We start from the raw sequence: 72,089 nt of genomic DNA, 5'->3' as shown, positions 1-72,089 counted from the left end.
GCAGGCAAGGGACGCAGTGTTTGAGGCAGAATTTGATGGCAGGTCTGTCTGAACGAGGCTGCCCGGTATCTTCCCTTCTGTTTGCACTGCCTTTCCATTTCTCAAGTTTATTCAAGAGCTGGCCTTCAGAGTAGAGTTCTCTGATAGCCATTCTTGAACTAACGAAGACTGGACGGAACGAGGCTTTTAGTCAGTTACGAGGAGTTTGGTTGTATTCTCTCCTTTCCAGCGGTGACTAAAAAGCCATAGCCACTCGGTCACAGAGGCTACTCGGTCGGCCCCCTTGAAATGCTCCAGGTAGATTAATTTTTGACAGATGATTCACCTTCCCTTTCCTGTTTTGATGGAACACGGAGACGGAACCGTTCCCGTCAATAAAAGGCTCGAGTTTCCACCTCGCAAATTCGCGCTGTGCTGACAGTCTAATTGGCTGACGCGCAGGTGGGATTTCCTGTCGCCATTTTAAGGAAACACACTCCCCGGCAAGGAAGTGCCCAGTCAGTTCAAGGGGGCTGTGCCTGGAACAAAGAGTGAGCAAAAGAAAGGGAAATGGGCCCAGCTGTCCCAGGCCCCTCCATCCTGCGCCCTCGCTCCCCGCTGGCCCCCGACTTGGAGCGCCGGGCTCCCTGAACCCCGACGCGCCGAGCCCGGAGCGGAATCACGTGGGGTCTCCCCGCCGGGCCAGAGTGCACCCGCAGTTCAGCAAAACCACCCAATCCCCAAACAGAGCCCCCCAGAACAGATCTCGGGGAGGGCTGGCGAGGTCTGCGGGTGTTGGATCCGGAAGACAGGAGGTGCCTCCCACTGCGGGTTGCGGACAAAGGGTTTCCAGAGGTGCAGCGTTCCCCGCTGCCCCAGCCGCTTCGGCTCCCTCCCTGCCGACCCCGGCCATTTCGGCGCCTTCCCGGGGGAGCCGACAAGCCGCTCCCTCTATACCCGCGGCTCCTGCGCCGCTAGCGGCTCGCGGGGCTGCGCGCCGACCAGCCACTCCCACGGCCAACCTCACGCGGCGCCCTTCCCACAATGCAGCTCCCCTCGCTCCCGCGACCCGGCCCGGCCTTGGCGCTGACCCCAAAAGCGCCCCCCCAGTCCCGCAGGGCGCAGCCTTCCTCTCCTCCTTCCGCGCCCCCCAAGCCGCCCCCACCTCCTCCATCCCCGAGGGCTCTCCAGCCGCCGCCGCAGCTGGGCTCTGGGCTCGCTGCCAGGCCCCAGGGGGGCGTGGGGCAGGTGTCCAGGCTGCGCGCAGCCTCTGCTCCCGGTGCCACTGCCGGCGCGCCCCGCACACGCACGACCCGCAACCCCTCCCTCACTCCTCCCTTCTTCCCGAATGCTCAGTCTCCGCCGGCCGCGGTCGCTGCATCCTCGGCGGGCGGTGACAAGGAGGTAGCAAGGGGCGGCCGCCGGCAGAGGCACCATGTGACGGGCACCGCTGAGTGACACGCAGCTTCGGTTAAAGAGCGGGCGTGCAGGAGGGGAGGCGACGGCACGCTGGACGCGGAGGAATAGCCTGACTTTCCCAGCTAAACCGTCACGAGCCATGGATGCACAGGGGCGACGCGCCCCCCAATAGGAGAATGACTGCGATTCGAGACCCTCGGCGGCCGAGCATGTGGATGTAAGTGCGAGGCTGGCGAGCACCGTGTGGGTGGGGGTTGGTGGTGGGGGGAGATTCTGATGCAATCGGCTCCGAAAGGAGGAGAGACAGGAGAGCGCGGGCTGGGGCAGCCACGCCGCTCCGCCTGAAGGTCGCCGCCCTTCACCTTCCTCGGAAATCCGCCACGCCACGCTGAGCCTCCCTGCCCAGACCTCACTGACGGAGGCCACCTTTCCTCCGCTGAGGCAGCCAGACCTTGACACAAAGGACGTCGCACGGCCGGGGGAAAATCCCGGAAGGGCGGATACCTTGACGTCTCCTTTTGCCACTTTTCCTTTATTGCCCGAGGTAAGGTGATTTCGCGTTCCCGGGGAGAGCTGAGGGAGCGGCGGCGGGGAGGAAAGGGATGTTTTAGATGTGAGAGGAGGCGGTAATGCAGAAGTCATCCATGCGGCGAGAAAGGAAGGAGTGCGCGGCTGTGCCGGATGCGTTCGGATTTTGCTTTTAGGAAAAGTCCAGATCCCCGGTTCTCCTGACCGCCCACGACAGTGTAAGGAGGTGCCAGGGCCCCTTATTTCACCTTTGCATGGGCTCTGGCTTACTTTTGGAGTCTGTTTTCTTAGGGACAGATTGTGGCACCAGATCTGGTTCAGTCACACGGGGGTTAGGGACCACGAGGGTCTGGAGAGCCCGGCCGAGGTGAGGGCGCGACTGCATACCCGACGAGTGTTTGAATGCCGGGCAGTTGCGGGGAATTTCCTGTGTCCGCAGGGCCCCGAGGAGGGCATGTGATGTCCTCGGGACTGTGTGTGCGGCCGTCTGGGTCTCGGGGACTGGCCGCGGGTCGGGGAGCGGAGGCGCGGAGCCCGAGTAAACGGGAGCACGCTTGCCGGCCCTTCTCGAGCTCTGCCCCGCTCTCAGTATGAATAGGAGTGGGAGGATGCGGGTCGTGGGGTGGAGGTGAGGGGGTGATTGCTAAAGGATGCTGGCAGTGACTCACTGCCCTTTCCCGCCCCAAAGAAGTTCTTTCCCAAATGAAGAAGGAGAGAAAGAGAGAAGTGCCACTCTGAGAGCTGGGATCCGCTTCAGCTGGCGAACAAAAGGCCACCGCTTGCGCGGGGCGCGGGCGCGGACAGTCCTCGCCTGCACTCCCACCTCCTCCCTCCACCCCCGCATCTCGCTCGCTTCCCTAAACGTTGCCACAAAAGGCCTTTAACCTCGCCGCGGCCGTGCCCGGAGGAAGGTGTTCCTTCGCCCTGGTGCGCGTCCCCGCCCCGCACCGTAATCCGCCTTCCGGAGCATCGGGCTCCTCAGCGCCCACTGGGACCTCCAGGTTACAGGGCGGCCTGGGCGCCGCTTCCCTGCGGAATCGCCCGGCCCTGGGTTTGGGCTGAACTGTAGTCAGAGATGGTACAAGTGCATATGGCGGCAAAAGGAATTTCGCGGTAAGCGCGTCACGGAGTTTCGGGTGCCTTTCACAGGCTGTCTTCGGCTTAGGAAGGTGGTGCTACAATTTTGAGAGTCCTTTGTGTCTCACGCTGCGGCGCGGACCCGGTTTTTATTGCACTGGTTCTACGGTGAAAACCTAACTGGCACCAGGATCACATACTTCCGCATACGAATTCCTGGTGATGTATTTCATGAGTGAAAAAAGACCCGAGAGCTAGGAAACAGGATTTATTTGCATTTGGAAAGGAATCTGACATCTCTGCCGTGGGTTTAAAAATTTTTAATATAAGGGGGAGGAGAGAATAAATCTATGGTTTGCAAACTGCTGGGCCCAACAAGGCTGTAATTTGTCACCTTGATAGAAGAAACTGTGCAGCAACTCGTGCTTCTTCTGACGTCAGAAGGACAACTGAAATAAAACCTGAGCCAGGCGGCTGGCTGGCCTCATTGTTAAATATCTCTCGCTGGGTGGGTATTCCTGAAATCTATGCGAAACAGCCGAGTCAGGGCTCAGATCCATGGTGGGCTCCCTGGATTTCGGTTTGGACCCCAATCTCAAAATGGCTTTACCCTTCAGAGTTAATTCAGTGTTCAGTATGTCGCCGTAGGCATCGAGAAACTCACCTAGTTTGGCTCGAGGTCTTAACCTTGACGTTTATTCACTTTTTTTTTTCCCCTCCAACATATTCAATGAGTTTTTCCTACTGAGGGTTTATGTGGCAGTTAGCAGCTAGCAAGATAAAGTTCCTGCTTCTGTGAGACTTCCATTCTCCTGGGGGAAACAGACAATAAATGTACCTATAAATGAATTTTGGAGATTTGTTCCAGCAATGAAGAAATAAAACAGGATCATGTGATGGGGGAGGGTGCTTGAAACAGATGACCCTCTAGGAGGGCCTGTGTGAGAGGGGACATTTGTCCTGAGACTAAGAGTCCAGGAACCTGGTTATTGCTAGGCCGTCTTTTCCTCCCTCTGGGTGATACTTGAGGGCAAAGACCAGTCTAATTCATTACTGTTCCCCTAATGCCCAGCACAGAGTAGCTGCTTAATAAATGCCTGTTGCATTGAGACCTTGGCCAAAACATCTTGTTCAGCACTTTGTGCTACTGTTGACCATCTCTTTCTTTCTGTATCTCATTATTTGTTCCCCTGTTAAGTTGAAACATCAGAGTCTTTTTCTACTCTGCTTCTTCTTCTCTCTTACCTTCTCTCCGCTTCTGAGCAGTTACCAGGTGCTGCAAATGCTCCAGAAATCTGTTTTTTCATCTCCATTCCCACTGCCCGGGTTCAGGTCTCTGTTATCTGCCCTAGACAGGGCAATTGCAGCGGTCGCTTGGGATACAAGAACGGTGAAACGGACATTGAGGTGCCCCGAAGAAACCAGCGCTCAGGGGAGCAGATGCAAGCACAGCGCGTGGTAAAGAGTGAAGTAGCCAGCAAAGGAGGTGTGATGGGCTTCTAGCTGATCTCTGTACCAAGCTCTGCTCCCCTAATTCAATCTCGACACTTCCATGTGATCTATGTTTTCAAAACTCATTTCTAAAACTCATCTTGCTTCTGAAAACCTTCAGTGGGTTCTAGTTGCCTACAGTTAACGTCTAAATTCCTTAGCTGGGCGCTCGGGACCCTCCACAATCCTCGCCTCTTTCTCCCAGTTCACCCTATACCCTTCCTTTCACTTTTCTGCCTCAATATTGATGTTGATTCCAAACTGGAATGCCTACTGAAATGCTATATATTTGTGAAGGCTTAGCCTAAATGCCACTTTTCTACCTCATCAAATGTGTCCACTGATCCCCTCACCTTTAAATAAAGATTTATCTTTCACTTCTTGCACCATCATCAGTCCAGGTGATGGAAGGTGGAGGATAAGGACATACACTTTGAATCAGTCCCAGGTCTCCAGCCTGGGGACCTTGAGCAAGTTTTGTGTTTTTTTTAGCATTGCTGAGCCTCATTTCCCACCCCACCCCCCATTTGTTAAATGTGGTGGTAGTGGTATGATGAGTTATTCAGAAGGTTTAATGAGGATAATGGTTGTGCAGTGCTTGGCACAATGTTAGCGGTCCATATATATTGAATTAAAAGGGACTTCAGGTTTCTCATCTATCAGAAGAGATGGGGGAAGCTGATCAGGAAAGTTCCCCTTACCTCTAATATTCAATGAATATTTAATCATTTGAAAATACTCTGAAAATAATACCTTAATGGAAACTACCTGAATGTTCTCAGTCCCTGGGAGAATGTGCATCTATGAAAGGTGGTGGAAGGAAGCACATTCCAAAAAGCATCATAGATTTCACAGAAGGACAACTTAGAACACTTACCCTAAATTGAGTCTTTTAAAAACAGTGAGGCGGATGGACCTAGAGTCTGTCATACAGAGTGAAGTAAGTCAGAAAGAGAGAAACAAATACCGTATGCTAACACATATATATGGAATCTAAAAAAAAAAAAAGGTTCTGATGAACCTAGGGACAGGACAGGAATAAAGACACAGACATAGAGAGTGGACTTGAGGACACGGGGAGGCGGAAGGGTAAGCTGGGACGCAGTGAGAGAGTGGCATGGACATATGTACACTACCAAATGTAAAATAGGTAGCTAGTGGGAAGTAGCTGCATAGCACAGGGAGATCAGCTCGGTGCTTTGTGGGGTGGGATAGGGAGGGTGGGAGGGAGACACAAGAGGGAGGGGATATGGGGATATATGTATGTATAGCTGGAAAAACTAACACAACACTGTAAAACAATTATACTCCAATAAAGATGTTAAAAATAAATAATAAAAAATAAATAAAATAAGGGAAGGGTTAAGTATGATAAGAAAAAAAACATTGTTACACTTATTTCTGGAAGTTGATCACATTTTATTCATCGGTTTTTCTACTCACCTCCTGTGTGTTAAGGTTACTACTAAGCATAAAGGAATTCAGTGATAGGGAAGCACCATGGTTTGGGGAAACTTTGCAGGCAGCCATGTTGCGATCAAGGAACTCTGCCTCAGGTGAAGCTACAGTGTGTCTTTGCCAATAACTAGCTGGGTCCACTGGGGCAACTCAGTTAACATTTTTTTTTTTTTTTTTTTTGCGGTACGCGGGCCTCTCTCACTGTTGTGGCCTCTCCCGTTCCGGACGCGCAGGCTCAGCGGCCATGGCTCACGGGCCCAGCCGCTCCGCGGCATGTGGGATCTTCCCGGACCGGGGCACGAACCCGCATCCCCTGCATCGGCAGGCGGACTCTCAACCCCTGCGCCACGAGGGAAGCCCCAGTTAACATTTTTAATGCCTCGTTTTCTCATCTGTCCAATGCCGATGATAGTGTCCAAGCGGCCAAACTCACAGAGTTGTGAAGGTAGAATGAGAACAGAGGTGAGAACATCCTTGAACAAGTTAAAAGAACTCAAGATGATAGTCGTCTGGAGTTAAACACACTGCTAATCGGCAGTTTTAGGAGACGGGTAGAGATGAACGATTCTCAACGTGAGCGTCACATTAGGCTCACCTCGAGTCTTTTAAAAGCTACCAGTGCCCAGACTCCATTTCCAGAGATTCAGATTTAGTCATCCTGGGGCAGAGTCCAGACATAGGAACTTAAAAAACAAAAAACAAAACAAAAAAATAACAACACCAGGGATAATTCTCATACGCAGTGGTTTAGATTTAAAAGCAAGCCAAACAAAAGCAGACGTTAAATGAAGACTTCCATATATTGTTTGATAAAGTCTTGGTAATGTGAAATTATGAGCCTGACCGGCTTTTCCCCTGACTTGGCAAAGCTCACCAGTTGTTGACATCTTGGAGTCACAACCTCAGGTTACAGTTTATAACCTGAATTTTCCCGGGCGTAGAAGCCCATCCAGTGATGCAGCCAGGGCCAAATAAAGATTTAATGTGTGGGTCTCAGTTTCCATGTCTTAGGAATGATGAAGATGATTGGAAAAGAGACAACGGAAAGGAAAAGGAAAGGGAGAGGTTATGGCCCAAGGTCTGGGAGGGGGAGGCTCTGAGTTGGGAGAGCAGCAGGACAGAGCACAGAGGAAAAGCTGGGCGTGGGTTATTGAACTGGTTTTGTTTATGTTGCAAACTGGTGGCTGCAGAAGCAAATGAAACCTGTGGGTAGATTTTGTGGGACCTCCATGTTCTCTTAAAATTGTTTGGAATTAGTTGTCAGCATTTAAGTACAGTATCAGAATTTCACTTAAAGCCTGGGGGTTTCTGGCATTTCTTGAAAAGAAACCAAAAGATCTGTCTTACTTTTACTGAAATAGATGAGACACATGTTCTCCAGTTTCTTGTGCCCAATCTGCTTTGCTCATTCAGCTTACCAACTTGGGCTCCTGCTGCATTTGTTTTTAAACCCTTAGTATTGGATCGGCCAAAAAGTTCGTTCGGGTTTTTCCATACCATCTCACGGAAAAACCTGAATGAACTTTTTGGCCAACCCAATGTAATCTGTAGCTCTTAATGTTGGCAGCACATTAGAACCCCCTACAGAGCATTTAAAATATCCATGCTTAGATTCCATCCTAGACCAAGTGAATCAGAAACTGGTGTGCGTCAGGGGGGCAGGTTATCACTGTTATTTTTCTAAAACTCCCAAGGTGATTTCTATGTGTAGTCAGAACTGAGTACTCCTAGTCTAAGTCACCTATTCAAAAGACTTGTCCACAAGCCCATCTTCTTATCTCTGAAATGAAAGTGATTCATTAAGAAACAGTCTACAGAATCATAAATTCAGAGGATTTTAGAAGTGGGAGAGATCTTTGAGAGTGCATCAGTTAATCTGAACTTCAGATTCTGTCTAAGACAAAGGTCCAAAGAGAAGAAAAAACTTGTTCAAGGACTATAACATCATTTGGTATTTAGTTATAGTGTGTTTTATTATATTTTCTCTTTTCAAATAATGGCACATTTTTTAATGTTTATATTTATAAATGAACCTCCTTACATGCAGTTTGAAAGCACTTTGTGGTGCTTTCAAATTGTCATTATTTCTGTTTTTCCTGGAGTATTTTGTTGGGAGTTAGCTGTCATAACAGCTAGGACTTAAAAAAAATAAACTCCTGTTTATTGTTTTTAGTTCAATAGTAATCCTTGATCACAGATATTACTATAGCAAAAACATACATGTGCAAAGAAAAAGAATTTCTCAAAGGCTGTAATATGCCAAGCTGTTTTTAAACTCTGTATGTGATTATTTAAATCCATGAATTTTCAGTTGATGAGAAAGATTTTTACTTGTGTGGTATTCACACTGCTCAAAGACACTCACTGTTTTAATTAAATCAAACTTTAGTTTTTGTAATGTAATATACAGTCCGTCCTCCTATATCCAGAGTTACAGATTAACTTCATTAACTTCTAGAGTTTATTAATATTTTCTGACTTTGAGAAATCAGAATAGTTTCAAAACATCTGAATATGGGTAGGTTAACTCCCCAACATCATAGGCTGGGCATGTTGATAACAGACATTTAAAAGATCATCTAGGTGAGTCAAAGATTTTAATGTAAAAAATAAAACTGTAAAAGTTATAGAAGAAAACATGGGAGGGAACTTCTTGGGGGATAAGGAGTGAAGGAGGCTTTTTTCCCTGTAGACTCTTTTGTACTTTATGAATGTTGTACTATGTACATGTATTACCTAGTCAAATATTTTCCAACAAAATGAAATAGTTAAATAAAAAAAAATAAAAATTAAGAAAATAAAAGATCATCTGGGAACCTGAACAGCCTTGTGGAGTGGTAGGAGCAGGTGCTGGGATACTGTGAATAAGACAGGACGCAGGGGGCAGTCTTTCCAGGGAAGTGAGCAGCTCGTCTCTGCCCCGTGCCGAAATGGTCAGTCTTGATCCTCTGGTGAGCTTCGTTTAACATGGGGCTTCTCACCCTCGGCACTCTTGGCATCTGGGGCCAGATGAGGCTTTGTTGTGGGCAGCCACCCTGTGCATTGTATGGTGTTTAGCAGCATCTCTCTCCACTAGAAGCCTGCGACACCCTCTCACTTGTGACAACAAAAAATGTCTCCAGGCATGGTCAAATGGGCGCCAAAATGGTCCCCAGTTGAGAACCACTCCTTTAATACAACCCTTTCTCTGAACTTGTAGAAATCATGCCAAGAGTTCTCAAACATTCCAGGCATAGAGGCCGGGATGTTCATGATAAATACCTTCCATTCATATAGTACTTTACAGTTTTAAATGCACTTTCACGTAATTCTCACATGCCCGGATCAAATGTAAAAGAAATTAAGTGGCAGACTTAATGAAAACTGTGCTGTGGGGCTGTATGTGTTGCTTCCTTTAACTTCCCATTTTTGTTATGTTTTCCTGTGAAATTGTGTTTGTGAGGATTGCTGCTGTATTGTCTATAGACAGATTATCATAGCTTGCTTTTTCAATTTAGTCATCACCATTATTGTTAACATATTTACTATCACCGTGTGCTGGAGAGCTAAGAGGGCTGTGGTCCCTGTCCTCGAGAAGTTGAAAATGTATAATAATTAGGGAACTGGATAACTCCATAAGGAGATCATGAAAAGATATAAGAACTCTTGCTATAAGCCAGTGAGTAATCTATACAAAAGTGCTGTAAGAATTCATCACAAGTAAATAATCAGTCATGAGCTGGTCATTGGAGGAAGACCTCACAGAGAAGGTTGGCTTGAAATTAAAAAAAAAAAAAAAAGCATGCAAGCCAGCAAGATGGGCTTTGAAAGAAATGTTGTACTTAAATGAGCATGAGCTTGATGGGGAAGGGGTTTGCGGGAAGTATGTTAGGACCAAGATGGTGGAAGCAAAGCAGAAAACTGCTTATAAGTAGGTCCGTCACAGGAATGGAAGGTTCAGAAGGAACATCGTGGGAGAGAAATTTAAAGAGAGAGGTAAGAGCAATCTGGGCCTTGAATTTGAGGTTCCAGGGATTCAGCTATTAGGAACAGTTATGATTGGCAAGGGGAGGGTGAAGAGGAATGTGCAAGACATGAATTTTCAGGAAGAACCTGCATCTTCCTGAAGTGGGTAGGGCTCAGTAGGCAGCATGGGGGGAAGCGACTGGCCAGGCTAGGACTGGGGAGCTGGAAGGAACGAGAGGAAGGAAAGGACGGTATGAAAGAATGTTGATAGGACCTGGGGACTGATTAGATATCCGGGTTCCATGTCTGAGTGAGGAGGGGAACGAACATTATCGTGAACAGAAATAGAAAAGCTGATGTGTGAGGTCGGGTGATGTGTTCAGTGAGGCACGTGGAGTTGGAGGTCATGGCAAACATCCACGTGGGGAGGGCCGGCGGGCAGCTGGGGTCTGAAAACAATTTGTGGAAATTTTTCTGAGCAGGAGGGAACCTGAGAGATTGCCCCTCCCCTGCAGCCTTCTCAGTTTACAGATGAAGAAACACATGCCATGTTAAGTGACGTGATCATTAGCAAGTAGTATTTATGAGGAAGATCCTATTTCAAAACGCAGAGGATTTCTAGTTTTGTAAAATGAAAAGGCCTGGGGGGAAAAAGATATGAAAGATGCCCTTGCGGGGTGAAGCCTGACACTTCAGCCTTGAAACTTACAAAGGAAAGAGTTTGGAGTGTGCGGAGGACGAATGGAGGGAGAAGGGCTGCCCACACTGAGGCTGGGAGGAGGACAGGAGCTGGCAAAGGAGGCAGGAAGCAGCGTGTAGGAGGATGCGGCGAGGGGCAAGGTGGTGGAGGTCCGGAAACAGTGACCCTCCTGTGCAGGGAAGTGAAGGGATGAGGACCGACAAAAGGCCACTTGCCTTGATTAGGAAGAGGTAGCAATAGTAGCAGTGACAGTCACCCTCGCTTACCAGAATCAGGCCGAGCATGGACCCAGTTATGGAGACTTTATAAGGACTCTGTAAGGTGGGTACTGCTTTATCTCCATTTTACAGATGAGGACACTGTGGTAAAGAGAAGTTAACCTACTTGCCCAGGGTCAGCACAGCTCCTGAAGGGTGAAGCCCGGATTTGCCAGTGGATCCTGGGTTCAGGGGAATGATGAGGTCGGGGGCAAGTTGTTCAGACTGTTTGCAGTAAAGACAGGAGGGAGGGGTGACAGTTCAAGGTTACTTTCCAGATATGAGGCTGAGCGTGACTGACAGAAGTCGGGGAAGCCAGTAGAGAGAAAGTGGGAGGCCAAGGCCTAGCAGAGCTGAGACATAAACACTGGATAAGTCATGAGTTGTTTTTTTTTTTTTTACATCTTTATTGGAGTATAATTGCTTTACAATGTTGCTTTAGTTTCTGCTGCATAACAAAGTGAATCAGCTATATGTATACATATATCCCCATATCCCTTCCCACTTGAGCCTCCCTTCCCTCCCTATCCCACCCCTCTAGGTGGTCACAAAGCACCGAGCTGATCTCCCTGTGCTATGCGGCTGCTTCCCACTAGCTATCTATTTTACGTTTGGTAGTGTATACATGTCCATGCCACTCTCTCGCTTTGTCACAGCTTACCCTTCCCCCTCCCCATATCCTCAAGTCCATTCTCTAGTAGGTCTGTGTCTTTATTCCTATCTTACCCCTAGGTTCTTCATGACATTTTTTTTTCTTAAATTCCATATATATGTGTTAGCATACGGTATTTGTCTTTGTCTTTCTGACTTACTTCACTCTGTATGACAGACTCTAGGTCCATCCACCTCATTACAAATAGCTCAATTTCGTTTCTTTTTATGGTTGAGTAATATTCCACTGTATATATGTGCCACATCTTCTTTATCCATTCATCCGATGATGGGCACTTAGGTTGTTTCCATCTCCTGCCTATTGTAAATAGAGGTGCAATGAATATTTTGGTACATGACTCTTTTTGAATTATGGTTTTCTCAGGGTATATGCCCAGTAGTGGGATTGCTGGGTCATATGGTAGTTCTATTTGTAGTTTTTTAAGGAACCTCCGTACTGTTCTCCATAGTGGCTGTACCAATTCACATTCCCACCAGCAGTGCAAGAGTGTTCCCTTTTCTCCACACCCTCTCCAGCATTTATTGTTTCTAGATTTTTTGATGATGGCCATTCTGACTGGTGTGAGATGATATCTCATTGTAGTTTTGATTTGCATTTCTCTGATGATTAATGATGTTGAGCATTCTTTCATGTGTTTGTTGGCAGTCTGTATATCTTTTTTGGAGAAATGTCTATTTAGGTCTTCTGCCCATTTTTGGATTGGGTTGTTTGTTTTTTTGTTATTGAGATGCATGAGCTGCTTAAAACTTTTGGAGATTAATCCTTTGTCAGTTGCTTCATTTGCAAATATTTTCTCCCATTCTGAGGGTTGTCTTTTGGTCCTGTTCATGGTTTCCTTTGCTGTGCAAAAGCTTTGAAGTTTCATTAGGTCCCATTTGTTTATTTTTGTTTTTATTTCCATTTTTCTAGGAGGTGGGTCAAAAAGGATCTTGCTGTGATTTATGTCATAGAGTGTTCTGCCTATGTTTTCCTCTAAGAGTTTGATAGTTTCTGGCCTTACATTTAAGTCTTTAATCCATTTTGAGCTTATTTTTGTGTATGGTGTTAGGGAATGATCAAATCTCTTACTTTTACATGTACCTGTCCAGTTTTCCCAGCACCACTTATTGAAGAGGCTGTCCTTTCTCCACTGTACATTCCTGCCTCCTTTATCAAAGATAAGGTGACCATATGTGCGTGGGGTTAGCTCTGGGCTTTCTATCCTGTTCCATTGATCTATCTTTCTGTTGTTGTGACAGTACCATACTGTCTTGATTACTGTAGCTTTGTAGTATAGTCTGAAGTCAGGGAGCCTGATTCCTCCAGCTCCGTTTTTCGTTCTCAAGATTGCTTTGGTTATTCGGGGTCTTTTGTGTTTCCAAACAAATTGTGAATTTTTTTGTTCTAGTTCTGTGAAAAATGCCACTGGTAATTTGATAGGGATTGCATTGAATCTGTAGATTGCTTTGGGAGTAGAGTCATTTTCACAATGTTGATTCTTCCAATCCAAGAACATGGTATATATCTCCATCTATTTGTATCATATTTAATTTCTTTTATCAGTGTCTTATGATTTTCTGCATACAGGTCTTTTGTTTCCTTAGGTAGGTTTATTCCTAGATATTTTATTCTTTTTGTTGCAATGGTAAATGAGAGTGTTTTCTTGATTTCACTTTCAGATTTTTCATCATTAGTGTACAGGAATGTCAGAGATTTCTGTGCATTAATTTTGTATCCTGCTACTTTACCAAATTCATTGATTAGCTCTAGTAGTTTTCTGGTAGCATCTTTAGGATTCTTTATGTATAGTATCATGTCATCTGCAAACAGTGACAGCTTTACTTTTCTTTTCCAATTTGGATTCCTTTTATTTCCTTTTCTTCTCTGATTGCTATGGCTAAAACTTCCAAAACTATGTTGAATAAGAGTGGTGAGAGTGGGCAACCTTGTCTTCTTCCTGACCTTAGTGGAAATGCTTTCAGTTTTTCACCATTGAGGACGATGTTGGCTGTGGGTTTGTCATATATGGCCTTTATTATGTTGAGGAAAGTTCCCTCTATGCCTACTTTCTGCAGGGTTTTTATCATAAATGGGTGTTGAATTTTGTTGAAAGCTGTCTCTGCATCTATTGAGGTGATCATATGTTTTTTCTCCTTCAATTTGTTAATATGGTGTATCACGTTGACTGATTTGCATATACTGTAGAATCCTTGCATTCCTGGAATAAACCCCACTTGATCATGGTGTATGATCCTTTTAATGTGCCGTTGGATTCTGTTTGCTAGTATTTTGTTGAGGATTTTTGCATCTATGTTCATCAGTGATATTGGCCTGCAGTTTTCTTTCTTTGTGACATCCTTGTCTGGTTTTGGTATCAGGGTGATGGTGGCCTCGTAGAATGAATTTGGGAGTGTTCCTCCCTCTGCTATGTTTTGGAAGAGTTTGAGAAGGATAGGTGTTAGCTCTTCCCTAAATGTTTGATAGAATTCGCCTGTGAAGCCATCTGGTCCTGAGCTTTTGTTTGTTGGAAGATTTTTAATCACAGTTTCAATTTCAGTTCTTGTGATTGGTGTATTCATATTTTCTATTTCTTCCTGATTCAGTCTTGGCAGGTTGTGCATTTCTAAGAATTTGTCCATTTCTTCCAGGTTATCCATTTTATTGGCATAGAGTTGCTTGCAGTAATCTCTCATGATGTTTTGTATTTCTGCAGTGTCAGTTGTTACTTTTCCTTTTTCATTTTTAATTCTATTGATTTGAGTCTTCTCCCTTTTTTTCTGGGTGAGTCTGGCTCATGGTTTATCAATTTTGTTTATCTTCTCAAAGAACCAGCTTTTAGTTGTGTTGATCTTTGCTATTGTTTCCTTCATTTCTTTTTCATTTATTTCTGATCTGATTTTTATGATTTCTTTCCTTCTGCTAACTTTGGGGTTTTGTTGTTCTTTCTTTAATTGCTTTAGGTTGTTTATTCGAGATGTTTCCTGTTTCTTAAGGTAGGATTGTATTGCTATAAACTTCCCTCTTAGAAGTGCTTTTGCTGCATCCCATAGGTTTTGGGTCGTCGTGTCTCCATTGTCATTTGTTTCTAGGTACTTTTTGATTTCCTCTTTGATTTCTTCAGTGATCACTTCATTATTAAGTAGTGTATTGTTTAGCCTCCATGTGTTTGTATTTTTTACAGATCTTTTCCTGTAATTGATATCTAGTCTCATAGCAGTGTGGTCGGAAAAGATACTTGATACAATTTCAATTTTCTTAAATTTACCAAGGCTTGATTTGTGACCCAAGATATGATCTATCCTGGAGAATGTTCCATGAGCACTTGAGAAAAATGTGTCTTCTGTTGTTTTTGGATGGAATGTCCTATAAATATCAATTTCGATCATCTTGTTGAATGTATCATTTAAAGCTTGTGTTTCCTTATTTATTTTCATTTTGGATGATCTGTCCATTGGTGAAAGTAGGGTGTTAAAGTCCCCTACTATGAATGTGTTACTGTTGATTTCCCCTTTTATGGCTGTCAGTATTTGCCTTATGTATTGAGGTGCTCCTATGTTGGGTGCACAAATATTTACAATTGTTATATCTTCTTCTTGGATTGATCCCTTGATCATTATGTAGTGTCCTTCTTTGTCTCTTCCAGTAGTCTTTATTTTAAAGTGTATTTTGTCTGATATGAGAATTGCTACTCCAGCTTTCTTTTGGTTTCCATTTGCATGGAATATCTTTTTCCATCCCCTTACTTTCAGTCTGTATGTGTCTCCAGGTCTGAAGTGGGTCTCTCGTAGAAAGCATATAGATGGGTCTTGGTTTTGTATCCATTCAGCCAATCTGTGTCTTTTGGTGGGAGCATTTAGTCCATTTACATTTAAGGTAATTATCGATATGTATGTTCCTATTCCCATTTTCTTAATTGTTTTGGGTTCGTTATTGTAGGTCTTTCCTTCTCTTGTGTTTCTTGCCTAGAGAAGTTCCTTTAGCATTTGTTGTAAAGCTGGTTTGCTGGTGCTGAACTCTCTCAGCTTTTGCGTGTCGCTAAAGGTTTTAATTTCTCCATCAAATCTGAATGAGATCCTTGCTGGGTAGAGTAATCTTGGTTGCAGGTTTTTCTCCTTCACCACTTTAAATATGTCCTGCCACTCCCTTCTGGCTTGTAGAGTTTCTGCTGAAAGATCAGCTGTTAACCTTATGGGGATTCCTTGTGTGTTATTTGTTGTTTTTCCCTTGCTGCTTTTAATATGCTTTCTTTGTATTTAATTTTTGACGGTTTGATTAATATGTGTCTTGGCGTATTTCTCCTTGGATTTATCCTGTATGGGACTCTCTGTGCTTCCTGGACTTGATTAACTATTTCCTTTCCCATATTAGGGAAGTTTTCAACTGTAATCTCTTCAAATATTTTCTCAGTCCCTTTCTTTTTCTCTTCTTCTTCTGGAACCCCTGTAATGCGAATGTTGGTGTGTTTAATGTTGTCCCAGAGGTCTCTGAGACTGTCCTCAGTTCTTTTCATTCTTTTTTCTTTATTCTGCTCTGCAGTAGTTATTTCCACTCTTTTATCTTCCAGGTCACTTATCTGTTCTTCTGCCTCAGTTATTCTGCTATTGATCCCTTCTAGAGTATTTTTAATTTCATTTATTGTGTTGTTCATCATTGCTTGTTTCATCTTTAGTTCTTCTAGGTCCTTGTTAAATGTTTCTTGCATTTTGTCCATTCTATTTTCAAGATTTTGGATCATCTTTACTATCATTATTCTGAATTCTTTTTCAGGTAGACTGCCTATTTCCTCTTCATTTGTTAGGTCTGGTGGGTTTTAATCTTGCTCCTTCATCTGCGGTGTGTTTTTCTGTCTTCTCATTTTGCTTATCTTACTGTGTTTGGGGTCTCCTTTTTGCAGGCTGCAGGTTCGTAGTTCCCGTTGTTTTTGGTGTCTGTCCCCATTGGCTAAGGTTGGTTCAGTGGGTTGTGTAGGCTTCCTGGTGGAGGGGACTAGTGCCTGTGTTCTGGTGGATGAGGCTGGATCTTGTCTCTCTGGTGGGCAGGTCCACGTCTGGTGGTGTGTTTTGGGGTGTCTGTGGACTTACTATGATTTTAGACAGCCTCTCTGCTCATGGGTGGGATTATGTTCCTGTCTCGCTAGTTGTTTGGCATAGGGTGTCCAGCACTGTAGCTTGCTGGTCGTTGAGTGAAGCTGGGTGCTGGTGTTGAGATGGAGATCTCTGGGAGATTTTCACCGTTTGATATTATGTGGAGCTGGGAGGTCTCTTGTGGACCAGTGTCCTGAAGAAGAAAGAAAAAAAGAAAGAGAGAGAGAGAGAGAGAGGGAGAGAGGGAGGGAGGGAGGGAGGAAAGAAAGAAAGAAAGAAAGAAAGAAAGAGAAAGAAGATAAAGTAAAATATAATAAAGTAAGATAAAATAAAATAAAGTTATTAAAATAAAAAATAATTATTAAGAAAAAAATGTTTTTTTTAAAAGAAGAAAAAAAAACGGATAGAATCCTGGGACAAATGGTGGAAGCAAAGCTATACAGACAAAATCTCACACAGAAGCATACACATACACACTCACAAAAACGAAAAGGGGAAAAAATAATAAATCTTGATTCGTTGTCTATTCATGTATTCCACAGATGCAGGGTACATCAAGTTGATTGTGGAGATTTAATCCGCTGCTTCTGAGGCTGCTGGGAGAGACTTCCCTTTCTCTTCTTGGTTCTCACAGCTTCTAGGGCTCAGCTTTGGATTTGGCCCCGCCTCTGCATGTAGGTCGCCAGAGGGCGTCTGTTCTTAGGTCAGACAGGACGGGGTTAAAGGAGCAGCTGCTTCGGGGACTGTGGCTCACTCAGGCCCGGGGGGAGGGAGGGGTACGGAGTGCGGGGCAGGCTTGCGGCGGCAGAGGCCTGTGTGACGTTGCACCAGCTTGAGGCACGCCGTGCGTTCTCCTGGGGAATTTGTCCCTGGATCACGGAACCCTGGCGGTGGCCGGCTGCACAGGCTCCTCGCAAGGGGGTTGTGGATAGTGACGTGTGCTCGCACACAGGCTTCTTGGTGGCGGCAGCAGCAGCCTTAGCATCTCATGACCGTCTCTGGGGTCCGTGCTTTTAGCCGCGGCTCGCGCTCGTCTCTGGAGCTCCTTTAAGCAGCACTCTTAATCCCCTCTCCTCGTGCACCAGGAAACAAAGAGGGAAAGAAAAGTCCCTTGCCTCTTCGGCAGGTCCAGACTTTTCCCCCAGACTCCCTCCTGGCTAGCCGTGGCGCACTAGCCCCTTGCAGGCTGTGTTCACGCCGCCAACCCTAGTCCTCTCCCTGTGCTCTGACCGAAGCCCGAGCATCAGCCCCCAGCCCCGTCCGCCCCAGCGGGTGAGCAGACAAGCCTCTTGGGCTGGTGAGTGCCGGTCGGCTCCGATCCTCTGTGCAAGAATCGCTCCGCTTTGCCCTCCACACCCTGTTGCTGTGCTCTGCTCCGCGGCTTCGAAGCTCCCCCCTCCGCCTCCCACAGTCTCCGCCCGCTAAGGGGCTTCCTAGTGTGTGGAAGCCTTTCCTCCTTCACAGCTCCCTCCCACTGGTGCAGGTCCCGTCCCTATCCTTTTGTCTCTGTTTATTCTTTTTTCTTTTGCCCTACCCCGGTACGTGGGGAGTTTCTTGCCTTTTGGGAGGTCTGAGGTCTTCTGCCAGCCTTCAGTAGGTGTTCTGTAGGAGTTGTTCCACGTGTAGATGTATTTCTGGTGTATCTGTGGGGAGGAAGGTGATCTCTGCGTCTTACTCTTCCGCCATCTTCCCCTCGTCCCCCAAGTCATGAATTTTGTGTAAGAAGAGAGAAAACACCTTTTCTTATGAGAGTGCTTACTGGGTCCCAGCCTCTCACTACTGAAGGCCATTCCCCGCCTCCCGAGGACCCCAGGTTTTCAAAGACTATCAATTTTAAGCTTTTTTTTAGTTGAAGTATAACTCTCTATCCTCTAGATACAGAGCTGGACTAGAAAGACGTGGGAACAAATATTGAGTGGGCCAGTCCATCACACAGTGTCTTAGCGATTGAAATTGTATTTTTGTTTATTTATCCCCCAAAGTAATTTTGGACAACGTTTGAGTTACAGTATATTCTTTGGTTTTTTTATATTGTGGTTTTCCCTCTACAATTTTTTAATCAGCTTTTGCTAAACCAATATAACCTCTTATTACTCAAGAACGTGTACCTTGCTCCCTCTGCTGTAGCGAGATTCATCTGAGTGGGTGTTCTGTGCACATCTGGCCTCCATGTCTTTGCCTGTGCTGTTTCCAGTGCAAGGAATGCCTTCCCTACCCCAGTCTAAATCCTACCTATTTTTAGACATAGTTCAAGTCCTAACTCTTTATAAAACCTTACCTGATTTCTGCAGGTTCCAATTTCCTTCCTCCCTCCCCCCACCTCCCTCCCTCCCTCCCTCCCTCCCTTCTTTCCTTCCTTACTTCCTTCTTTCCTTCCCTCCTTCCTTCCTGTATGTACATATGTATGTATGTATGTCTCTGAAATCTTTCTGGACTTATTCTTTGTTCTATTGTACAGTTTGGTCTCTATCACGCAAATGTTTTATGATATACTGTCACTTTATATGGGAAGGTCTTGCTTGTTTCAGTAGGTTGTAAGCAACGTAAGAAAGACCAAACCAGGTTTCTCTATGTATCCTCTCCTTTGATGCATATCACCAGGAAGAGTAGAGAAGAAGTTTCTGTATTTTACATTGGTACTATTAGTAAAACGTACCAGTAAGCATGGCAAGATAATAATGCTTCTTCGGAATACCTCACAAGATTGCAGTGAAGGATCAGAAATATTCTATTTGTAACCTATTATAAATGTTGGGAGATAGTAATTGTGGTTGGATTAGCGTCAAGATCTTCACATGATGACCCCATTCGGTCTTTTAATTAACTGTATAGTCTGATAATTGCTTCAGTCTTTCAGTGAAACTATAATTCTTTTGTTTCTTAAACTCAACCTGCACTTACTGTGTCTTTGTCGTTGGCCGTGTTTTCCTTCATTGAAAAGTCTCAGCTCAGGGCCCATCTCCACCTGTCAGTCTCCTGTCCACCAGGCAGTGTGACTGTCTAGCAGTAGTAGGTTGGATGTCAATATATGGCACAGTCAAGCGGTTAAGGAGCATTTGCCGTAATGGTGTAGACCCGTGTTTACGGACATAACTCAGGATAGGAGACCATATCTTGTTAAGTGAAAAAATATGTTTTAAAAACTCTGTGGTATGATTTCCATTTTTGTAAATGTATACATATTTTTAAAACATTTGTACTCATTCTTTTCATTTAACAGATATTTATCGAGTGCCTACTGTGTGCTAGGCACTATATCTATGTGTGTAGAAAAATCCTTGAAGGTTATACTCCAATATATATACAGTGATCATCTCTGCTTGCTGAGATAACAGGTGACTTTTTTCTTTTTATTTGTTCTTTCTTTCATTTGCAAGCTTGTATTTTCGCATTTTTCTACAAAGCCCTGTATTATTTATTAACAAGGAACTAATATACTTTTAAAAAACACTTCTGTCCTTCAAAATACGTACTATGTAATATTACATGAAAGACAGACTAAAAACAGGCTAAAATTCCAATGTTAAATAAAAAAGAGAGAGGAGAGAGAGCTAGAGAGGAAGAAAGAAAGGAAAAGAAAAAAAGAAGAAAAGAAGGGAGGAAGCACGTGAAACTCTAGCAGTGACCCATTTTGGGTGGTGGGGTTTCTTGTACAATGTTCACTCTGAAGATTCTACAGTGGGCATATATTAGCTTTAGAACCAGAAAATTTTTGTTTTCTTTTTCAAGAGCCAGTTCAAATGTGATTTTTCTGTGAAGCTGCCTCAGATCCTTTTCAGACTTTTAAAATCCTTTCATCACCTAGCACTCAATAAGTATATAATAAATGGAATGGATGGTACTTCCTAAGTGTGGCCTCAACCTTAGTGACAGATGTCACTAACTTTGTTAATTTTCTCCATTTTTCCAGTTTTTATTTTCAAGAATAAGTTAGATTTCAGATAGGTTATTTCACAACAATAAAAATTTATCCTAAATTTAAAAAAAAGAAAAGGAGGTTACAATACAGAGAACACACAGAAAGACGAAAGACCATATGAGGACAGATCGAGAAGACAGCTATCTGTAAGCCAAGGAGAGAGGCCTCAGAAGAAATAAAACTTGCCATTACCTTAATCTTGGACTTCTGGAACTGTGAAAAAATAAATCTCTTTAAGCCAAAGGCAAAAATGTATCCTATGTGATTAACTTAGAACTGGCATTTGCCTAATACTGACATAATTTTAGTGGCCAGAACTTACTCTGTTCTTTTTATTCTTTTCCTTTTTGGTCCATTGCACGTGTGTGTGTGTGTGTGTGTGTGTGTGTGTGTGTGTATGTGTAGTATATATTTGTATTCACACACATATATTGATATGAAAGTTTACATTCAAACAGTAGACTCCAGATCTGTTGTTAGTCAACTTTTCCTCTTCTCAGAAATTTCTTGTCTAGTACCCTGTCTCCTACAAGTTTTTAGAGAGAAAAGGACTCCTTAACCCAGATTGGAAACGCCATCCACTGAGTGAACTTTTTTTTTCTTTTTTTTAAGATTTATTTTATTATTTACTTATTTATTTATTTAATTTATTTCTTTGGCTGTGTCGGATCTTAGTTGCGGCACGCGGGATCTTTGTTGAGGCACGTGGGACTCCTCGTTGTGGTGCGCGGGCTCGTCTCTAGTTGTGGCGTGCAGGCTGTCTCTTCTCTAGTTGTGGGGTGCGGGTTCTAGAGCACGTGGGCTCTGTCGTTTGCGGCACGCAGGCTCTAGTTGAGGCACGCGAGCTCAGTAGTTGTAGCGCGCAGGCTTAGTTGCCCCGTGGCATGTGGGATCTTAGCTCCCTGACCAGGGATCGAACCCCTGTCCCCGGCACTGTAAGGCGTATTCTTTACCACTGGACCACCAGCTAAGCCCCCACTGAGTGAACTTCCTAGCAACCCCACGGTATCACCTTAGTGGCCTCTGAGGGAGTCATACAGGCAAGAGGCCGTGTGCCGAGACTCCTAGGGGTTACCCAGCCCAGTCCACTGTGCAGCTTTCTTCAGAGGGGGCCAAGGGGTGACAAGGGGGCTTAACCTTTCTGATGCACTTCAACTTCTGCAAAGTAAAGACAGGCTGTAAATGCTGCTGCTGTGTGAAGACACTAAAAGCAATTAGTCATGGCCCAGGCTCCAGCACTACCACCCTAGCTGGAAGAATCAGCCCTGAGCTGCCAGGTTAGCCTTAGACCAGGAGTTCGGGGAGCTCCAATCTCCCATCTCCTGGCTGCCTGCTTTCCAGGAGAGGCCCTGCCCTGCAGGAAGGGTGAGGCTCCTGGAATCTGAGGTATTAGACAGTATTTATCTTGTGGAAGCTGTAAAGGATCTTGGAACCAGGGAAGATTCATTCTAGACAGGAGACGATGTGAATGGAAAGGAGTAAGGTGGGGCCTAGCTGTGGGGAAGAGAAGAAGGAAATTCTTTTTTTTTTTTTAACATCTTTATTGGAGTATAATTGCTTTACAATGGTGTGTTAGTTTCTGCTTTGTAACAAAGTGAATCAGCTATACATATACATATGTTCCCATATCTCTTCCCTCTTGCGTCTCCCTCCCACCCTCCCTATCCCACCCCTCTAGGTGGTCACAAAGCACTGAGCTGATCTCCCTGTGCTATACAGCTGCTTCCCACTAGCTATCTGTTTTACATTTGGTAGTATATATATGTCCATGCCACTCAATCACTTTGTCCCAGCTTACCCTTACCCCTCCCCGTGTCCTCAAGTCCATTCTCTAGTAGGTCTGCGTCTTTATTCCCGTCTTGGCCCTAGGTTGAGAGGAAGGAAATTCTTAAAGAAGTATCATTCTGGGGTACTTTCTAGGGGTCCTGAAAATATTATCAGTTAGCAAAATGCTTCTTCGGATATAGTAGGATGCTTAGATGGGCACATTGGAGCTTTGACTCTTAGCTAGGTTACAGTTATCTTATGGAATTCAGGATCAGACAAAATATCAAAACATCCTCCAAGATGGATCATCCATTGGAGGTTAAAAGAAGATCTCGCTGACATTCTGCTTCATTCCATGATCCCCATTGCCTCACTGAGATTATCTTAGTGAGGCTCTTGTACCTTTACAGGCCTTACTTTTGAAGTTGCATTTACCTCTTAAAAAGGTTCCTGGACCCATTTCCAGTGTGTGTGCGTGTGTGTGTGCGTGTGTGTGTGTGTAGGCTTCCCCACACCCACAATTGTCAACTCAATTCTGACGCTGTCCACTGGTAGATAGAATGAGATTCTACGGGTCAAGGGCTCCATGCCACAAGGCTGCCCTTCACTTCAGACACCAGTCACAAGCCCAGGTTATTGCCTTTGCTCCTGACTGACTGGCCATAAATCAGAGGTTCCCGTGACCCCCTCCTTGGGTTCCATTAATTTGCCAGAACAGCTCACAGCACTCAGGAAAACCCATTTACTCACTAGGTCACCAATTGATTCCAAAAGATATCAGAGGATACAAATCAACAGGCAAATGTAGAGATACACAGGGCGAGGTCCTCAACACAGGAGCTTCAGTCCTTGTGGAGCTGGGTGCCCAGTACGGGGTGGTGTTCTGGGTCCCTGGTATGGATACTCTTTGAACCTCCTCCTTTTTTTGCTTTTTATGGAGGCTTCATTACATAGGCATGATTGATGAACTCATTGGCCACTAGTGATTGATTCAAGCTCTGGCCTGTCTCCTCTCCCCGGAAATCACGGGGTGGGACTAAAAATTCCAACCCTCTAATCACATGTTTGGCTCCACTGGCAACCAACCCCCATCCGTAGGTGCTTTCCCAAAGTCACCTCATTAATATACCAAAAGACATTTATCACCCTCAACACTTAGGAAATTCTAAGGGTTTGGGGAGCTGTGAACCAGAAATAGGAACGAAGACCAAATATGTCTTCTTTATAATAAATCACAGCACCATACCTCTGTTGCCACCTGCTTTTTGATTTGTGATGCTGTGTGTCTGAAACTCTTTACCCCCTTCTATATTATTGGTGACCACTCAGAAATTTAAATCACAGTCATCCATGTGGGAGAAAATGTGAACTCGGCAAGTCTTTCATTTCTGTGAGGAAATACAGTTTCAGATGGATTAACCTAAATCCCCTGAGTATGAGATTTTAATTCCCTAACTCCCTGACATGGAGTGATTTCACTGAAGAGACTGATTTAATCTCTTGCAGTTGATGGATAAACGGTTTGCTAAATTTCAGAACACAGATATGTCCTTTGCTGCTTGACCTCCAGGTTGGGTGGTTGATCCTACATGATGCCATTTATTGAGGATTTGCATTTTTATTAAACTGGGATTGCTAAATCAGACGTGCTTTTGTGCCTGTTCAGTCTGTACCCAGCTATATGTGTGCCCTGTGGTCTGACGCACTAAAATAACCTATTCGCTTTCCTTTTAAACACACTGCTTCATAAAAGGGCATCTCTGTTGCCTACAGATCACATGGTTTCCTATGAACGTGAGCATAAAGATTATGGGACATGACTCATTTTATAGTTAAAAATGGAGGAAGATTTATGAAAGACAGAAAATTTACAGCCTCTATAACTTGATGTACCAAGATTGCTTTAATGCTTTGAATAGCAAAATGTAAAAGTTATGTTATCAGCAAAGCATTTGTGTGTAATAGCTTATGTGTAATCAGTGGTGATATTCGTATGTTTAATTGTTTTTCCTTGTGTTGTATTTTAGGGGTGTGAACCTTATATTTTTGCTGCTATCCATTTGTAAATACACTCAGAAAAGGAGGATTTGGACGACAGGTACTTTCTAAACATGATGCATTTCAAAAGTGGACTCGAATTAACTGAATTGCAAAACATGACAGTGCCCGAAGATGATAACATTAGCAATGATTCCAATGAGTTCACCGAGGTAGAAAATGGTCAGATAAATAGGTGAGTATTTTTCCATGAACAGTTTCTCTCCAGTGAAAGAAATGTCTCTAAAATATCATTCTGGTTTTCAGTTATTCTCTTGAATATTCATTACTAAAGTTATGCTCCATTTGAAGATGTAATTTGAATTTCATATGTGACATCTGTTGGGCATCGTCTGCAATAGCAGATGAAGCAAATAGGAAAGTAATTTATTCATCCTTTCAAATCTTTCAATTGAGTCTAATAAAAATGTATAAATACATTGGACCACAACCAGCCCTAACTTTTCAAAAGCTCTGTGTTTATGAATCAGACCAACTGTTGGAGTTTCACTGCGTGCCATATCTGAATGTGTACTACAGTCATCTGGCCTTGCACACGTTAATCAAGGAATGGTCAAAGTCGCATTTGTCAATGTTCCCATGTTAAAATGACAAATACGCCACTACAAGCATCGTTTGTAATATGGATTTTAAGTAATAATAACACAGAGCCAAATGGCTCTATGAGAAATAGTAGATGAAACAGTACATGAAATGGAGAAATAGTACATGAAAGAGAAAGAAAAGAAGAGATACAGTGAGTGAGGGGAGGTAGGGGGCGGGTAGGAAGAATGCTGGCCTGGCAGCTCTCACCCTTAGCTGTGACCTCAGCAAGTCCTTCCAGCCCTTGGGTCCTGTGTTTCTTAAGTTACAAGAGTAGGACCAAATATCTTTTTTTTTTTTTTTTTAATGATTTGGGGCATTCTCTGACCTTCTGATTTTATTTTTTAATTTTTAAAAAAATGTATTTTATTGAAATATAGTTGACTTACATTGTCATGTTATTTTCTGGTGTACAGCAAAGCGATTCAGTTATACATATATATATATATATATATATATGTATATATATTCTTTTTCATATTCTTTTCCATTATGGTTTATCACAGGATATTGAATATAGTTCCCTGGGCTATACAGTAGGACCTTGTTGTTTATCCATTCTATATATAATAGTTTGCATCTGCTAACCCCAAACTCTCAATCCACCCCTCCCACACCCGCTTCCCACTGGCAACCACAAGTCTGTTCTCTGTGTCTGTGAGTCTGTTTCTGTGTCGTAGATAAGTTCATTTGTGTCATATTTTAGATTCCACATATAAGTGATATCGTATGGAATTTATCTTCCTCTTTCCGACTTACTTCACTTAGCATGATAATCTCTCTAGGTCCATCCATGTTGCTGCAAATTCTGACCTTCTGGTTTTACAGCCAGCTTATATGGATCCCTTAGCAGGAAGCTTTCCAGCTTGGGAGTTAGTGGTGAGGTTTGTTTGAAGCCTAAGGTCTCCTAAAAGGCTGGGAGGAGAGAGTGGAATATACGGGGACTACTTACTAGAACACCAGCCATGCTACGCTTGCGGGAGCGGGGTCAAAAGGAAATTGGGAGGAAGATGAAAACCAGGCATCTTCACAGAAATCATTTCTGATAATCTGCTCTGCATTCTGATACAATGTGTCATTGACTGGGCTGCCATCATTTACAGACACTCAGAAGTTTCAGCCCTGCCCCTCCTCCTTGTACTGTTCCTTACATATTCTCAGAGGTTAAGTCTCCAACCCAAATACTTCCTCATTGCCTTCCAAGTATCATTCACCATGTGATACTTCTTAGTGTTGAACTCAAGTTTGCTTTTTTCACCTTTTCCGTGTAATTTTTTTTTTTTCTTTTTTTGCGGTACGCGGGCCTCTCACCGTTGTGGCCTCTCCCGTTGCGGAGCACAGGCTCCGGACGCGCAGGCTCAGCGGCCATGGCTTACGGACCCAGCCGCTCCGCGGCATGTGGGATCTTCCAGGACCGGGGCACGAACCCGTGTCCCCTGCATCGGCAGGCGGACTCTCAACCACCTTTCTGTGTAATTATTAAGAATAACTACCATTTCTTGAGTGCCAGATGTGATTACATATATTACCACTTATCCTTATAACATCCTTCAATGTATTCTTTTGCAAATAAGGAAAATTTAAAAATTCAGTGTACCATAAGAAAATGGGGGCTCAGAGAAATAAAATAACTTGCTCAAGGGCACACACAGGTCTGTCTGAAATCCCTGTCTTTCCTCTCAGTCCTGCTGCCTCTGATTAAACTGCTCGGGCGTGAATGAGAAAGATAGTCTCTACTATCAATTAAACTCTGCTAAACTCTACCAGTGCTATTTTCTGCTCTGGGCCCCTGGGGTGTTCTGTAGTCACTGCTGACCTGCAGTTAACGGTGATGGATGGGATTCCAGCTATTTCACAATTAGCACATTATAGGTTTATAACAAAGCTTCATTCCCAAAGCAGTGTAAACCTTGAGGACCTTAAAATGAGAGTCTTTTATAATATTCAGCTTAAGATCTGAACTTGATATTTAAAAGTTTTACTAAGAAAAAGTATTGTTTGGGAGGTGATAACCTCTTGCGGTAGGGAGAGGCACCCCTTCTCGCCCCTTGGGGTGCCTGCCAGGGGAGCTCACTTCCCCAGAGACCATGACTAAGACATGGACTGTACAGCCTCCTGATTTTTGGAATTTGGTTCCACTGTCACAAGTGTGGTGTGATGCGTTTATTGCTTTATTTTATCTCCCCTCTTTCATTGACATGGTTTATGAATTTTGCTTCATTTCTGGCTCTAGAACAATGAAAATTTAAAAACAACATATTACAGCATGAAGCCAAAAAGGTAAATAAAAATCAGAGAAGACACCCACACACACACACACACACCCGTGATTTCTGCAAAGCTACACCTAATACTTCTGACTCTTCTGTTAGCTTTTTCACATTGGTGGGAGGAAGGTAGGCCCAATTATATGAATCTAGGAAAACCATCTCCCAAAACAGTGAACTTCTAGGTAACAGTACCTTTTATTAGGAAGCTAGAGAAAATGTTGAAAACAAATGCTGACTTCTCATTAGCTGGCGTATAACTGATAGCTTTGCCTGGAAACTCCCTACTAGGATACCTTAAGAATCATTTTATTAAGTTTAGTTAAAAATAGAGTAGAGGGGCTTTCCTGGTGGCGCAGTGGTTGAGAGTCCGCCTGCCAATGCAGGGGATGCGGGTTTGTGCCCCGGTCCAGGAGGATCCCACATGCCGCGGAGCGGCTGGGCCCGTGAGCCATGGCCGCTGAGCCTGCGCGTCCGGAGCCTGTGCTCCGCAATGGGAGAGGCCACAACAGTGAGAGGCCCGCGTACCGCAAAAAAAAAAAAAAAATAGAGTAGAGCCATTTGGGCATTAGGACACCTGCTCTTATTCCAGTTCAGTTGTTTTATTTCATGCCCTAATTTGTGGGTTGTAGTCATAGAAACCTATACCTGGAACAGCAAAGCCTTTTTTTTTTTTTTTTTTAACATCTTCGTTGGAGTATAATTGCTTTACAAAGCAAAGCCTTTTGAAATGTCCACTGGACCAGTACTGCTGACATTTTAATGTGCATGTGAAACACCTGGAAACTTTGTTAACATGCAGATTCTGATTCAGTAGCTCTGGTACTGGGCCTGAGATTCTAATTTCTCACAAGCTTCCAGGTGATGCCCTTACAGCTGGTCCATGAACCACATTTTGAGTAATGAGCTCTAGACATTCCTCTAGATGTGAGCTTCTTGAGAGAAGGACCCATCTTAATCATTTTTATATCTCTTGTACCTTGTAATGATATGGTAATAGTGCCTGGAGAAGGGCAGGCATTACAAAGTATTTGTTAAATGAAAGAAAGAGACAGAGACAGACAGAGAGAGCAGTTAAGTGCATGGTTTGGATTGCAACTTATATTGAATCCTGGCTCCATCCATAGGTCTTGTGTGATCTTGTACTTTAAGCCTTAGTTCCATCCCTGTAACACAGGGATAAAAATAATACCTGACCTCCTGGGATTGTTGGGGAATATTAAATGCAATGCTGTTTGTAGGTTAAGGACTCAGGCTGTACCATCAGCCCGCTTAGGTTCAAATCATGGCTCAGCAGTTTAGTTATAATGTAACTTTGGTCAAGTTACTTAATTTCTCCAAAATGGAGCTAAAAATAGTACTAACCACATGCAATTATTGTGAAAAGAGATGAGGAAGCTCATGTAAAGCACTTGACACGGTGTCTGGCAAGAGTAAGTCTTTTAGTACGAGGAAAGTCTCTAACAGTAAACGTGCACCCCTCTTTCTTTGGCAAGCACTTCTTTCTTCTCCACCCAAGGACTAAGAATACTGTTTTAGGTTTGGGATGATTGTTGGTTATTGTTATCTTAAAGTCGTTGAAATATTAATAGATTATCCTAGCTGTAGCCAGGCAACTATTCACATATTTTAATATTTATCTACCGTTGCTCTAATCTCCATGAATAGTTATTGTTGTTATGACCCAGGAAGCTTCTAACAAAATTTGAGAGTCTTTCATTAAGATATTTCTTAATGAGGAACTCTTGTCACTACACCTTACATCCTTGGTCCCTGTATGTCTTCCCGAGTTCAGGAACTACACTTGTATCATCGGGAGGACCCTTGAAAAGTTACCCCTTCTCTTCTTCTAATGTCTTTTCTATACCTTAGGGAAGAAGATACCATAACTTCTTCCCATATTCAGTTTTCATTTCAGAAAATTCTTCCCTGGCTTTAATTGCTCCTGCTACAACGAAAAATCTGTTTTCTTCTATTTTGGGGAGAGTTTATCCACCAGATAAGGCTTTTCTCACCTCTCAGTCTTCTCTTTAAATGCCTTTAAATGCCTATTTCTTTAATTCTTTCATGTTTTCCAGTCTCTCAGTTACATGCTTCTTTCCTCCTTTTCTCTTTTCCTTTTTTATAGACTGTTAGTTTCAGGGAAAGAGCTAGGAAAGGTCATTTAAGTTCAACCACTCATCTCTTTTGTGTTATAAATCTTCCAATGGAACACTATAACCTAGTAAGAACCTGACTGGTAGAGATTAAAATAGGAAGATTATCTTCCCATCGTACAACCCATCCTTAACTGGATTGTTGTTGTTGTTGATTGGTTTTTGGCTTCAAATAACTGCTCTATATTGCTTGTCTCCCTTCACACTACCTTAGTATAACGCCTACATCCTTTTTAAGGCTTTGTCTGTTGAAGGTCAGCATGACAGCCACTGTAGATTTTTGTTTTGTTTTGTTCACAGAACAATTGGCTGCCTAAGAGTTGATCAGATTCTGCTTTATGGGTACAGAACGACCCACTGAAAATGCTTTTTTAATAATACTTTTCATTCCCAAGACCGCATGTCAAAGGCACCTTCTCCAATAGCTCATTTTTAAGTCAATAAAGAGGTCTTTGCCAGAGGTCAGTGCTTTTTAACATGAAATTGCATTTTTAAAATGGTGAGATAACAGAAACTTGTGATAAGCTGCTTGACCTAGTTATTATAAATGGACTTTTCCATTACAAAAAAAAAGGTTGGTTTTATTTTGTTTTAAGAAAAAGTTTGCAGAAATACAAAGCAAAGATCGAAAGGCAGAAGAACAAGTTGAAATACCGTAAAGAGAATACAGAGGCTTTATCTGAGTACTCCGTTCTTACTGAGCGAGATTTCCCTGCAGCCTAAGCTACGCCCTAGTTCCTCAATGGAAGAGGCGCATTTGGTTTATGGAGGGTTCCTCTGAGCTGCTAACACAGGGCAGGTACATAGAAGGAGGAGCTAAGGGAGTGAGAACATGACACCACCACTCTGGATGCAAGATGAGCTTAGTGCCACAGTCTGTGCTACAGAAAAATCGTAAGTAGGTCAGAGTCAGAAAACTGCGTTCAGACCAGAACATCCGCAGACTCATGGAAGATGAGGGTTGTGAACGGGCAGGAAGGCATTGGCAGGGAGGAGGATGGAGGGTCTCTTGAGGGGAGAGTGGATTCCTAGCGGTACTTGTTTTTCAGTCTCTATTCTCAGAATGCCCTGGTCTTATCTTGATCCTCACCGCCTCTTGGGAAGACCATTTGGAAGAGCAGGGGGAGCTAAGATTGAACAGTGGGGCAAAATCAAATTCAGCAGTACCTGGAATTTGCAGGGCGAGCAGTTTGGACTCGAAACTTTTTCAGTGGGAGCACCAGTGAAGATATTTGGGAAAACCTATTAAGTCTTACTGTAGAAAATAGACAGAAAGAGGCAGAATCGGGAAGCACTCAAAGCACTATTTGTTTTAATGTGCTTTTTCATGGTTACTCATCACAACAGCTCTGCAGGTCACTTGCATTATTCTCATCCTGCAGAAGCGCTGCCGCAGAGAGCTGGCAAGCATGCAGGGGCCTCTTCTTCCTCCCCTTCCGTTGCAGTGTTTGACCCTGTTGAATGCCCCTGCATCCAGGTGCCTTGATCCGGTTCTTCTCTATCAGTCTTCCGCCGCAAGTCTGGGGAGCATTGGCAGGCCAAGAACTTAGATCTGCCATAGTAGGAGGTTTACTGGTGTTTGGTTTAGTTTCTTTGAAAACGTTCGGGCTTTCCCCTTAATTTAAAAACAATGGAGATTCTCTTTGAAAAGCAAGTCTCTCTGCAAGAAAGGCAAACAGGGGACCTTCTGGATAATGATTTGGTAGACTTGAGTTGATTGTTGAAATTAGCCTGATTGCATACAGTCTTTTATTTAACAGCCACACTAATATGAGTCAATTTCAGTTTGGAAAGTCCAGCACCCCCATTTCCTTGGGCCACCTGGGTGAAAAGGAAGGCTGCTCTCCCGGTCCCTCTCCAGCCAGATCTGTAAACCTCAGTTCTTGGGAAAGATTGAAAATGTTAAGGGCAAAAGAAGAGCCAAGGCTAGAGAACTGCCAGACGGGTCTCCAAAGACACAGCTTTCATTATGTCACTCTCTTGCTAAGACCCTGCAATGCTGTTTCTCAGGCCTCGGCCCTTTAGTTTCCTCGGGCTAATCCCACCCAATAATGGTTTTTCCTTCTCTGGCTTCCTTATCTCATCTCCATTTTGCATGGCCTGATGTTCCTATTCTGGTGTTAGCTGGTCTGGTCTCTCCTCAGCTGGAATGTCAGCTCCTGGGTTTCCGGAGACCAGGGTTTTCTTCACTGCCTTTTCATCTCTGACAGTCACTGGACAGGTCCTAGGCAAAGGCAGATGCTGAAGGAAATAAACCGCAGGCTGCGCCACTCATACCAGGTGGTGGCCTCAGGGGAAGTTCATAATATCTATGTTGCCTGGCTTTGGTTTCTCCTGGCGAAATAATGCAGACCTGAAGAATATGGATTAAAGATGAAAACGGTAGACAGATAAAACCAACATTAATGATATATATCTTTCATTAAAACATGGTTTATGGTGAAATATAGCCTCATTAGAAAAAAGCATATGAGGGCTTCCCTGGTGGCGCAGTGGTTGGGAGTCCGCCTGCCGATGCAGGGGACACGGGTTCATGCCCCGGTCTGGGAAGATCCCACATGCCGCGGAGCGGCTGCGCCCGTGAGCCATGGCCGCTGAGCCTGCGCGTCCAGAGCCTGTGCTCCGCAACGGGAGAGGCCACAACAGTGAGAGGCCCGCGTACCGCAAAAAAAAAAAAAAAAAAAAAGCATATGAAAATATAATGTATAGTTTAAAGATATATGCCTCTTTAAGATAGTCCAATTCAAATGGCTTTATATTTATTAGTGGAAAACGCACTGATTATTTCTTACTTAGACCAGATAATAAAACTTCCAGAAGGAGAGCCGAAAAGCACCCCTAACATGTCTTAACTAATACATGTGCAGTTTGCTTATGAATAGACTTTTCTTTGACAATAGCACTTAAAGTTCTGATATTAATCCCGAATGTATTTGCTGGTCCTTCGAGCATTCCGAATTCCTCCTTCTGTATATTTGTGTATACTTTACTCCACTCACCCTGTCTGAATCTTTCCCACGTGTTGCTCTTCCTCTGTGCCTGGAGCTGTACTTATGTTTTACATGTGCTCTCATTTAATTCTCCCAGTAACACTATGAGATAATATAATAGCGTCGTTCCCGTTTCACAGATCAGGAAACTGGGGTAGCATACTCAGGCCCTCAGAGCAAGTGAGAATTTGAACTCACGTTCTGAATCCCATGCTTGCTTTAAGCCCTACTAGCTCTGCCTCTAACCATGGACCATATGCCCTGCTTCCTCCACCATAATTTCCTGTGGGCTACTGCTGCATCACTTATTACACACCCCCATATCTCCCACATTGCCTGGTCTAGTGACTCGCATATAAGCAGGTGCTGAAAGAATGTGTGATGGGAAAAGAGTTGTTTTCCTTTTTGCTGGGGGGAGGGAATTCCTATGTAATACCTTTGTGCTCCAGGAATGTGAGCTCAGAAGGAATCCTGCCTCCAATATTCTTTTAAATGCCAGCTTTATAGTATTCTTGACATCATCTAATTTTCCGTTAGAGAACAATCTATGTAAAAGTTAACTTGCATTGCATATAATGTTTTAATTTATTAGTATTAAAATGATTCAAAATCTATAGCTCTTTTTGACTTACGGTTGCCTTTCATTTTCTCTCAAGATGAGCACCTGCTGTTTGCATTGTTTTGTGCTAAGTAGAGTGAGGGATATAAAAAGGAATGAGGCAAGGTGTCTGCCCTTGGAGCACGTTTAGTTTATTTGGTAAACCAAGAATGTGGACAACTAACACTGGCAAAAAAAACCCAAACCAAAACAAAAATGAGGTAGGGAGAGTGGTTGAATAGGACTATAAACTCTTAAGTAACTGGTTGATAACTTTTTATGTGTGATGTTTTGGTAAGTAATAAATCATTTAGTCATGATGTTAAATTTTCAAGTCATTATCATGAAATTAAATCATAATACGTCTCTTTACAGCAAGTTTATTTCTGATCGTGAAAGTAGAAGGAGTCTCACGAACAGCCATTTGGAAAAAAAGAAATGTGATGACTATGTAAGTGTCATTATAATAAAGTTTGCTTATTTTTTAAAATTACATAAATTGTGACAGATGTTTAATTCATCCAGCATAGTACCAAAAACATAGCTATTTATTCACCGGGTTATTCCTCGGAGCCTCTGTATTTTCTCCTAAAACCCATTTAAAAAAAGTAACTAGACCACTAAGAAAGGATTCCTCGAACTTCATTTCCCTATTGGTTCCTGATAGTGCTTTCTTTAAAGGTTTTGGCATGACGATCTGTCTTGAGGACTCTTTTGCTTAATGTGTCTCTGTTCAGATTCCAGGAACAACCTCCTTGGGCATGTCTGTTTTTAACCTAAGCAACGCCATTATGGGCAGTGGGATTTTGGGACTCGCCTTCGCCCTGGCAAATACCGGAATCCTACTTTTTCTGTGAGTGTTGACACTGCCGTACCTTTCATTTAAAAAACTGTATTTTCTGTATGTTTCTGTTCATACACAGAAGACGTTGGAAATATTTCGAAATAGTTCTTATTTCTTTCTATGTTTTACTAACTTGGCTAAGTTACAGTGTATCCTTCTATATTGTTTGTTTGAATGATTTTCGAGGAAACACCTCATATTTATAAGAAAGTAAAAGGAGAAAATGTTTTCATTAATCAAAAATACCAAAATAAGCACTTGCAAAAAAGATAAAAGATTTGAAAATAGCACTTTTTGTATTTTTGGACTCTAGACTTGTCACTTTAAATCTCAGCTATCAATAAATGGTGAAAATATTGGGGTGTTTAATCCATCCAGTCACCACTTTGGTATTGGATAGCTGTGGAACACATACTATATCCAAAGGTAACTGCAAATTCGTTTTTAAGAAATATTCAAGAAGCATAGAAGTTTTCAGTGTTTTAAAGATGAGAAATTATTCTGTACTTTCCCCCTGAGATTCAGTGAAAAGAAAATGGGCAATTTTCTTCTGAAATAAGTTCATCTCAAACTGTTGAATGAGATTTTCTGCAAATGTACAGAGGGCTGAATTTCAGTTGGAATGAGATGAAGACAGATCATACAATTTATACCAGGAAAATTCCCACCCAGCCTGATTTCTCAGACCTCAAAGGAGTAACAGTGGTGCTTTCACCCCTGACGACACTCATGCTCTTCACTGGGCTTGCCCAGTAGTCATCATTGTCAGATCCATCATTTCCTTGGAAGCAGTGACCAAAATGTCTACTAATCCTGCAAGTTGTGTTTATTCCTTTAGAAAGACTTAGAAGACTGTGATGGAAGTGCATTGCTACCCATTCCACTACTCAGGCATCAGAAATGCCCATCCAGGCTGCACCATATTGGTCCACAGCACTAGGGATTAATAGTCATACTTTTGTGTGTAAACCCACTAGAGGTATCCCTCCTAGAATCAGAACAGCTCTGTGTAGGACAGCGAATCTAATACATTACCTTCCTCTTGTCAACCTAACCAGTAAACCCAGCTGTAGCCTCCTCGCTTTATTGCCCCGGCTGGATCTTTCTAGGTGGTCTTTCTGTTTACGTATATCATGAGCCAAGTGGCAGGTTTTAGGGTAAAATGACAGGAGTTGGATAAAATATTTCTGTGGTGATACTTTTTTTGTATATGTGAAATTCTGACCCTGTGACGATACCATAGATGGAGTTTGAGTAGCTACGCTTGTGAAATTCAGTGCATTGACATGAAACACCTGACTGCTAATCTCAACTCCTCTTCTGAATTGGCTGTATAGTCCAGCAAGTTACTTAGCTATTCTGAGCTTCAATTCCCTACCCTTTGAAACAAGGAAATTGCACTAGAAAAATCTCAGAACCCTGTTCACCTCCAAAACCCTATGGTCTGTGACAATTTTCAGTCATTCCAAAGCTGGAAATATGTTTGGTTTGGACATGTGTTTTACACTGATTGCTTTCTTTTTAATTATTGTAATATATCAAGCAGTTATATGTTAACATAGGATAAAGAGTCATTTCTTTGGTGATGATAACAAGAACAGCTCTTGTGGCTCTTACTCTATGCCAGAAACTGCTCAGTGTTTTTGTTTTGTTTTGTTTTGTTTTGTTTTTTTGCGGTACGCGGGCCTCTCACTGTTGTGGCCTCTCCCGTTGCGGAGCACAGGCTCCGGACGCGCAGGCTCAGCGGCCATGGCTCACGGCCCAGCCGCTCCGCGGCATGTGGGATCTTCCCGGACCGGGGCACGAACCCGCACCCCCTGCATCGGCAGGCGGACTCCCAACCACTGCGCCACCAGGGAAGCCCTCTTCATCTTTTTTATGTAGCCAGGGCTTTTGTTTTTATTTTGTCTTTTCTGGACACTTGCCAAATCTCTTTGTTCCCAGTGTTTCACAATGCTGTGTCTTGCTGTGTGCCTTTTTTCCTCCATTGTGTCAGGCAGCTGGTACATCTTTTCTTTTAGAAATTCATGGTCTTCAGTTCTGGGACATTTTCTTACATTGTTGTGTTGATGAATTCCTTCCTTCTCTTTCTCTTTTCTCTCTTTCTGGAACTGTTAGCAAGATTTTGGACCTTCTGGACTAGCCCTCTAACTCTTTATTCTTTTCTTTATTTTCATTTCTAAAGTTTTTCACTGTACTCTCTGGAATATGCCACCAATTTTTTTCCAACTCTTTACTGAATGTTTTATTTCTCTTATTATTTTTTTATTTACAGGGGCTTTTAAACTTTCTTTGAATGTTCCCTTTTTATATTATTTTGTTTCTGTTTTACAATTTCATTGTTTTCTCTGAGGATTCTAGTAATGGTTTTTCTCTCTTATGGAAAATTTCAGACATCAAGTAGAGAGTCTAAAATATCCCTGTATTCCCTTCATCTCATGACCATGCTTGTTTAGTCAGCCCCTCACCCAGATTGTCGTGAAGCAAATCCCAGCCATCACATCGTTTCATCCATAAATATTTCAGTGTACTTCTTTAATATATAAGGACTGTAAAAACATAACCATGATATGCCATACCCAGAAAATTAACCACAGTTCCTTATATCATCAAATACCCAAACAATATTTAAATTGCTCTGCTTACCTTATTTTTAAAAAGCAATTGGATTGTTTAAATCAGTACTCAAATAAGGTCCATATACTACAATTGGTTGTTATGTGGTTTAAGTCTCTTTCACTCTATAGGTTCCCCCATTTTCTTCTGTTCTTTTCTGCACAGTTTATTTGTTGAAGAAACTGGACCATTTGTCGTATAGTGTTTCCCATAATCTGAGTTCTGCTATTGTATCCCCGTGATGCAAGTTGATTTTTCCGTTTGTTTTGGACTGTTTCATTTTAGAATCTTTCCTTAGATGTCAGGTTGCCCTTCTCTGTCTGCTGTATTCAAGAATTGCAGGGGTGGACTGGAACAAGGCTGATTGGAGCCTGGTACACATGAGTGGGGTTTGTTGGAAATAGCTTCACTAGAGGTGCTGTCAGTAGCCCTTTCCTTGGGGAACCAGCCGTGTCAGTTTCTTCTTGGCTCTTCAGATCACCCAGGGAAGATCTTCCAGTCACCTGCCTGTAGGGTCTGGGCACTGCTGCCATCTTTATGGGAACCAAGTTGGGGGAAAGGGCTTGGGTGCATATCTCTGTGCATGTGTCCACCCAATCCTAGTTTTCATTACAGAACCCCTCCCTCACAAGTTGTGCTGAGTCCCTCACTCAGAGACTTACACTTTATACTTTTCAGAGAATATATTTGCTCTATATTTATGTATCTTTTGCCAAGATGGGAGAGGAGCAGTCACTCTGCTTTACAGAGTAGGTGCCTGGTCTGGGGAATCTAGCTATTTCTTGAAAGAAGTTCAACAGATCTTCTTTATTTTAGTTCATGCTGTCCATTGTTCCCTGCTTCCAGTCATGCCACCAGGGCCTTTTGGGAATTCTGTGGTGTAAATTGGATTGGTCTTGGCTTTCTCCACTGCCAATTTAAGACTCAGCTCTGTCCACTTTCCAGCTTCCAAATTTTTGTTACTATCGTCTCTTCTCTGCTGTTCTTACTATCCTAGCAGTTTTATGCCTTAAGAGATCGCTTTACTGGATTACTGGGGCCAGGGGAGCAGGAGTAAATTCTTGTTTTCAACCTACCATTTCTGGAATTTGGTTGATTTTTAGTTATACTGGTTCAGGGATAAGTGATCTCTTATCTCATGACTTCTGTTTCTGATTGAGACCAAGAATTGGGTAAAGGTGACTTTTAGAGTTGCCGGAAGATTTCCTCTGGGTAAAACTCTCATAGGTTGTTTGGTTCTTTGCAAGACGCATGAATAGCAAGCACAACACACCAAACCTTCAGGTTAAAGCTCATGAAGGTAGTTGTATAGAGACCCAGACGTACAAGTTTTTCACAGAATGCAGAGCTCTCCTACCTCAGAACAAGGGCTCCCTCTGTGTTATAAAACCAGCTGTTCCCACAACTGCTCAAGCCAAGAAGCAGTTGGCAGGAAGAAGATAATTCATCTGGTACAGGGCCCCGTTCCAGACTCATATTGGCCAAGGCAGAGAAAGAGCCCAAGGCTGTCCCGGCTTCTTTAGAAAAGCAGCTGGGAAGGCTCCTCCGTGTCTCACTGAGGCTGGGGTGCTGGGCTCCTCATTGGAATCATCTGGAAACTTGCTGGGGTGATTTCTTTTTGCTGGATGAGTTTGGGGCTCATTTTTGGGGCCTGACTATAATGGCTGTCATTCCTGTTTAACACACGTCTGATTCAGTTCGATTCAGTGAATTCAGCCCTATTATGAGAATGCTGTGAGGTTTTGTGTTATCCTAAATCCTGAGGCCTTATAATTGCATCGGAGGAACCGGAAGTATGCTAGTGGTGAATCTCAGTGGACAGTTGTTCTGAAGGTATATGTTCTCTGTTGGCAGTAAAATGGGGCTGTTCCCTGAGGCAGCAGTTTGGGGATGTGCTGAGGCACGGGTAAGGGTAAAATGCACCTATTGTTGAAGAAATCTCTTTCCCCTGCATGCTCCTCTTCTATTGCTACTCTTTTCCCACAGCTTCCCCATAACTCCATCATAGCAAAAGTAGGAATTAAAAGTAAATATTGGGCTTCCCTGGTGGCGCAGTGGTTGAGAGTCCGCCTGCCGATGCAGGGGACACGGGTTCGTGCCCCGGTCTGGGAAGATCCCACATGCCGCGGAGCGGCTGGGCCGTGAGCCATGGCCGCTGAGCCTGCGCGTCCGGAGCCTGTGCTCCGCAACAGGAGAGGCCACAGCAGTGAGAGGCCCGCATACAGCAAAAAAAAAAAAAAGTAAATATTAGCACAGAAGAATGATGGCTTTTGTTTTGTTTATTTCACATTACCATCTCCCCAAATAGGAAAGTTACATTTTCTAAAGATTTCTATTAAACGCATACGTTTTATAGAGAATTAATCTCTGAAGAGCATGTGATCTCCTCACTGTGCTAGGTAAATGAGAGGTTTATTACACCGTATGGAATCTGATAAAGTAATAAATGCTTTATATTTTCCCATAACTTCTTAGCATGTATCATTATTATTTATTATTATTTTAATCATGTAACCTTTAAGTTTAAAACCAGGAAAAATGAGAATGTAATTCATGACATTGCTGGGAGCTCAAAGAGATGTCATAGTTTATCATAAACACTGAGTTTGTAAACAATCTGTTTGAAATGATAATTGTGAAACAATGTTACAGTCTGAATGAAACAATCGTTTAAATTTTATTTTGGTTGATTATAATTCCTGCCCTTTTTTGGTGTCTTCCATTTTCTTTCTCACTGGGGTAGTGGTTGTGAGAATAAAAAAGATAACGTATCTAAAAGCACACTTTGAAAAGTGGCACGCAAGAAGACATTTATTAGTTAGTACAACTCTATAGGGCTGCTATAAGAAACTGAGTGAGCGTGTGTGTATGTGTGTGTGTGTGTGTGTGTGTGTGAGAGAGAGAGAGAGAGAGGGAGGGAGGGAGAGAGAGGGAGAAAGAGAGAGAGACGGAGATGGAGAGAGTACCAGCAGTGCCTGGTACATAGTAACACTATGTACTAAGTGTTTGTTAAAGTATTAATTAGGTAGTTACCAAATAATAGTTAACATTTATTGAATGGTAACTATATATACCATGTTATCTCATCTAATCCCCACCAACAACACTATGAAGTAAATGTTAGCCCCATTTTACAGATGAAGTAACTGAGGCTTAGTAACAACTTAGAAAATAGGGGAGCCAGGGTTCCATGTTTCATCCAGGATTTCTTGAGTCTAGAACCTGAGTGATCTAAGACACTATACTGCCTTTTAGTGATGACTTCAGAAGCCAAACTTACATTATTAATGTACTTCTTGAGACAAATTTTATTCTTATCAATGGATACTTGCAAGTTAATCCTTTAGCTCTTTAAAGTCACCTTGTAAAATCAGTCAGTGTTCCTGAACTATTTTACGACTGTTCCACCAAGAACCGTCACCTTTATTGTAATGAAAATAGTTCAGCAATACCAAGGGTACGAAATTGTGTATCAGGAGTGGTCATGTTCCTGGTCGCAGCAAGTACAATACATGCCTCTAGTATATTGTAAAACCAGTAAACTTTTTGAACTGCTTCATATTTGTCATATCTGTGCCTGACTTCGCCTCATGTGCTATTTAAGATTTCCCACTGCCCTTGAACTTAATTCCTTCCAGGGCTTTAACTAAACTTTTTGTAATTAAGAATTGAAAACCAAGAAATAGCAAAGTCAAATAACATCAAGTTTGTTATTAGGGAATTGGTTAAATAACCATAGTAGTTCCATAAAATGGAATATTAGACTACTATTTAAAGGAGTAAGATAGACTTACATGTACTGGTGTTGAAAAATTAAAAACAAACTGAATATTGGGTGGAAGTGAGGATGGGGGTAGATTGCGTAATATGTGCATATATTAGACTGTTCGGGAGGGTAAACAAGAAAACTGTTGACAGTGGCTACTTCTGGAGGGTGACACGCGGTCTGGGGGTGGAGTGGGAGTGGAAAGTTTACACTCTTTAAAGTATCTTTTTACCATGTGCTTTAGGGGAAGAACCTAGTTGAGAAAACTGTTTTTTAGAGAACTTCAAATCACTGCGATAAGATTTTTCCTCTTTCTCTTTCCTGCAAAAAACTTGAGAAAAAAATATTTTCGGTGTCACTATGTAGACCACAAGAGCTAGAATGAGCGATCAGTACAGTGCCACCTGCTCCAAACTGCATTTTCACCACACTTGCCTGCAGACGGCCTTTGCATCAGCTACACCAGCCTCCCTCTCTTCTGTAGGGGCTGCCGGCACCGTGCCCATCACCTCGGCCTTTCTGCCACGCCCCTCCCATGCCGTCCCTGTGCTTCTGAATCCTGATGGTCCCATGAGACCCAGGTCCGATGCCATCTCCAAAAGTGTTTCTCTGATCCTCCCAGGTGGAAGGAAAGATCTCCCTTCCTTCTCTTTTTGGTGTAGCCTTTATCTTTCTAATAGCAAGTATTACTTCCATTATTTAGGCGTATATATTTTGTTCCCTATTGAACACTGAGCCCTACAAGGGCAGGATTAATGTCTTCCTTGTCTCTTTCCCCACGACAGGATCTAGAACAGTGGTTGCCTATAGCTGATTCTCAATAAAGTTTCCCTGAAATGAAAGAATATGTAAAAATTAGCATAGTCTTACATAGTCTTACAAGGCTTTAGGGCAAACAATGGCTCTTATAATTTTGCAAACTTAGCAGAGGGAAAACATCAACTCTGAGGTTTAGTTCACCTTCAGATTTAAAGTAGGCTCTGGAGATGTAATGAAAATTATAGAAGTTTAGGAAGGGACTCACCACCCATTGGTTACTTTCCTGGGAATGCCTCCTTCATTTGAAAATTCAAAATAGTTAGAGACTGTTAAGGAATACTGTAGGAGGTTAGCACTGCATTGCTAAAAGGGCGTTTGTTGCTAAATTGCTGTTTGCAAAAAGGACAGTAATTGTCATTGTCAGTTTACAGCAATTACCTTCACTTTGTGGTGGATTGTTTGTTCCAGTTGTAGGTGAATTCTTCTCTCTCTCAGTATTTACCTTTGTGGACCATTATCACTAATCATTATCCTACCAAAAGATGCAACATTGTATTGTCTATAATCACAGTGTTTACAAACAAATCAGTAAATAGCCATGCCGGTAAAGATAAATCTATAAAATGAGGACTCTATAAACAAAGATCAGACTACCAGGTGCCTTCTCTCTTTAAATTCGGTGTTTTACAATTCAGCCTGCATAAGGGGTAGGCAGAAATGGAATTAGAACAACAGACCCATCAGCACATTGCCCTAAGTCCTGTTCAGATATTATAGTTATTTGATCGTTACTATCGTGTCACAAAAATGGGCTTCTTGTTCTTTCAAGAGGTTTGCAGTCTCAGATAACTGCCTCAGCATAACTCTCTGGAGTCTCTAAATCATTTTCAGCAAATTCTACCAAATTGGAGTGAGATTGCAGTGTACCTTTGCAAATACTCTGCATGTTCTTGAACTGTCATTGCTCTGTTACTTTCCATATATTCCCAAAAGTTTGAATCACACCCACCAAGGTGATAATTTTGCTTTTAGCAGTAACAAAGATGGTTTGTGTGATATCTCTCAAGTCATTCCTGGTAAATGTTAAGTTGTCTTCTCTGTGGGCTCCTAAGCAGGCAATGCTTTGCCTCCTAAGGAAGGACCAAATTGGATTTTGTGATACCAAAACAGGGCGATGAAGAGGAAGTCAATAGGAAACGCTGCTCTTCTGATGATCCGAGGAGGTCCCTGGGTAGAGGCGCACTCATCTTACGTCTTACGTCAGTCGCTTACTTGTTTTCAAAATTCTTTGAGTTATAGTCTCCGTTCCTTAGAAATGATTTGAAGGGAAAATTGTTGTCCTTCAGCTGGCAGCAAAAATCATTGGCATCAGAGTCTCTTCTTTGGGAACAATAATACTGGAAGGGGAGCAGTGGCACATTCAGGCTTGCCAGCATTAGAAATACATGTAGAAAGGACAGCGGCAGTGCCATTGAACTCTATTGAAATTCACTGGATGAAGAACTTTTCAGAAATGGGCAAATAGGAAAGGGGAAAGGGGTGTTGTGCTCAAAATGAGTGCCTGTTTTGTAAACAGAGTTGGCAAGTGTAGGCGATGGGTCCCACCCACTGTTTTTAAAAGTTGAGCAGTTATGCTTAGTTGATGAGTCATCTGATATGTGTCTGATAAGGGGGGTTCCAAGAAATCGATTCTCTTGGCCCCAGAGACGTAGGAGTGTGGTGTGTGTGTGTGTGTGTGTGTGTGTTTGTGTGTGTGCGAATGTGCGAGAGCGTGTACACTGAGCTCACTCAGTCCTGCCTGTGCTGTGTTGCATCGGGTGCCCCGGTACTACCCAAGGACAGCAGCGTGGCCCCCATTTTGGGGCCCCGTGTTTTTCTTAGTCTGCAAGAGGCAACTTAACTAAACTGTCTAAGGTTTTAACAGTACTGTTCACGGCCGTGATGTGTAGAATGCCTTTAACATTTACTCTTACGGGTTACAGTAGGACAGATGTGTATCTGCACAGTTGATCCAAATAGTCCAGAAATTTGGACTTTCCAGAGTAGCTTGAACTTTTCTTACTCATAGAGTGGTAGTTGGTTTAGTAGATTAGAAAACTGCCCTGATGTGGGCCAGTTAGTTTTGCTTTGTTCTATGGCCACACGCTTCACCTTTCATCAGGCGCATGGTATTAATGATCTACATCTGTATCGGGGTCGGCAGACTATAGCCCAAAAACCAAAGCCACCTGCAGCCTCTGTTTGTATGGCTTTTACTTTTTTAAAGGGTTAAAAAAAGAAGGTAGTTATAAAGTATACATTGTTTCATGGAATCTTTATAACAACCCTATTTATCATCCCCATTTTACAGATAAAGAAGCTAAGATTCACAGAGGCTGAGTAACTTGCCCAGGATGACACCAGTTGGGGGTGGGATGGGGGAAGGGAGGGCAACGAAGGTGTATTCCTCTTAACTCTCCCATCTCTCCTTAAATGTGCGTTGTTACCATGGAAACAGAGTTGCAAAGTGTGAATGGAGCCCGTAATCCATCATTCCTACTGGAATGGAAGTCCAAAATGCCCACCAAGTACAGCATGTTCCTTTACCTAATGGTTATATGGAATTCTTGTCACTCAGGAGTCACAACTTTAGAGTGTGATAAAGGGGGCATCGTTTTGAAAGGTAAGGATCTAGGTTTGAGGAGAAGAGAAACCAGTGATCCTTGTGGAATGGAAGAAGAGGAAGGAAATGGTGTCTAGAGTTATAAATGGAGTGCCCACAAAACCGATAGCCTTCTACCAAGGACTGTAGGTAAAAACAGGAAGTGGTGGTGGCATCTGGTTTTCTTTCTTGCTGGTACAACTTCCTCATTTAAACTCAGCCCTCCTCCTAACTTTCTTAACTTCTCAAAGCATCAACTAAACTGATAAATTCTATTTCTCTCCGCAAATCTCTTTTAAACACTTCTTTCTCTTTAGGATTGTATTAGATATTATTTGGTTTGGTCACCAGCGATGCATATTCCTTTCCTCAGACAAAACAAAATATCTAATCAATAGTGAGGCTAGTTTAAGAGAAACTTTGCAGCACAGAAGTTCGATTTGCCTACACGGAAAGAAATGGAATTGTACAAATAATTGATCCTCACCTGTTCCCTGCCCAGCCTTTAAAAACCATCCCTTTCATTCTCTAGTTCAATTTGTAAATATTACAAATAATCACATGCTACTAGATCCTAGTGTGCTGGTCCTCTGACCCTCAGAATGTTGAAATTTAATTAGGATGTAGTGACTAAGAAGTCTACTTTGGGTCTGAATAATTGGATGTTTCTGCTCCTTTCCATAAGCATTTCTTGAGCTCCTTAAATGAAATAGGGACTATATTAATGAGCTTGGGGCTTAAACAAATGCACACACCCCAAAAAGGGTTTGGAATAATAATACTTTTCATTTGAAAGTTTCCTTTATTTTTCATTTTAATAGTGTTATTGCAAAAGTAAGATAATCATTAAAGACCGTTTTGAAAATGCATAAAATAAAGTATCAAGAAATCACCCAAAGTCTTACTGTTAAAACAAGCTCTGTTCACATTTTGATATATTTTACTCTAAGTTTTTTGTCTTCTGCTTGGGTCTTGCTTTTTACACTGGCATCCTTCCGTGCACACTTGACTTTGGCAGACAATAGAGCATGGTGGGTAAGGACTCGAGTCAGACTACCCGGGTTTGAGGGCTCTGATGCTCACTTTGTGACCTTGGACAAAATACTCAACCTCTCTGAACTTCAGTTTCCTTATCTGTAAGGTAGATAGTAATAGTACTACTCATAAGTAAAATATTGTAAAAAGTGCTTAGTGTGGGCCCAACATAGTGAATACGCTTAAATTTATTATTAGTGGTGATCAATAGTGTTTTATTAATTATACTGAATTCTCATTGAAGTAAATGAAAGCTCTAGGGGTACATTTGTATGTAAAATATAATTTTGAATTTGTCAAAATATTTATAACTTCCTCATGAATTAGAGTCTCAGAACAGCTTGTCCCCCTCTCCTAATTTTCAGACGTGTCTTCTTCCATCTAAGCTCTTGTTAAATAAACTTTCTCTGTGTGCCCTTTCCTCTCCACGTAAGCCTCTCCCACTGGCACCGCACAGGAACAAGGCTGCACCACCTACCTGCACGTACCTTCCAAACACCCTGCTTCGGACTGCAGCCTCCTCTACTTCCCTCCAAGGGCCCCCCCTTGGATACTCCCACTGTGCCTGGCCTTAAATGTCATTGAGGACCTCTGTGCTTCCTTCCCTGTCCAGCTTAGATGCCACAGTCCTTCGCTTAAACCCCTTCAGGTCTTCCCCACACCTGAAATTCCCTTCCTCCACCGGTGCTCTGTCACACTGGCCCGGAAAAGCCCTGAATCTGAGCTCTCGATGGGTGACACTTGAACTTCATCCTCGGTGAGCTCTCCAGCCCTTCCCTCATCCCCCACTGGCACTCTCTTCAGCAGTGTTTTTAAATCTTTATTCACTTCATAGAGATATTTCTCATAGGAAGAATGGGGGTGGAATGGAAGAGCAGCAGAGTGAGTGGAGATCAGAGGTGAATGAGAAAGTGGGGAGGAAAGTGCAGGAGGGCAGAGACAGCCTGGAAATGTGGAAGAAAGGAAGGAGGTAGAAGAGAGCTTGGGAGAGACCCGCACCCCAGGGAAGGACTGGAGAAAGATGATTGGCCAGAAAACAGAATGTTTCCTACCATTTGTCCAGTTACCTTGTCCTGGTGTTTTACATTTTCTTGCAGGTGATGAGCATCTATGTCTGTGAGTTTAGGAGTGAGGGGCTGTGGTTTGCTGGGAGATGATGTTAGATAAAAGCAGGACGAGCAACAAAGACCACTTTTCGTCCAGCAAGGTAGTTTTTATGTGGGCTCTTCTAATCATGAGGATGGTAAAAGTTTTATATTTTTTCATCAAATAATTCATTTATTCATCAAATATTTATTGGTACATTTTATGTGCCAGACACTCTCCCTGGCACTGAGGATATCAAAGAATATATAAACAAAGGTACTTGCATGATTAAATAACATTAGAACGTTAGGATACTTTTCAATTCAAGAAGGATTTTGTGGGCACCAAGGGGCGGAGCATGGGTGCTCCGGCCCTGCCTCGGGTGCCAGCATGCATCTGCAGAGCCCTATGGCTCAGAGACACCCGTGAGCACAGGCTGAGCACGGTGGGAGCCGCGGCCACGTGAAGCCTCAGCGTAGAGATGCTGCTGAGACCAGCCTTTCCTAAATGACTTGGTCTGTCTTGGTCTCAGAGAAAAACACCAGCTTGTCAGTCGGTTCTTGGGCAGGGGATCTCCAGAACTCAAAGGAAAGTTGTGTAATTTTCTGGTGAGAAAAAGAAGAGGAACTACAGTAACAATTCATGTAGTAATTGCTTACTTGGATGGAGTGCCTCCCACGTGATAAGAACGAATTGCTCATCCCTCCTTTCTAGCTCTTTCTTCTTTGATTTTTTTAAAATTTATTTATTTATTTATTTATTTATGGCCGAGTTGGGTCTTTGTTGCTGCGTGCGGGCTTTCTCTAGTTGCGGTGAGCGCAGGCTACTCTTCATTGTGGTGCACAGGCTTCTCATTGCAGTGGCTTCTCTTGAATCGGAACACCGGCTCTAGGCGCGCGGGCTTCAGTAGTTGTGGCACGTGGGCTCAGTAGTTGTGGCTCGCAGGCTCTAGAGTGCAGGCTCAGTAGTTGTGGCGCACGGGCTTTGTTGCTCCGCGACATGGGGGATCTTCCCGGACCAGGGCTCAAACCCATGCCCCCTGCATTGGCAGGCGGATTCTTAACCACTGCGCCACCAGGGAAGCCCTCTTCTTTGATCTTGACCCTCTCCCAGTTTCTGCCTTCTCAGATGAACAGCTCCTACTAGCTTGGAATGTTATTAATGAATTCTTCCCCTTGGACCTTCTCCCAGGAGGATGCAGTGGCCCTGTGTTCCTAGAGGAGCACCACTCACCAGCGTAGACCTGACTCATCCCTGCTGTGGGCTCCGGGGCCACTGGAGCTCTGCTGAGATGCCTGTGCCCATCCTTGGTTACCGATGTTCCATTTTCTTCTCAAAGCAGAACTAAAAAGAGACAAGAAATTAACAGAAGCCTGGCTTTTTCCTAAGAACCTGCAGAAAGAGCTGTGCCCTAAGGTTGGGAGTGCAGGTGGAGGACAGATCAGCTAAAAGTAGGCCCCAGATCCACTTTGCTAGGCCCAGCCTCAGCTCCTTGTTTGGGCTGAACTGACCACAAAAAGGAAGGTTATAGCTGTGCTCTTAGGATTTGGGATGGAGGGCTTGGCCTAGGGATTCACAGGGTTTCAGCCTCTCTCAACCAGGTGTCAGGGTCTCCCAAACGATCTCAGGCCTTGCCCTTGTGGCTCCACCCATGGCACCCTGTCAACCAAAACCATTTGTTTGGAAAACCCAGCCCCTCCCAGTTAGACGTTGACCCCATTGCTCCTTGCTGAGTTGTATTGTTGATTTGTAGTTCAGAGGTACAAAATTAGTGGTAATTAAACTGTTACTTGATGTCACCAGCCTGAAATGCAGTCAGCTGGTAAGAAATAAAACAAGCATCTCTGGACATTATTAAAAAGAAAAAACTTTTGGGCTTCCCTGGTGGCGCAGTGGTTGAGAGTCCGCCTGCCGATGCAGGGGACAAGGGTTCGTGCCTTGGTCCGGGAAGATCCCACATGCCGCGGAGCGGCTGGGCCCGTGAGCCATGGCCGCTGAGCCTGCGCGTCCGGAGCCTGTGCTCCGCAACAGGAAAGGCCACAACAGTGAGAGGCCCGCATATCACAAAAAACAAAAAAACAAAAAAAAAAAGAAAAAACTTTTATACTTTCAGCCACGTTTAGAAGAGGAAGGATTATATAGTGTGGTGAGCCTCGGGTCCCTTTTGGAAGGAAAGACATGGCAGTGTGGGGAAGAATGTGGAGTTGAAAATACTTTAAAAATATATATCCTGGTGAGGTAAGTAATGCTCTACTACCCTTAGGAAGTCGACCAAAGGAAGCAGACAGGACTCGCTATCACACTGAGCGCCGGTCAGGGACTCACAGGAATGGTAATGGTTCAGCTGTAAATGCTTCCCTTCAGTGCAGTCTCACCTGGACAGCGGTGGGATCCGTGTCGCAGGTATTCACGCTGAATACCTGCAGGCAGCGTGGCGGGCAGTGTGGTGGCGCTGGTTCGGAGGTTGTGAGAAACAGAAACACTGAGATGGATATGCCGGGGGACCAGAGCTGGCAGCTTCCCATCCCGCCTGCTCCAGGCCGGTCCATGGACCAGCAGCATCAACACTGCCTGTGAGCACCAACAGAACCTCAGGTCCCATCCCAGACCTACAGAATGACAGTCTTCATTTTAACAAGCTCCTAAGGAGATACGTATATACACATTGAAATGTGAGAATAGCTGCTTTGAACTCTGGCAAAGGAGAGGACAGGAGGAGTCATGCTGGGAGGGTTGGTAAGGGTTCTCTCTTTTTTGAGAGGAGCGGGTCCTGGAAGAGCTGAAAGCCCTCACCTGCGTGGCAGCCTTGAACACCCCCATCTGAGCTATTTCTGGATCCGCAGCAGTGACGGCTGCTTCATCTTCACCTCTTTCAAGGACTCTGACGCTCGGTTGAAGGATGTCGTATGATTTCTCGTTATATAGCTGGGCTGTTAAAAGATAGTCTCATCTCCCTTAAAGTGCTGGGAGGTTGGGTTTTTTTCTTTTTTCTTTTTTTTTTTTTTGAGATATAATTTATAAAATTTCCCCATTTAAAGGATAAGATTTGATTAGTTTACCCAAATAGAGTTGTGGAATCACCACCACAACCATGGCATAGAACATTTCAGTTGCCTTAAGTGTGTTGGTTCCATTTATTGTCACAGCTTTCCATTTCATTAGCATAAAATACTTTAAAAAATGAAATTTTTTATAACATTATCCATATAATCTTTGGGTAAATTATAGAAGAACAAGAATCGTAGTCCTATCAATATGATTCAAAACAATGACAGATAAATGTTTTTAGGATAGATGTTTAGATGTTCGTTGTTTTAATGTGTGAGTCAAAATTTTCTTGCAGCAAATAGAGTAAAAATATCTAGGAATATTTAAGAAATCATGGAGGGACTTCCCTGGTGGCACAGTGGTTAACAATCTGCCTGCCAGTGCAGGGGACACGGGTTCGAGCCCTGGTCCGGGAAGATCCCACATGCCGTGGAGCAACTAAGCCCGTGGACCACAACTACTGAGCCTGCACTCTAGAGCCTGTGAGCCACAACTACTGAAGCCCGTGCACCTAGAGCACATGCTCTACAACAGGAGAAGCCACTGCAGTGAGAAGCCCTCACACCGCAACGAAGAGTAGCCTCCACTCACTGCAACTAGAGAAAGCCCGCACGCAGCAATGAAGACCCAAACTCATCCAAAAACAAATAAATAATTGTTTTAAAAAAGCATATGAATTAAAAAAGAAAAATCACGGAGTATTGCCAGAGGACTGGAAATGGGCCAATTTCATCCCAGCTTTCAAAAGTAGTAAAAAGTGTATCCCAAACATTATTCTAGAGCAGATTATTAAATAGCTTATTTACATGCAATTACTGCAGAAAATACTGCTCCCTGGGGGCAAATAAGGTTTTCCTAAATAGTCGTGCTAACCTAACTTCATCTTTTGAGATAAGAGTGAACTGGTATAATAAGAACCTGCTGTATAAATAAATTAATTTAATTAAAGTTAAAAATTCAATAAAAATAAATTCTTTTTCAGAAAAAAAAAGAAAGAGTGAACTGGTAGGTCACCAAACCGGCTTAAGCAGAGTGTACCTTGATTTTAGCAAGATATTTGGCATCTCACGTGGCTTACAGATGAGATTCTAATCTTTGTAAATTCACTTATACTTAGCCAAGAGTCCGCTATGTGCTGTGTTTGGTATTGGAAGCAAACAGGTAAGTAGGACAGGCCATGACTGTGAATTAAACCATCGTGGCCTGTCCTACAGTCTAGTGGTGAAGAAACATAATAAAGCAATAGAACAAAAAGATACCTCTGGCTGCTGGATGGAGGATGGATCAGAGGGGTCAAGAAAAGGGAAACAGGTTATCACAGTTGCCCAGAAATTAAAGATGACAGTGGCTTGGATTAGAGTAGTGGCTGTGGAGATGGGAAAAAAAAGAAACGTATGGATTTGGGATATATTTTAGAGGCGGAAATGATAGGACATTTGCCGGTGAATTAGAGATGAGCGATGAGTGAGTAGATGAGAAGTCAGGGATGACCTCCAGGTGTCTGGCTGGAGCAGTTGGCCGGACAGTGGGCCATTTTCCAGATGGGCTTGTTCCGTTCAGAAAGAACCAGTGACTTGGATGAAGGCAGACTCAAGATAGGAAGCTGGATGAGGTAGTTGATACGTAAGTAAAAAGGATAACAATTTTAAAAATATCACAAGACTGGAAAGATAAAAGGTAATGAAAATAAGTGCAGAGCCTTATACTTGGCTTAAAAAAAAAAAAGAAGTGCACAGGATGGAACCAGGAAGACTGGCCTAACAGCAGTTCCCCCAGAAGCTCAACAAGAATGAAAAGTGTGACTTGCTTCCATAAAAATGAAAACCAAAATAGTTTGCCTTAAAAGAAGCAGGATGACTCCTGGGCATATACCCAGAGAAAACCATAATTCAAAAAGACACATGCAGGACTTCCCTGGTGGCGCAGTGGTTGAGAGTCCGCCTGCCGATGCAGGGGACGCAGGTTCGTGCCCCGGTCCGGGAAGATCCCACATGCCACAGAGCGGCTGGGCCCGTGAGCCATGGCCGCTGAGCCTGCGCGTCCGGAGCCTGTGTTCCTCAATGGGAGAGGCCACAACAGTGAGAGGCCCACATACCGCAAAAAAAAAAAAAAAAAAGACACATGCGCCCCAGTGTTCACTGCAGCACTATTTACAGTAGCCAGGTCATGGAAGCAACCTAAATGCCCATCAACAGACGAATGGATAAAGAAGATATGATACATATATACAATGGAATATTACTCAGCCATAAAAAGGAACGAAATTGGGTCATTTGTAGAGACGTGGATGGACATAGAGGCTATCATACAGAGTGAAATAAGTCAGAAAGAGAAAAATAAATATCGTATATTAACGCATATATGTGGAATCTAGAAAAACGGTACAGATGAACCAGTTCGCAAGGCAGAAATAGAGACACAGATGTAGAGAACAAACATATGGACACCAAGTGGGGAAAGCAGGGGTAGGGGAGTGGGGTGAAATAAATTGGGAGATTGGGATTGACATATATACACTAATATGTATAAAATAGAAAACTAATAACTAATAGATAACTAACCTGCTGTATAAAAAAATTAAAGCAAAAAAAAAAAAGACATACAGATGGCCAAGAGGCACATGAAAAGATGCTCAACATTACTAATAAAAAGAATAAAAAAAAAAAAAGCAGGATGTCCAACTCAAATTAGTAATCTTACTGTGCTTTGCACGGTCTGGATCAAAACTAATGTGAGAGCATCCTGCTTTTCTAGGCTCACAGCCGTTAAAAAGGATGGATGAGAAACTGGACCACGACTGAGCTGTAAACAGCTGAACACTCCATCACAGGATGAAGAGCTGAAAGTACTGGAGAAGTTAAAGTCAAAGAGCACCATCTTAAAATGAGCACCGTCAGATGGACCTTTAGGTGGAGGAGGGGCTAGATTTCAAGTAGATTCAAGTAGGTCCAGAGGGTAAAATAAGGACCCAAGATAAACATAGCAGCAGAAGTTTCAGCTCAGCCTCAGTTCCAGTGCACAGCACTTTCCAGAAGCAGGATGGGTTGCATATGTGTCCCCTGACAGAAGACTTTGCAGACCTGGATGCCTAAGTGTGGGCACAGAGCATAGAGGTTTCCCATCCTGCCTGAAAAGCTGGGCAGGGTAGTCTCTGAAGGTCTCTCCCCAGTCCAGGAGTCTAGAATTCTGTTTCCTAACCAGCCTCTTTCTTCTCGGGACACAAAATCTACTGGAATGTCCCTGCACCACGTTTTTCAAAGTATCGCTGACACATGAGGGTTCTCAAAATCCCTGAACACGTTCTTCGCGAGACTGACTCTCCCGCCACTGCTTCCCCAGGGCCCGTGTTCAGTCATATGTTCTAGGTCCCCTTCTCTTCAAGGCTGAACATCAGTCTGAACTATTAATACCTTGACGACTCAGTTGCCTGTTGTTGAGGTTTGGTTCCCATTGAAACATGCCTTTTTCAGCGAGCAGCTTTTGCCCCAACCATATGGAAACTTTTGGTCAATGGTTAGCTGTGTGAAAGCTTACATGATACCCAGATGAAATGAAAAAAAATGAATCACTTCTGTTCCTCTTAGCACAGGAATACCAGCTTATGTTTCTCCTCCAGGAAACCAAACTATATGTACAAATATTTACGTGTGTAAATAGGGGCACAGTCATGCTCAAGATAGAAGAAATGTTCAAATAAGTCCTTAGTCTCACGAGTCATTCTCCCTGCTCTTTCTTTCAGATGTCAGCTCCTACTGGATCCCCTTAAACTATTCTAGGATCTGTGATAACCAATTCGATATTTTATTGCTTCTTTCCAAGAATCTAAATAGGGAGATATACTTTTCTAAATTTTAATTCCATTAATGCTAGATTCTGTTATAGGCTAAAGCAGTGATAGAATTTTACATACAGAAGTTGCCTTTTAGTGACCTGATAGAAAAAGGTTTTTGCTTTATATTAGTTTTCAGTCTTGGAAGGGAAGGTCTATATGTTGGGAGGGATGGAGAAAAGGGTCTCCAGGGATTGGCTGTCAGACTTACTATGGGTCGTTTGGCCGGGGGTGCGGTGTGATGTCTCTCAGACATGAGAGCAAGGGGCTTGTCGTCGCTGTGGAAGGATCTCATTCTGCTGCTGTTAAGTTTGGGGAAGAAGATAGGTGAGCTCCCTGCTAAAATCTTCCCTGATCAACACTTTTCTCCCACTTGGAAAAGAAAAAGAGGTGAAACGAGTTTATGAAGAAATCCTTTCTCTTTTGCCGAAGGCCACAGGCCAGCTGAGCATATCTACAGAGAAGTCCACCCAAAAGAATGGCTCAGAGCCGCTATGTGCAAGAACATGTGGTCCCAGGGCTACCAGCTGGGGGAACAGATGTTTCCGTAGAATGTTTCTTTTGCTACTGAGGACCCAGTTCTCCCTGGCTGAGGGCCTTTGGTTACCCATTAGGTAGATGTTAGTAATTATCCCTCCTACAATGTACATATTTCGAAAGGTCATACTCTTTACTCATTAGCCTGGGGCCCAGTGGTAATATGTCCTCTCCTCCCCAGGTCAGTCCCAGGAGAGTCAATTCAACAGAGGACAGGGTCACTTCAGAAGAGCCCATGGCTAATCCTCAAATTGCATCCATTCTATCCCCAGTTGGTAGCCCAGGATCTTCTGTGCCACAGAAATCCCCTGTGGCCCGTCACAGGCTCTTGTGGAAGTTGCCACTTAGGGTTCAGTATCAACATGAGTGAACTCTGAGTGAAACTCAAGGCTTGCTTCCTTAATATAAATATTATCTTATAAGATGAAGGAGAAATCATACCACAGATGTGTCCTGTCTCTTACTCTCCGGCAGAGCATAGCAAATCATGCTCTATTACAGATCTCAAAACTGCTGGATTGCTTAATAAATGCTTGCTCTCAGTTTTTCGTGTCCCTTAACCAGAATAGGTAATAAGGGACTTACCCTCTTATTCACCCTCTTACTCAGGGATCTGAGTCAATATATGTCCGAATGTACTTCTTTACAATCATATCTTAACCTAAATTCCCCTTTATTAACCGGTCAGTTGGACTTTCACCTGAAGTGTTAGATTTTCCATTCTTCCTCCCATAGATTTTCCATTCTTTCTCCCAGTGTTTGTTTTACTTCTGCCGAGCCCTGTCACTCTTTTATGGTTTCTGGCCAGTGTCTGGCAGTCCGTCTGCTCTGCCCTTGGCTGTCTGTACTCCCCCGTTTATTTCCGCATGGTTGAAACAGAGGAGAAACAAAATGCCACGAGACAAGAGAAAGCTAAGAAGCAGTGTTTCTGCCTGGGGCAAGGGAAGGTACCTGAGGAGGTGACATCTGAGCAGTGGTTCAGCAGGTGTGCGGAGTGGGGGAAGGGCTGGGAAGAGGCCCACGCAGAGAGAATTGCACAAGACGCCAAGCACCGCTCAGCAGTACTTGCTAGAAAAAGAATTGCCTTAATTACTCAAACATGGAATCAGTTGCAGTAATGCATTGTTCCTGGGACATATTTCCCTACATCAGGAAGTGAGCGGTCTTATCTAGGGGGCTGGAATTTAGTTCTTTAAATAAATAAGCTTTATTTGCAATTCTTAGGTCTGTTTTAACCAAACGATTCAGAAATAATCTATGCCATCTCCCACATCATTCTAACTGTGCTTTTTCTCGAGGAAGGTTTGATAATGAGCCAGATGTACTAAAACAAAAACATGAGTTTGTCGTTCAACAAAGTCTTGTCATTCCGCTTGGTTGTCAAACTTTTCCCATCCGTTAAGAGAGGGAAACTTATTATTATTTTAAGAGGAACCAGGTGCAAAAAAAAGTGAATTATCTCAGTGGTCTAATGTATAGATTCAAAGATAGCCATAAAGTAATTAGGTGAAAAGAACCTAGACACTGTTTGGCCTTCTGTTATAGGCGAGGGATGGGAGACATCAAGCAAGGTGCCCACAGTCACGTGATCCTGGACCTAAGGGTCACTGAAAGCCTTTCCCTCAACATCCCCACTCACCCCACTCCCACCCTCACGCCCCTCTCTCACACTTCCTCACGGGGGTGTCACAGCAAGTGCACCATAGACCACAAAAGCTTTCTTTCACAATGTTGTTTTAAAGTGGCCTCAACTGAAATGATCCCAGAAAGCTATTTCTGTTTACGCTTAGGATTACAAAGCATTTGAATTCTTGGAGTTACATTCTAATGAGCAGTTCTTTACTTGGTAGAACGTTTTTATTGAGGATGTTAAGGAGGGTGTGACTAATAGGTTCCAGTATCTGGATCCTGTCAATGAATAGCGTTAACCATATAACATCTAAATCAGCCTTGGCCTTTCTGTTGGTTTGGCCAAAAAGTTTATTCGGGTTTTTCCGTAACGTGGTACGCAAAACCTGAACGAACTTTTTGGCCAACCCAATGCAATGTGAGGTCAGGGTCTGTGTTCTTTACGGTTATCACAAGACTTATTTTCTTTGCTTTAGGATACTTCTGACTTCAGTAACACTGCTGTCTATATATTCAATCAACCTTCTGTTGATCTGTTCAAAGGAAACAGGTAAGCTGATAGCACGTCTAGTTTTGTGAAGCCAGGGTAACTGATTCTCATGGTGATACTGTGAACAAATGATACTCTCCCTGTTCAGCAACTTGATTATTAAAGAAAAACAGTACTTTGACCTGTCGTCACTGGAAGACCTGTAGAGGAATTTACCTAGAGGAGTGGATAGAGCAACATATAAGTTAACTTGTTATGAGCAATGAGCAAATAACATTGCCATTTAAAGAGAACCCTCAGTTATACCTGCTTTTCTAGTTTAAGATGACTTCATTTTAAAGGCCTCGGCTTTTTCCTTAGGTCCTTATAAAATCAGACCAAGGATCCCATGTTTTTATATGATAGCCTCCAAGGTTTCAAAAGTAAACAGAGCTTTCATTCCCTTTCGTGCATATTCCAAGGAGAAAACGGGATTCCCAATGCAATGTGGGAGTGAGTGTGCTGTGAAAAGACTTCAGGTTCTCTGGGCAGTGTAATACCTGAAGTGTTTATTTTCTGTTCCTGGGACACTGGATTATGTGTGTAATACTTTGACTTTTACTTTAGCTAAAACCACATTGGCCGACTATTACTGTAAGTAGATGACTCCATTTAACTGGAACATTTTCTAATAAACTGCAGATCTAACCATTGTCTAGTTTAAACACCAGTCTTATGAGAGAATAAACAAAAGTTTAATTGTAGTCTGACTCATATTGCTTCCTGTGAACCTTTTGAAAAACGCGAGCTGAACTGTTACAAAGAAGTATAAACCCATTTTCTTAAATGAATGGTTTAACATTGTAGTATTTATTGAGATGAGCCGGTTGACCACTTTAGAATTTTGCCATGGCCAAATTATTCTCTTGACAGAGTTATCTGCTTCCCTCTTTTGTGAGTTGCAAATCCCTGAACTAAATTTTATCAAAGGTCAGAATTCTGATGTCGTGGTTATTACATTTTCTAAGCTTGTTACTGTATTTAGGACCCATGAGGCATTGTTGGAATATTACTAAGATAATTCCTTGTTAGCCTAATCAGTTCAGGTAATTCATTCAAAAGGAACTTTTCTTCCCAAGCATCAGGATTTTTATTTTTAAATCAAATTTTTATTTTAATGATACACACCAGACCTGAGGATAAGATCAGAGTGGGAACTCCCCCCCAGTAAAGCAGGGAGACTTTTGAGACAGGAAAACAAATAAGTCTTATGGCCTCATCGTTTATTTGCAGTGCTTTTGTAGCCAACCTGAAAAAGAAAAAATCGTGGTCATGTCTGACATTCAAAAATGTCAAGGGGTTGTTTTGTAATGAGAATGCCTTAACCCTTGCAAAGCCAAGAAGGCTATTTGTGTGATTTTTGATAAAGACACAATAACTTGGGGAATCGTCAATAGAATGATGAAATCTTGGCTATTTCTAACATAGGGAACTCTGTCATTTCTTCTGTTCTCAACTGTGGTTTTTAAACAGGCTGCATGGTTTACGAAAAGCTGGGAGAACAGGTCTTTGGCACCACAGGGAAACTTGTCATCTTTGGGGCCACCTCCCTACAGAACACTGGAGGTAAAAACATCGTGTTTTTCTATACATTAATGTTGTGAACATTATTATTTCTTTCTAATCCCGGTGGTTGGGTGGCCACATGAATTTTAACATAATTCAAGCAGTATCATTCTCATTGCTAAAATGGCGCTTGGAAAGTCCAGCAGGCACAGTAGTCGCTTAACAACCAAGGACACTGGGACAGTGTCTACAGCTGTCTTTGTGTCTTATTGAAGGTTAGTCTAGGAACAGGCTGGTGACCTTTTATATAGCTTGCAACGTGAGCCTCAGTATCCTCTTTCTAAAAATGTTCTCATTTTCCTCTAGCAATGCTGAGCTACCTCTTCATAGTAAAAAATGAACTACCCTCTGCCATAAAGTTTCTAATGGGAAAGGAAGAGACATTTTCGTAAGTTATAGACCGTTGTTTGCGAGATAATTAAAATGCTTTTAATTGAAATGTGGGCTAACCAACGTTTTTGTTTTATGACGACTGCAGAAACAAAGATTTCCCTAGGCTGTTTTTTCTTGGTTTGTTGTTTCTGGGGGTATATAAATGAAGGAAGCAGGCAGAGCCATTTGAACCTGAGCATTTAAAAGGTAGATTCATCGGTCATGCTGTAAACGCTAGGTGCTGCAATTTCCCAAGAGCTTGAAATCTACATCCAGTTTCTATGAAATAGAACAGATGTGGAGTATTTTTGACACAGAAGTGGAACAAGCAAGATTGAGACCCGAGTCTCTTCCTTAAAGAAGGGACAGAGCATTTGGGGAGCAGAACTGACGTGAGCCAGCCTCATTAAAGATGCAGCTAACCTTGGAAAATGTTGCAGCTGCGTTTAGTGCATCCTGTGTTTTGACTACCTCTTGTTTAACAGTTCTTGTCAGTCTTAGTTTCTCTGTTTTCTTTCAAGGGAGAATCGTAGAAACCAGAGTTCCTAGTGTTCTTTCATCAGGATTCAAGGTCAAATACAAGGGATTAGGGAGAAAGCAATGGCTACCTGTGGTGACTTGTTTTGCGGTGATATTAGCCAAGCAAAACAGAAAGGAACTTTCTCTTTAAATAATTGAGAAGAGAAGTTGTAATCTGACAGAACGTAATGTGTGCATCAGCTTTGAAACGATGTAAATAATTCAGAGGAAAGGCATGCTTAGCCAGTGGGAGTGAGGGGGGAGGCAGTATCTCTTCTGCTGCTGCCTGGGGGAGAGAGATGATAGTAAGTGACTAGTGGTTGGGTCAAAGTGGTTGGATAAAACCTGAATAATGATAAAAGCTAATGGTAAACATTAGTAATAGTTAACAAAGTTTAAATACTGTGAAATTTTATGTGTGAGGAAAGAAAAGTCACTTTCTAAGAAAATGTGACCTAACTGCTTACATGCCTTTCAGAGCCTGGTACGTGGATGGCCGCCTTCTGGTGGTGGTAGTTACCTTTGGCATAATTCTCCCTCTGTGTCTCTTGAAGAACTTAGGTAAGAGCTTGCTTTTCTTATAGTCTCTGCAATACCCAGGTGAATCAGAAACCTAATAAAAACGAACAACTTTGCCCTCTGCTTTCACTTGTGGGGTAAAGATTAAATGAGTGATAAATTACAAGTATTAATCAGGCTTGACTTTAACATGGGATAAAAACACTGGTTGGTATGTGACTTCCTAAGCAATCCCTCTACTAAGCTGTGGAGGGAAGAAGGGAGGTCCTGGGACCAGCAACAGACAGTGCTCTGTCCAAAAGCACAAAGTCCAGGAAATGGAATTCTCCTCATACAAGGTCTTACATACTCTGATTATTTAGATGAGCAGAATTTCACATCTGATATCAAGACAGAAAGTTGCTTATATTTTTACCCCAAAGTATTATGAATCACTCTTAAAATTATCAGAGTCTAACCGGTCTCAATTATTTGCTTCATTGAAGGGAGAGAGAGAAGCAAAAAGTCAAAAGTGGTAGATAATCACTAAGTCATATCCATTTGGTTTTGACATTTTTGTGTGTGTGTATTTGGAGACCAGGGTCCCTGATGTTATGGACATTTCGTGTGTGGAATAATGCAGCCAGACTGCCGTCCAGTCCAAAGCCTCTGAAATGCATTTCCTTTAATTCTGGGCTCATTCAAGGCAGACATTTAACGTTCTTCCCAAAGTGATTGCTAACCATAATTGTTTGTTTTGTATGAAAAATACCAAGCCTCTGTAGCTGTTCTGTGAGACCTATAAGTAGATTTTTTTTTAAGCTACTTAATTATCTGGTTTCTGAGTCTGTGTTTAAGCTTTTCTGTGTATATACATGTAGCTCTTTTCAGTGCTAGTGGAGAAGGGCTCTTCTCCCCCAGGGGTGAGAATAGTGCAGCCCCCAGAGACCACTGAACTCTGCCTTTCTGGAGGTTATGGTGCTTGGAGATCTCCCAGGCATTCCAAGGGGAGCAAGGTGGAGATCCTCAGGTGTTCAGTTTCTCCCTAGAAAGCACTTCCTCTCCTCTGCGTATATTCAGTGTTTATACAGTATGTGCATAATCAAGAATTATTGAATGGATCAAGGAGTAAAGGGGATTTGGCCATAGGAATCCATCCGAGTACAGCAACAGAGACCTATGGCCAAATTTGGGAAGGTCTTTTCCCCTGGATCCTGGGAATCTGTGTTCTCTATCTAGTGTGTCAGGAAGAACTGGAATCAAAACACAATGCTATAATGTTTTAATTTCAAGTCACCATTTTTGCCAAGTAAGGTAGCACTATCAAATAATCTTGTATTAATACTAGCATGTATGAATACTATTGGAACCCCAGACTATGCTTGAAAGAATGCATTGAAAGAGGTGATGGATGAAATCATAATAATTCTTTAAACTTTTTTTTTTAGGCTATCTTGGCTATACTAGTGGATTTTCCTTGAGCTGTATGGTTTTTTTCCTAATTGTGGTAAGTGCTGATTGAAATGGTTGGCTTGGTTTTGCTGTAGTATGATGCTATGTAATAATTATGCATTATTTGGCTTTATGTGATAACGTCTGATTGTTTCTCCTTTATTTTTTAATACTAGGTTATATACAAGAAATTTCAAATTCCCTGCATTGTTTCAGAGCTAAATTCAACAATAAGTGCTAATTCAACAAATGCTGGCATGTGTACGCCAAAATATGTTACCTTCAATTCAAAGGTAAGTTTCTTATCCTTTAAATATAAAAACGAGTGTTTCTGCTAAGGGCATTTGTATTTCTCAGACTTCTTTTGATTAAACTGTCTTTGATGTGTTTGTTCTCAAAAGAACACTGTATCACTGCTTCCAACTGCCACAATCCATTTAGGGACCTTGGAGAAATATACAAATTGTATATTTCATCCTCCCTTTTACCCAGTTTATGTGTAGGACAGCCTTAAGTATTCCCTGTGAAAACCTCTTTCTGGATAATTGTCTCAGCTCTGTTATTCCTTGTGGATCTTTAAAAACAGATTAATAACTAACATCCTTAGCCCACTGCTTCTTATCTTGTGGTGACAGAAAGGAACACCTCAGACTTCCCCAGCAAGTACAGTTGAAATACAGACGCCACCACAAATTGGCACTTAAGGAACGTTCATACGACATATTGGGAAATGATGGACTATGGAACCAGTCAGGCTTGGATTTGAATCCTCAGGCAAATTATCAACCCCATTTGTAAAATAACTATTCTATTCTGTATCTTACAGGGTTTTGTTAGAATGTGCCTGGTACAGTGCTTAGGCAAAATTAGAGCATGAGAAATGTTACTTTTCCCTCCTTCTCTGCCAACTTCTTTTTGCATAAGAAGTTACTATATTGAATTTGGGAGTTTTAAAAAACCTTATCTAAGAAAACGAATTTAGCTCGTTCTCTCTCTCTCGCTGTCTTTTAACTCTCAAGGATACAGCCAAAGCAGTGAAGTGATTTTCTTTTTAGAAAGTAACTTTCTTTTTAGATGCCATATTTAAGTCTGATTGATGCGCCCGGTATAGTGCAAAGAGCAGTAAAACGGAGGTGGAAGTTCTGGGCGTGTTGCCTAGCCTGCCTTGGAGGGAGTCAGGAGAACAGCACTGGTCTGCCTCAGGGTTGCTGTGGGGATTCAGTGAAATAATGTAGGAAAGTGCTATGTAACCGGCTAGCGCCACATAAGTACGGGGTGACGCAGTGCCTGGAGGTTGTAAAATACACTGTGGGTGAGCCCAGCTCTAGAACCCCTGTCTGCCAAGTGCCTAACGTCTCAAGCTAGATAAGCTCTCTTAGAGAAGCTGCTCCTATTTCGATACCAAAGCTCTCCTAATAACCAAATAATCCAGGGATTCTGAAGGGCTGTCACATGAAAAGACGGCTCAGAAATACTGGAGCTGTACAGTTTTTATGGTAAAAATGCCTTTCCGTAACATTTATATTTTTTCTTTCAAATAGACCGTGTACGCTTTACCAACAATTGCGTTCGCATTTGTCTGCCACCCGTCTGTCCTGCCAATTTACAGCGAGCTTAAAGAGTAAGAGATGTGTTTAATTTTTTTGCAAACTGAATCATTTTAGGGCCCCTCATTAATAGGCAAGTACTGTATTTAAAGTAAATGGACTCATATGATGAAGCCCCGCTGACTCATCACCCAGCTTCAACATTTACTTTCTGCCATTCTCAAGCAAGAAAAATCACAAACCTACAGTATATTTTGGCCATAAATGTATAAAGCGGCTTACTCTGTGGGCTTTTTCTTGTTGATTTGGTTTTTCAAATTCTGTATTACTCAAGAGAGTTCAAGTATTTGTGTTGCTTTATGTTACTTATGATTATTTTGCAAGTGGATAATAATAATCTTCATACCCATCTGTGAGCCACTAAATACACTGCATCTGATTTGCCTTTTGGTTGACTTGGAAAAGGCTGGTAAATCAGGCAGGAAGAAATTAATGTTAAGACCACAAACTGGACAAAAGAATATTGTTGTTCATTTCAAACGACTACAGTGATTATATGGATTTGTTTTTGATTACTGTTAGAGAAAACGAAAGCCCTGCTTAGAAATTCCCTCATGGGTTCTCTTTTTAGCCTATTGTTATCAGACTTTCCACATAAAAATAGTCATCATGGCATAGTGTCTTTTTTTGAGGTAACTGGTTTACAACTTATATAGGTTTCATGTGTACAACCTAATATTTCTCCTTCTGTATACATTACATCCGGCTCACCACCAAAAATTTAGTTTCCATCCATCACCATAGAGTTGATCCCCTTTATGCATTTTGTCCTCCCCCAGCCCCTTCCCCTCTGGTAACCACTACTCTGTTCTCTGTAGCTACCTCCTTGGTTAGTTTTATTCCTAGGTATTTTATTCTTTTTGTTGCAACTGTAAATGGATTGTTTTCTTAATTTCTCTTTCTGCTAGCTCATCTTTAGCATACAGAAACATGGCAAATTTTTGTATGTTGACTTTGTACCCTGCAACTTTACTGTACTTGTTTATTATTTCTAATAGTTTTTTGGTGGAGTCTCCAGGGTTTTCAATATATAAAATCGTGTCACCTGCAAATAGGGACAGCTTTCCAATTTGGATGCCTTTTATTTCGTTTTCTTCCCTAATTGCTCTGGCTAGGACTTTCGATACTAGGTTGAATAAGAGTGGTGAGAGTGGGCACACTTGTCCTCTTCCTCATTTTAGAGAGATAACTTCCAGTTTTTCATCATTGAGAATGATGTTAGCTGTGGGTTTGTCATATATGGCCTTTATTATGTTGAGGTAGGTTCCTTCTGTACCCACTTCATTGAGTTTTTATCGTAAGTGGGTATTTTGTTAATGTGGCATATATATCACATTGATTGATTTGAGAATGTTGAACTATCCTTGCATCCCTGGAATAAATTCCACTTGATCACAGTGTATGATCCTTTTGATGTATTGTTGTATTCAGTCTGCTAGTATTTTGTTGAGGATTTTTTGCATCTATGTTCATCAGAGATATTGGCCAGCAATTTTTTTGTGTGTTTTGGTATAAGAAATCAACGAAACTATTTCTCAGACATTGTGTGTTTTGGTATCATGGTGATGTTGACCTCATAAAATGTTAGGAGGCATTCCCTCCTCTTCAAAATTTTGGAAGAGTTTGAGAAGGATAGGTATTAAATCTTCTTTAAATGTTTGGTAGACTTCACCAGGGAAGCCCTCTGGTCCTGGAGACTTGTTTTTTGGGAGGTTTTTGATTACTGTTTCAATCTCTGTACTAGTGCTCAGTCTATTCAGATTTTCTATTTCTTTATGACTCAATCTTGGAAGGTTATATGATTCTAAGCATTGGTCCATTTCTTCTAGGTTGCCCAGTTTGTTGGCATATAGCTTTCATAATATTCTCTTGTAATCCTTTGTATTTCTGTGGTATCCATTGTTATTTATCCTCTTTTGTTTCTGATTTTATTTATCAGGGCCTTCTGTCTTTTTTTCTTAGTGAGTCTAGCTAAAGGCTTGTCATTTTTCTTTATCTTTTCAAAGAATCGGCTCTTAGTTTCATCGATCTTTTCTATTGTCTTTTTAGTTTCTATTTCATTTATTTCCACTCTGATCTTTGTTTCCTTCCTTTGGACTTTGTTTGTTCTTCTTTTTCTAGTTCCTCTAGGTGTCAGGTTAGATTGTTTATTTGAGATTTTTCTTGTTTCTTGAAGTAGGCATCATGGTATAGTCTTAAACTCAGAAAGATACACACTATAGCTATCTGTTTCCATTTTGAAACAAAAATAAAGATGATGTTATTTAGCATTGAATTCACTCATTAGTCTTCCTCTTTCATATTTAATTGATATATGAGTAAACTTTGAAGTATCGGTATTTACATCTACCTGTCTATGTGTTCATCAGGCTTACTTTATGACCTTATATTTAGGGTGTTTAAATACGTCTTTGGCATCTTTTAAATTTAATAGTTCAGCTTTTAGTTTGTAATTTCCTCACATGGGTACTTCTCAATTTTTCTCGTTTTCCATACTCCCTTTTATGACACACTCAAATGTTGTGACTGTTGGTGGTCGACTGTTGGGTACAAGTCTTGTGGATTAATTGTTTGGGCAGTTAAAGAAACTTAGAGGTTCATGCAAACTCCCAGAGTAAACTTGACCTAAGAGAGAAAGAGAGAGCCCTTCATTATCCCAGCTGTGAGCTCTTAGGCACTCATTGCTCTGGAGACAAACAGGCTTCCCTGGGGCTATTCAGTGGGAAAACCGGAACTTAAATAGCAGCTTTAGCAACTGAACACCGAGGTCAAGTTGTAGCTCTGCCCCGAGGTGAGAGAACAGCTTTGGAATTTATTCTGCCTTTTTCCTGTGCATGCTGTGTGTAGAGATAGTATCAAACAAATGTTAAAAAATACTCTTTGCTCTACAGATGAGAACTCGATATTCTTTCAAAAGAATGGGGAAGAACATTCAAGGGATTGTTCATTACCTGGCTGTCTCTCTCCCAATACCCATTTGGTGTAAAAGAAGTTATTATAAACTGGCATATTTGCTGGGGGTAATTTCAGGTGGTCAGGTCAGCCCCAGCCTGATAGAAAGTTAAGTTCTATTCTTCAGTGTTAACACTGGTGCTTACATTCAGTAATGTGGTTTTTAATTTTTCAAATTCCTTTATCTTTGTTTTTAGTCGATCACAGAAAAAGATGCAGATGGTTTCAAATATCTCCTTTTTCGCCATGTTTGTTATGTATTTCTTGACTGCCATTTTTGGCTACTTGACATTCTATGGTAAGTACCTTCTGTCAGTACATAAATATAGGTATTAGTAAGTAAATTAGTAAAAATCGATATCAAAATAACTTTTAATATGATAGCCCAAAAAGCAACAAATCTGTCCATTGACTTGGTGACCTTTTCTTCTACTTAAAGCAAATGGCAGTGGTTCCTTTCCATATTCATGCAGACTGCACAATAGAATAATTACTGAAACAATATACTGTAATTTTTTTCTCCTAATACTGTCCTTAAAAGAAATTGCATTTTATAAGCACGCCACCTTTACTGAGGAAAGTTTAAAACTATAATCAGAGAAGGCTTTCCTAATTGCTGTTGAGAACTGGGTCAGATTCCATTAATAGAAAAGAGAGACAGATTTTGAAAGTGAGAAAGAGTAGAGTGCTACACTCATGACACTCTGCATTAATTAAAAATAAAGCACCTGGGGCTTCCCTGGTGGCGCAGTGGTTGAGAGTCCGCCTGCCGATGCAGGGGACGTGGGCTCGTGCCCCGTTCTGGGAAGATCTCACGTGCCTTGGAGCGGCTGGGCCCGTGAGCCATGGCCGCTGAGCCTGCGCGTCCGGAGCCTGTGCTCCGCGACGGGAGAGGCCACAACGGTGAGAGGCCCGCGTACCGCAAAAATAAATAAATAAATAAAAATAAAGCACCTGATCCTTCAGCTGCAGGTGGAGCCTTGCAACGATTTGAAGCACTGACATAGAAAGTTAAAAGAAATGAAACCTGAAAAAGAACAAGGTTTCATTTGTAACTTTTATTGACCCTGTATGAATAGTTTACCTTCTTTTACTACTTCTTCATCCTCTTCTATTCCAATCATCCTGCAGCTTTATTTAACATCTTTCATTATCATTATAATTTGGGACCTAATATAAATTTAAATACATAAATTTCACATTCTCTACTAAATAATATTTCTTGGGGGCATTTTTTCATACACCAAATGTCTCAAAACTTAAACACGTTTAGAGATGATCAATTCATCCTAGAGAGGAAGGGAAGCACCAAGTCCTAACCACTGGACCGCCAGGGAATTCCCTTATTAACATTCTCACAAGCGATAGAGAATAGCATTGTCTAGTGAGTCCATAAATACCACATTTAATTTCTGCATAAGGATGGTGTTCTTAAGTTTCCTGCAGAGTTGTAGGGATTAGGGTGGGTAAAGGGAGGGAGAGAGAGAGAGAGAGTGCCTAATGTTAGTTGAATGGTCTCACTGCAACCTTGTTTAAGCTATGATTTTTCTTGGCAAATCCATTTTTTTCCCACATAGAATAGAATACCAAACCCTTTCATACTCTTAGGTCAAAGAAAAAACTCAGCTATTTTTAGACGGTTATGAATTTTGAATCAAGGAAGTTAGAACTAAGGAGATTTTTATTATATCCTAGGGCCCTTTTTCTAAAATTGAGACCCATCTCTGGCCCTGACTAGAATTGGAATTCCACACCCTGAACCTTGAGAAGGGAGGGAAACTATCTTTCGTCAAAGGAGTGAGCATTTTCCAGTTGGAGATAAGATGGCAGAGTAGAAGGACCTTGAGCTCACCTCTTCTCACGAGCATCCCCAAATCACAACTAACTGCTCAAAAGTCATTGATAAAAAAGACACGAGTGAGCATTCTTGCTCTCAGTGGCTGCCATTCTAGCTTTGGTTCTCTTTGAAATGACACTTCCTGAAGTTCAGAGTTGAGAAAAAGTTCAAAGTGGTGTATAAGCTAAGTACTTTTTTTATGAGGAAAACATACCTGGAAGAGAAGAATGATGAACTTCACCATGGTGAAGTTCCATGGGTACCTCTGCCGCTTGGACATTGAGTTATAAGAGGAGAGTTTGAAAGTGGCCCCGTGGGGCCTGCAGTCCACTTAGCGAGAGCGAGGCTATTCTGTGTTGTTTGATGAGTGACACCAAGTCGGGGAGAATCTAGATGAAGAAGGGCTTTGTGCTTCAACCGTATGGTATTTCTACCCCCAGCTTACTCTTAGGTTTAGTGTAGTGTAAGTTAAGCTCCCCACTTGGTGTAACTTCTTCTAGTGATTACTGTACATTCCTTTTTGCTACAGGTACGTGTGGACAGGTGGTGCCCATCTCACACAGGGGATTTTTCTTTTCAACTTTATAAATTGTGAATAGACACTTCGATACCCAGAACATTGCTTTCCTTGCCCTTTAGTTTACAAATTCTTTGTGGCTCAGAAAACCCGTCATTCCGTGATGTGCCTTTGTCTTGTTTTAACACCCTCTTACGTTTCCCTCGTTTTAGAAAACGTGCATTCGGACCTCCTCCACAAGTATCAGAGTAAAGATGACATCCTCATCCTGACCGTGCGGCTGGCTGTCATTGTCGCTGTCATCCTCACAGTGCCGGTGTTATTTTTCACAGTGAGTAAAAGGCCTCAGTGCAACTTAAGAAAAGCTGAGGTCTCCTTGCAGAGCAAGCCTGCTGCAGGGAACTCTCCTGCATCATTGAAACTGCATCAAGAAAGGATCCCATAGCTCTTTGCAAAAAAAGTGGGATCAGTGAGTTAGGGTAACCTTCTGATGGAATGAATCTTCGTTCTAATTTATCTGTCCCTCTTCTTTACAGAGAAATGTAGATAGACTGTTTGAATCCCAGTCATCCATGACAGGGGAATATAGAAGAACCGTAAAAGAACGCTCAGTCATAGATAAAACAGAAACTATCCCCGTTTTATTCGTAAAGAAAAAGACTTCCCATCTTAAGTCAAGCCCCCCTGCTTCCCAAACTGTTAAAGCTATCTATAAACTCACTAGGTGTGACAAAACATGTCCCAAATGCCTGTGCACCAATCTTTCAGTCACTGCCGAGAAATGTGAAAGGCAGCGTGCTGTGGGCATTACGGAATTTTTTGTTTTCTTTTCCTGCAGGTTCGTTCTTCTTTATTTGAACTGGCTAAGAAAACAAAGTTTAATTTATGTCGTCATGTCTTCGTGACCTTCATACTGCTGGTTATTATCAACTTGTTGGTGATCTTCATACCCTCCATGAAGGACATTTTTGGAGTCGTAGGTACGACTTTCTGACTTTCTGCTTATTCTATTTACAATAGCTGTTTAGAAACCTGAAGGTTCACGATAACAACCTCAAACTTTGTTTTTCCTTATTTTTCAGGAGTTACGTCTGCTAATATGCTTATTTTCATCCTTCCTTCGTCTCTTTATTTAAAAATCACAAGTCAAGATGGAGATAAAGGAGCTCAACGAATTTGGGTATGTCTCATGCCAGCCACTCTCATTTTTCTGATTAGTTTTTCACTGAAATATATCAAATACATAGTCCATCTCCACCAACTAATACTACTTTTAGGGATCTCAAAAGTAGGCAGCAGTCCTAGTGTTTGCCCATTTGGGAAATTTAAAATATCAGAATTTTCTCCATTCCCTCAAAATATTTTCAGGTTTTGCTCTTTTGTGCCTTATTTTGCTCTGCGAGGGCAGGGCCAACTGAAAGATTAGACGTTTATCATCCTGTGTCTCTGTAGGGTAATGCCTTGTCTTTAGCAAGACCTGAAGTGGAAAGGGGCTCAAAGATTTTATGCAGTCTGCTGTTTCGGTACAATTCCTAGTCCTGTAACTCCATGGTACAGCCCAGGGAACCTGCAATGCCTTAATTTAAATGGCTGAGTTAGTGTAAAGAGTCTTTTATATGATTTGACAGAAATGCTTTGGAGCAGCAGACCTGGATTCAGAAACTACCTTTCTATATTGGGATTCTTGTTTCCAGGTCTGGTGAAGTTCAAGGGCATCTTGAAGGTGGTGCACTTGGAGACAGTGAGGGAAGCAGGGGTGAAGTGGCTGCTACATGAGTACCTTCTGGAGCACCATTATGTTTGGCTTCGGAGAAGGCTTCTCAGCCGCCCTCCCAGATAGTGTAAGCACTCCAATCCACATGTTACCTGAGTCAACAGACCCGGATGAGAGACATAGGCATGGGGGATCATCGCTGTGCATGGAGGAGAAGCAGCGTTGATGCTGGTAGAGCATCTGCTTCCCCAACAGGATCATCCCTAAAGCCATAAATCCTCAGTCCTTCTAGAGCTGACCAGTGGGGACTTCATGAGGACAGAGAGGAAGAGCAGTCACTCTGGCACAGCAGTAACGTAAACTAAGATTAAGTTTGACAATGATGGAGACCTACTGCCCGTGAATTCTCTGGGCCTCTCCAACCCTGCTCCCGTTTCAAAACTGCTAGGAGGATCTACCAACTAGCATTAGACAAGGGATCCAGTCCATGTGGGGACCCAGTGGGAGTTACACCAGACCGGTGATGGTGAGCCTGTGTGCAACCCTCCCAATGCCACCCTTCACCTTCTCCCCTTCCCTTACCTCTGTCTCCCCATCCAGACTCTAGTCCAGCCCCCCTGGCTCTCATGTTGCTTCATCCTTCTCCCTGAATTTCAGCTCTCATTGGAAACTCTCAAGGCCAAGCAGTTTATAATCTCGAGTTCTCCAGATTCTAGAGTTAGGAACCTGCCCCCTGTGGCCTTCATCAACCCTTGAAATAACTTTGTTTTGGACACCCATTTCCTATGTTCACTCTAGCAAATCTACTTTTCTTTTTGATATCCTTTTAACACTTTTTCAAACAGAAATGTTTGCCTGCCAGCGATAACCTAGGTTGGTTGGTAAAGAGTAATGAAATGACCTGTATGTTTTCTAAGCCCATTCTTTTTTTCGGTTGTCGTCTTAGTCTGAAAGAAGCTGTGAGGATACCGTCAGCTGTAGAACAGATTCACTCTGAGGTGACTGTGAAGTCAAAGGACAGAATGCAGAGGATGGTTCTGATAGCTGGTTTTTCTTAGTTTCCCATCCCTGGAGAATCAGATGCACACAGTTTTAGAAAGATTCTCACAGTTCGGCAATAGTTGTAACAAACTTTGTAACAAACTCCAAATACAGAGGGACTCAAAAAGAGCGGGAAAAGCATATCTGTTTTTTCCCTGGTATGTGTGGGAAATGTTTGCTTCCCTGAAAATAACCGTTGCCTTTCTGTCACTCCAGGCTGCCCTTTTCTTGGGTCTGGGGGTGGTGTTTTCCCTGGTCAGCATTCCCTTGGTTATCTACGACTGGGCCTGCTCATCAGGTGGTGATGAGGGCCACTGAGACCAGATGGAGAAGGAAACGGTCAAGTTACCACTCATCAGCAAGCCCTCATCGCATCCTTTGCAAGTTTACAGAAGCAAACAGAAATTTACAAGATACACAATGGAATAACACTTTGGTAACAAAACAGAGACCTGTTTCTATCATGGTTCATGTCCCTCCAAGATTGGGGATCAATTTTAAGGATTATGGATTTCTTTTGTTCCAAATTGCACGCAATCACATTTTCCAGTACTTTTCCCAATCAGTTATTTTTCACTCTCCTAACTCTGTTTTCTGTGATGTCATCGTCTCTTAGAACTTGGAAGACATGATCATCCGTCATGTTTATTTATTACACATCCAGATTCTGACATAATTTTCCTACTGATGTTCAGCTTATAATATCTGTACCTTTTTAGAAAAGAAAAGAATCTTGAATTGTATATATTTATTTTGCTTTACAGAAAAAAAATGGTTTCGTAAATAATTTGCCTATTTTGGTTAACATAGCACATAGGGATAATCATATGAGAGTCACAGGGCGTGCACCCTTGCTGGACCAGAGGATGCCCAATATTTGAGGCAGCTCTGATCACCTGGCAGCCGAGCTTCTGCAGCCCATGGCCTCGCTGGCACTGCAGCCCACTCTGTGCAGAGATATTCTCTGGCGACTGTTCTCAGCTGGGAAGGGGATGGGAGTGATTCTTACCTTGGTAAACATACTAATCTACACATCTGGGTAATCTAGCAAATGAAGTTTTGTTTCCCCCTTGACAGTTTCTGTCAGAGTTACTCTAAGCTGCGTCAACTTCTATTGGGGAAGACCCATGATACCTTTGTAACAAATTGAGAAGCTAGAGTCCTACAAAAAGATTGTCCAAAATGCCTAAGGAAATATTCCTCGGGTGCAGGTAGCCTTCAGCCCTGCATCGGTATTGTTGAAGGGGGAAAAGCATTTTCTTAAATTACAAACCCAGCAGCTTTTACTCATGTCCACCAGCTTTTTGCACAGAGAATCATGTGTATCTAACCAAGGATGATCTAGGATAAGTAATTCCTGTTTTATATTGGGTACCTTAGGGGGGTCTTTAAAAGACTTGTTTTATATCTATAAATTTAGGTTATTACAAATATAAGATTTTTGTACCTTAAATAAGCCTCATTCCTATTTCTTCTCCATTAACCATCCATCCAGTCTTGAAAAAAGAAAATGAGCCCTCAGAGATGGTCTTTGAGAAGAACACGTGATGAAATCACTGTGTACCTTTCTTCCCCCAGATGGGGCCTTTGGAGTCTATGCTCTCTCTCTTCTCGCCCCTAGTCAAGGGTGGGCCGTTACTGCCCGACTGACGTGAACCACACAGGAGGACAGAGTTGCCTCACACTCTTACCCCAGCCCCTCTCCTAAAGCAAGTGAAGGAAACTACAGAGAGGCTGAAAAAAGAAGAGAGTTTGGGACAAGGTAGCTTGGAAAGGCGTGGGAGACACTATAGAAACCCAGCACCGCATTCCGCCTGAGCTGGGCCATCACCTATGATTGGATTGTCCGTATCACACAGTGAGAAGTGTGTGTACCCTGTGAGCTGGTCACTTGAAACAGGACTTGTGTTTTATCTGCATCCTAGTTGAATTCCACAGACACGTAAGTTCACCAAGCACAGATTTCTTATCCAGAGATAAGTGGCCTCTAACCGCAGACTCCTGGCAGAGTTTCCAGGCACTTAGCTCTGGGCTCTCTTCCTCCCCCACGGAGACCCCCAGAGGCCTCCACACTTACCGGGAGTAACACGGAAATGTCCCCTTCCCTTTACAGACTAGTGTCCCATAGAGAGCGCAGGCATCAGAGCACTTTCTCGTGATCCTCTTGGGGGAAAAGGAGAAGTTATTTCCTGCATTTCTTAGTGGGATCATCATAGCTTTTACCATAATGCTCCAGAATTACATGCACATTAGGTCAGAGTTCAGGTGTTTAGATATGAGTACCTACCTATGTATGACTTCCTAACCTAGTAAAATCCACAGCCCTCTGTCCTTCTCAGCAGTGTCTTCCATGTTAGATGAGCAGGAGAGAAACTCAACAAAACAAGTTGGCTGGCCCTTTGAGCTGTCCAGGGCACCAAATAATGAAATAGCCAGAGAGTGGATGACCCTCCATTAAATAAACTACAAATGTAGCCTGCAAGCTATATTATGCTGCTTTCTGTTTTCTTCATTAATTTATAACAATTCATTTTATGCCCACAGAGTCCATTTAGAAGGCGATCATTAGCTCTTGGGATGTGTAGTGATATTTTTGGATGTCTGGATTTTACGTGTCAGGACAAGGGATTTTTATTATTACTTAAAATATACTTATTTAGAGGAGGCACATTGCTGTGAATGTCTGTGATACTACAGGTTTTTTAAACCTTCTTTGTAATGTTTATCTAAGTTTATTGTTGACTGAATATAATAGACCCTACTGTAAT

At 42.5% G+C, this 72,089-nt stretch overlaps 1 protein-coding gene across 1 annotated transcript; it reads left to right on the top strand.

The window, feature by feature from the left end:
- Positions 1-24,387: 24,387 nt before the first annotated feature.
- On the top strand, positions 24,388-69,639 carry SLC38A1 (solute carrier family 38 member 1; the record flags this gene model as incomplete). Its single annotated transcript, XM_082665777.1, has 15 exons — positions 24,388-24,509; positions 33,303-33,378; positions 33,665-33,780; positions 55,194-55,267; positions 56,720-56,812; positions 57,119-57,200; positions 58,182-58,264; positions 59,650-59,708; positions 59,830-59,946; positions 61,195-61,274; positions 64,410-64,510; positions 66,779-66,897; positions 67,405-67,546; positions 67,649-67,746; positions 69,538-69,639. 15 exons carry the CDS (start codon positions 24,388-24,390, stop codon positions 69,637-69,639), a joined length of 1,464 nt encoding a protein of 487 aa, XP_082521903.1.
- Between the last annotated feature and the right edge of the window lie 2,450 nt (positions 69,640-72,089).

The sequence above is a fragment of the Grampus griseus genome, assembly GCF_964374135.1.
Source record: "Grampus griseus genome assembly, chromosome: 11".
Taxonomy (NCBI): Eukaryota; Metazoa; Chordata; class Mammalia; order Artiodactyla; family Delphinidae; genus Grampus; species Grampus griseus.
The sequence above is the reverse complement of the archived record's forward strand: the minus strand, read 5'-3'. Positions and strand labels throughout refer to the sequence as shown.